General features: G+C 40.5%; 1 protein-coding gene across 2 annotated transcripts; it reads left to right on the top strand.

Annotated features, from left to right (window-relative positions):
• Positions 1-30,710: 30,710 nt before the first annotated feature.
• On the top strand, positions 30,711-47,667 carry LOC147897711 (Rho GTPase-activating protein). 2 transcript variants are annotated; one of them, XM_087380773.1, is made up of 6 exons: positions 30,711-30,760; positions 30,882-31,536; positions 31,661-32,156; positions 32,269-32,503; positions 35,041-35,103; positions 47,354-47,667. In XM_087380773.1, exons 2-6 carry the CDS (start codon positions 31,053-31,055, stop codon positions 47,408-47,410), a joined length of 1,335 nt encoding a protein of 444 aa, XP_087236899.1. In that variant the 5' UTR covers positions 30,711-30,760; positions 30,882-31,052; the 3' UTR covers positions 47,411-47,667. The 2 variants fall into 2 exon arrangements, with proteins under 2 accessions (XP_087236899.1, XP_087236898.1); XM_087380772.1 differs by having other exon boundaries at positions 30,853-31,536.
• Positions 47,668-72,089: the final 24,422 nt, after the last annotated feature.

Here is a 72,089-nt window from a genome sequence, read left to right as displayed (position 1 = left end):
CATCTATATCCGAAGGAGATATATCCACCTATAGCTCGAAAGGCTATGAATTGAAGAGGGCTCTCGAGGATCATAAGCATCAACACTAGAAGATTTAGACTTGGTGAAGGAAGAAGCATCATCAAGGGGAGCCATTGGAGACATCTGCAACTGCCAAGGGTATCGCGGAATGAAAGAGCCTGAAATGGATTTAACAAAGGAGTCAAAGGAGAAACTGTGACTAGAGCATTTTCTTTAGGCCACACTCTTCTCCACACACACACTTATATTCGTAACCTGATTAGCACATACATTCAGTTATGTAAGTAGGTGTTCAGTGCCTTATTTTTCTTATGAGTTTTTACTATTTTACCTTGCATTTGGTCTAGCACCACATGCACTAACTTCATGATTTATGGGTCAATACCATGTCCTTGCGGGCATCTCTAACTTTATGTTTATAATCCTTGTGCACCTTTTTTGAGGACAAGGCCTCTTTCCTAGATCTTGGAAACTAGTGGAACTGTCTTTAGGAAATGTTAATTTTTTAACATGTGTAAAAATACACGCACCTAAGAGATCATCTTTAGAGGATTGCATGTACCTAGGGATAGTAGCATGGAGACAAAAAGCCATTATGGCTGTCTGGTCACTAGTATGTACTCCCTCAGTACTCCTATTGGCACTACTGTTGGGGAAGCTAAATTCCAAATGGTACCCTAAAATAACTAATATGGGATGTGCATAGGACCACCACACTGGTAATAGCATGCATCCTTGAGGCATTTAATGATGGTAAGGAGTCCTACCCTTTATACATTTCTGATTTCAAGAAGGGGAACATAATGCTAAAATTTGCAATAGATACACTATCCTATGAATACAATGGGCCCTCTGGTACCCCTTAGGATATTATAGGTTGGTAGCATGGTGCCAAAGGCACCTTTACTATGTGAGAGAGTAGAAGTAATATTATTATAGTCCTCATGAGCTTTCCATTGATACCTACCTCTCTTGAGCATCTCCTCCAAGATGCTTTATTCTCATTGCTTCCTCTCCCCTTGACTATGAGTTCATCGATGGACTACTACTCTTACCCTCACCCTTACTCCTCTCTTTGACCGCGATACTCACCCAACAAGCTCTCTGTTGCAAGACCCTTGCAAGCTTTCTCCTCTTTCGAGCCTTCACTTCCTCTTCCCCGTTAACTAGTTGAGCCTTTTTTGCCCACTATGCTCCTTTTGCTCTCGATGGCTATCCCCCCTTCTTCCCTCTACGCAAGAATCTGTTGTCTACTACTCCTACTTGCTCATCCGCTGGCCACTCCTCTCTTCTTCCTTCCCTTTATGCTTAGGTCGTTTCCTTCCTCATCTCATACTCCTTGCATCCTGCCTAGCTCCTTGTTGACATCTTGATGAGAATTTGATGTCCATGGCACTCCTCAAATGAGTTGAGGCTGTCCTTGGCTCCCCATCAAAGGTTACAAGCCTTCATATCCCCTTTCCCTCTCTGATCTTGCCTCCTTCGTCCCCTTTCTTTCCAATATTTGGATGAGCTACTTCATGTTACATTTGCTCTTATGAGCCTTCATCTCCTACGGTCCTTCAATACCTTTGGACGGATTTCTCACTACAAGTGGCGATGGAATTGCCTGACGCCAATCCAACGCATATACACATGGAGTCGCCTCTCAGGGTAGCCAATCCCTCCTTGGATAGCCAGGTGATGCTGCTCACAAGGTTAGAATTGCAGCCAGCCATGATCATTCACTACCTTTATCTTTTGGCTTGTAATGTATATTATCTACATATGGCGGAGCATTGTGTGCAGTCTGCTCTTGTTGTCAACGCACACCTTTTATACTTTGCCGATTTCATCATTGTTGCCTTGGTTCGTATGACAGATTACCTTATTATCTGAATTAGCATCTTTTTGATTCATCACGGGAATACCCGTCAGGAATAGCTAGGTCACATGATTATACAATGATCCCCTTAAAGGAACAAATCGTATGTGTGATATACTCTACCTCTAATCTAGCTCAATGGGTTTTCTAGATGGGTTACATGAGGAATTCCTTTATGTGTATGTTGATGAAGTTTTTGCAGGATTTGTGGATTCCGTTGGACTCTTTCCCTGCTCTGTACTATTGGGCTCTAGGTTTGTCTTGATGAGACTTGAGAGCTCAAGCTCCATATCACGGTTTATGGGTTGCTGAAATTTTCTGTTTGCTCTAATTCAAACTGCATAGACTGTGGAACTATGTAAGACTACGGCCTAATATCTTTCCTTCCTCTATAAAATTCTTTTTTTTGTCTTACCATATATTGAATAGCTCCCTTTAAACTAGTCTATCATGTTATCCTTCTTATGTTGTAAGTGGAAAAGTGTAGCAATTCCGTTTGTAGTTTCTAATACTTATGCTCTTGAAAGTTGGATTCGTGGTTTGATGAAGTTTCCAATACTTATACTATTGAAAGGTTGGTTTATTATTTGTTGAACTTTCTATTCTGGTTACCATCCTTAATTGACGTTCATTGTGACTATTTTTCCTTACATGCTTTTCATGCTCAATGATTTCATCCATTTATGATAAATAACTTGACAAAGAATTCATGTTTCGTCTCATGAATAAGAATGGAGCATGCTTTCTTTTTCCTGGATACATCTCACTATATTTAATCATTCTTTTCCTTGTCATGTTGCAACTTATTATATTGAGTTGTTCAATTTTAATGTTCAATCCTTTTTTATCGGCAATCTAGCTTGGCACCTTTAGTTGAAAGTTTCTTTTACAAGTCTACAAATTTTCTAGATTTCTTGGATGAATGCTAGTTCGTCTTCTTGACTGCAATAACAAGCAGTCGTGGTCTATGACACCTGCAGTCCCAAGCTAGAGGATGTTTATGTTCTAACATCACCTTCTCTTGGATGGATGTAGGTAACAGTCCCCGACATTGGAGTACGTTTCCAGTACAACTGCCAACGAGATCAATGGATGTAGGTAACAGTCCCTGACATTGGAGTACGTTTCCAATACAGCTGCCAACGAGATCAATGCCTTCAATGCTCACATTGCTCTTCATCTCTCCAAACGAAGAGTGTAGATTGCTCTTCGTCTCTATGTATTTCGTACTTCATTCTGATGCAAAATTGCATTTAACATTTGGATACCAGTATGCAGAACCACTACCTGTTCCCACGGCGGGTTCCTATAGGCCTAACACAATGCACACACACACGTAGAGATGTGTCACTATGTGTAAAATCCTATTGATCACGTGCATTCATGGCCTCTTTATAAAATCTCTTATCTGTAAATTTATCATGAATAAAAGACACCCTTTTTGTTTTCAATCTGTGAATACCCCATTTAAGAAATGAAACCCTCATGTATGTGAAAAATGTGTAAAAAGACTTCAAAATACTCCTTATATTGAACCCACATTCTATGCTTACATATTTATGATTGACTCCTCCTCTCAAGGACACACGCATGTACATGCACGCGTACACACAGACACACACGTATGGACACCAAAGTAGCTATAGAGAAGTCTCTAGGTAACTGAGAGCTTGGCTTGATAGCGGGATTGGGATTTCAATGTAAAGTTTCACTCAAGATAGTGGGCTTATTGATGGAGTTTAATATATGGCTTCATCATCTTTAATTGCATAGATTATACTTGAAAGTGTCAATAATCACTCTTTATAAATGAGTCTATCGAGCATTGAAATTGTCATATGAGAATTCAACTAAGATTCTATAACAAACACCATGGAATAAAGGATAGGCTATAATCTTTTTCTTTTATTAGTAATATTGAATCATTGATGGGTCCATCACAAAGGGAGCATAAAAGTCCAGAAGGATTGGTAACAAAGAGCCGTACAAAATGACAACAAAATCATGAAAACGACAATACAACTTTGTTTTTAGAAAAAAAGTCAAAAAAGTTATAATTTCAAAATTATGGAGATGAAATACACAATTCGTTGCCAAACATCTTTTTAACATAACTACTTTTGTGGAAAGAAATTTACTTACATCTTAATCTAAAACCCAAAAACATCCAATATCATGAATTGGAAAATGTGTTTTAACCTATAATTTGGAAAACACGGGGAAAACATGACAAATGACAAAGGAGAAGATTCAAATCTTTCATTCAACTAAGAGAGTCTTTGGACCTTTTCCTTTAACATATCAATTGGTTTTGGGCTCTTAATTGTCTAAAATTTGTTAAATCAAGTCCTTACACAAAGAACTTCTACATGTTGCAATTAAACATTTTCGCACATTGACGAATTTAACTTTTTCTATTTTTTTTCTTTGTTTAAGCATCTTTGGATCATACTTTCCCTTGAGCACTTTTGTTGAAAGAGTTTTAAAGTAATGTAATTCCACAAAAGTAACGACATTACCCTCAAGTATAAGTTTTGTACCAATACATGTTTCCAAACTATATGTAGCATTCTCTTTAAAAAACCTTTCTTTTTATATAATGTTGACCCAATGCTTGAATTCAAGCATATTTTGATACTAACATAGATAGGTATATGGAGTCGATGACCATAGAAGTGGTTTGTTGAAAGTAAAGATGTTTTTTAGATTTTTAAATATTAACTAAAAATTCCTGTCATCTTATATTATTTGGATCAAATGGTCTATTTTTTATGTTATGGTTGATAGTCTTTAGATTGTAGTGAGTTTTGAAATTTATCAATTTACTTTATTTCAATCTAATCGATTATGATGTGAACTTGGATTTTGGAATCCAAATTTTTGAGACAGATTTATATTTTTCTCAATGGAGTGAAATTTTCATCCAAAAAAAGGGGGAAAAGAAGCGGTCCAAAAATGAGTGAAATTCACTTTTGTCAGAAGAAATTCTTAGTGCTAAGAATTCCCATAGATGCAAAAATTTTACAAAAGATTCTATCGATGGAATTACCCTCATCAAAATCAAGATTCGAAGATTTAAGTGGATTCTGGAGTCCCAAATTCCATCGATGGAAAAAAAACTTATCGATGGACTAAAATTTTGGTCGATAAAAATTCAAATCCCTCGATGGAAATCTCAATCTGTCAATGAAAATCTAACTTCGTCGTCGATGGAAATCTAAGTCCGTCGATGGAAATGTTTTTGGTCGATGAAATTTGGGATTCTTGAATCCACTTGGATTCTAGAATCTCAATTTTGATGGTGGAAAAGAAATTCCATCAATGAAAAAATCATGTCCACATAATTCTATAGTTACCACATAGTTTTGCTATGGGGACCACACCATCAATACACGCAGTCCATAATATGACAAAAGTGAGATTGCAGAAAACTATAACAATCTTGAAGATTCTAAAAGTTAAAATGTTTAAATAGACAAGAGACATGGAAGACTCTTTTATACTCCAAAAATAGCAATAGCTATGCTTGCAATTTTACATTGTCACATGTTACAACAAATGTTGCTCTCGATGAGTCTTTGTACAAAGGAGTCTGTCACAACCTTTTTAATAATTTAATTCTACCTTTACAATGTGTTAAGTACAAATGGGCAATCCTAACATTTACTTGTTTGAATGTCCGATTCATCATCACTTGTTGCTTAGGTGCCATCTTCATTCACTCTCATCTCATCACCATCATCTCTAGTCTTTATTGGTGCTTGAATTGGTGTTGTCATGGGCATTCTTCCTTTGCGCTATCTCCTTCTACTTCCTCCTTACCACACATTTTTAAAAACTCTGTAATGTGCAAAATAATTGGTAGCGGTATTTTTACTTTTTCTTCTACATCATATCCCATGTGATTCTTTGTTTTCTTTGTCCTTAGTTTCCAGGATACTATGATTGTCTTTGTGAAAATCTATGAAACTGCTTCACGGTTTGGGACCCATTCCTTTTTCAGACAACTAGTATACAGTGGATTGTTACTTTAATTCTCCTTCATACCCCTTGTCTCATACCATAGCGTTGTAAATGTTGTAGTTCTCCCCTGGTCATCCATGCTCACATCCACCACTTTTGCAACCATGCTCACATCCACCATTTTCATCATCTGATGTGGTCGAATTGCAACAAAACAATGGACATCTATATCTATTTCAGGCATAAAGTCTCTCTTCTTCTCTTCACAATATGGACATGGGAGTAGCGATTCAAACTCATTTTCAAAGAGATCAAAAGCTGGGTGCAAGTCGTTACCAAAATTTGGCCAAAATAAAGGCCGTTCTTTGTTAACATCATCTTCTCGCATTTTCTCAAGTTCTTTTATCAATTAGTAGATCATCCTAATTACAACAGTAGTGTGTTCCTTCTAAGAGGACTTCCAATCAGAAAATATACAAAGTATTTTCTCTTTTTATGTAATAAAATCTCTTAACCCTTTTATTTCACCTTTGGATTTCTCACTGCATTCTTTTATAGGAGCCCATGATGGATGCATTTCTTTGCTCAGAATTGAAGTTAAGAGACTATAAGGTTCTTCACGTTCCCATGTTATATCACGAGAATAGTGTTGCCATTGCATCACTGGTTTTTCATCCTTTAAGAAAAAGCAAAAGTAGTGTGGAGCACTATGACCAATCAGGGCATCACCACCTTTTTGTATGAAAGATAGAATAAAGCTCTTCCAATCATATATCCTTTTGATTAAGGAGCATACTATACCTTCCTTGCAGCCACCAACTTGCCTCCCACATTTTCTTATCAAGTCATCCATCTTCTCCATGTCCTTGTGTTTTATCTCTCTTGAGACTGTGCTAAAAACCTGTCAATGTCCTCATGTGCGTGCCCAACCAACAAAAACCCAACTTTAATCTCTTTGATGAGTGATTATCATTGAGAAAAATGCAACAAAGGGTACGATTTCTTATTCTCTCATTCGCATGTTTTCTCGAATTTGCTAGTAGGCAACCTTTTTCTGCCTATGCACTGTCAATTGCCTTCATAACAGATGCTATAACTTGATTGCTATCATGTAGATGCAAGGCACCAATCCATATGTCTGCAAAAAACTTAAATCCATGCACTAACACTCCACATAAATGTTTATTCAAAAAGTATATTCCTTGTAGCTTAGGTGGAGTGTTAACGAATCAAGGTAATGTTGTTGTATTCTAATCCATACCATCTATAATAACGCACATGTAGTCATTTGGATGAGAAATAGCTTGCTCCTTCCAAAATGCATATTTTAGCCTAGAATGTCGAACAAGTCCATGATGAAATTCTCTCTTTTTTTTGTATCATTCTCTTTGTTCTGGAGACATTGTGCTCTCAAGTGCTCAATTTAGATCATCACAATCACTATATTTTGGCATTTTTTGCCTCTTTGGGATTTTAACATGTCCAAAGATCTTCTTCTAGAGAGTATACAAATTATGAAAAGATGTTGGAGCATGCCTTCTTTTCCTCTGTGTTCTCCAATAGACTTCAATACTTCTTTTTTTGTCAAACCTATTGAAAGATGCATTTTAGATAGATGGGGTTGAGGTAAAGCATTTTCATTAATATAGTTTTTCAAAATTGCTATTGCCGAGACCGTTGAGGCTCTTGTTTTGGGCCTTCCTATGTTAAATTTTACTCCATATTTTGCTTTATTAGCCAAATCCTAGTATGTGCCATGTGATAATCATGTAGTAATGCAATATGCATTATTGCAAATACTTTTTCCATTTATAAGAGGCTTTATGCGTTGTCTTGAAATTTTATTTGTCATGTCATTTACAAGAAAGCAAGAGAACCTCATGAGTAGGTATTCATTTCTTTTTCTCCCTCTCCTTTGCCACACCTATTCTCTATACCCCTTGATGTCATGTAAGTTAATGGAACACATACATCTACACTTGCAACATGTAGATCGCATTGCTTTTAACATAACATCTTCATTCATTACTCTTATTGCCTTTGGTTGCTTTTCTAAATCTGTCTGGACTCGTTTCTTTTCATGCATATGTATGTCTGTTTTTATTTCTTCTATACATCCTTATTTGGATTTATGCACTTCTCTAATTCCCATCAAATTTATTTGTCACTTTGTTTTCATAGGATGAAGACATCACTCCTGAAATCTTTTGCTTTCTTGGTACCAATGAACTCATCCACTCCCGATAAAATATCATGTCTATAGTTGAGTGCATCTAAATCATTCAAGTTTAAGGGGACAACACTAATTATATCTTTAATGATGTCTTTAACCTTCTCAATGTGCGTGAATTCATCGACTCTAGATAAGACATCGCTATTGAAATCTTTTGCCTTCTTGGTACCACTGAACTCACCCACTCTTGATAATATGTCACTTCTATAGATGATTGCATTTAAAGCATCTAAGTCTAAAGAGGAAACACTTTTGATGTCTTTGCCCTTCTCAATATGCATGAATTCATCCACTCCCAACAAGGCATTGCTTTTGAATTATTTATCTTTCTCAGTACCAATGAACTCATCCACCCACTCCTGATAAGATGTCACTTCTATACTTGAGTCCATTAAAATCATCCACATCTAAAGGGACAACGTTGGCATATTCTTTAAGTCCTTTGATATTGTAGTATACCTTATCTTTATCATTCAAAAAGACGTCATTTTTTAATCTTCAAAAATTGCATGCTCCATCTCAAATATTTCCTTCCTCATAATCAGGACCATCCAATGACATTGCATTATCATTCATACCTTCATCAGTAACTTTCACAATCCTTATCTACACAAAATGACCACTGATCCACTTGTTCAAACCCCAAAACTTGACTTTTCGCTATGTTCTTAGTTGCAAATGATATCGTTTGCAAAATATCTCCCACACTGAAATCCTAAGAAATGCACTTTGTATTCCCCAATGACGTGTTGGATAAGTCTCATCTCTATCCCATGCAATAAATAATTTGTTGAAAACATTGTAAGGCATAATATCTCCAAGTATTTCCATATCTCCACACTTAAGCTTCAGCTCAACATGTGCACTAAGAATGTTTGATACAATAACTATCACCTTATCTCGCCAAGTCTTTTAAAGTGACAAAGAGAATTTGGATCAATATCATGTATTGTTGCAAATGCAACTACTTCTCTTTTGTAACATAATACCACCTCCATCCTAGGAACAAAATCTATAGCCATCTTCTTTGCAAGCAAGATGTAACAACAATTATAAAGAAAATTAGTCTCTTTTTAAAATTCTACCTATTAGTTAAAAATTTTTATTAGATTACTCACTTTTTTTTTACCTTTCATTAAATTACTTTATTTTATTTAAGCTTGATGGTGATACAAATTTATGCGGATCTTATTAGTAAATATGGATTTCTAATAATGGATTCAGGTTTAGCATTTTTTTAGTAGGATGTACAATTTAAATCCACTGATTATAGGTTTTTTGATAATACATGATGGTATAAAGATTTTAGGTCTAGCGACGAGAGGCAGGGGACACTTGTCACCAATCACAAGCTCCATAAAATTTGAAAATGGATCTAAGGGTATAAGTGTTGTACTTTTTTACATGCTGATTGTGGTTTTATCGCAACCCTTCATCTAATTACTAGTAAAATAGGAGCCATTGGCAACGGCTTCAAAAAGGCGTGATTCGATGGATATTTCTACTACACGCGGGCCCTATTCTGATGCTTAAGCACTAATGTTTAGCATGCACGGGTGGCTAATCGTTGGTAATCAAAGTGGGATTCGTTAAGTGTCGCTATATAGCGATGTTTAAAGAGCATTGCTATATATTGACACTTATTAGACTTGTGAATGGTCGTTATATAGCGACACTGAGACAATTTCCTATAGCAACGTTTTATAGAGAGTGTTTTTTCCCATACCGACCTTAAGAGATAGTTTTTTCCAATGTTTCCTTTTCATACATGTTTGATCCTTTGAGAGAATAAAAGTACAAGAGCATGTACATCAAGTTTGAAGCTCATATATTCATGTCCAAGTGTGAGATGAAAAAAATCAATGAAGAGCATTTCCATCAACGACTTCCAAGTCTAACGCACCAAACAAGTCTATCTCTAACTCTATACCGAGTCGATCTCCTATATCATCATCGTGCTCTAGCATCGTACGTTCACCTAAGACTTATCATCTTCTTCAATAAAGTGTGGTGATTCTTGATGATCGTAATCTTCTTCCTCAATATTGTGATCTCCATCTTCCTCCCGTACGATGTCATTATGCGCATCTTCCTCTTGGCTCATATTGTGATCTTCATCTTCTTCGCTAGATCCATCTGGATCAATTGGATCTGGCATTAGTAGTGGCATCTCCATACTCTTCCTCCTCTTTCTCCTTGTTTATAGGCTTATGCTTTTTCCTTGTTTGTAGGCTTCTCCAAACTTATCCAATCCCTTTGAAAAGTTGCTTCTCCAAACTTCTCCTTCCTCTAACTAGTTATCTGAAAAAATGGTATGTTTTCTCTTTTTTGCAGGGCCAGTCCACGAAACATGGTTTGGGACTTTTCCAAGTAAGAAAGTGCTTCCACTTGAGAATAATGTTGGTTATAATGTCAGTGAAGTAAGTTTTTAGAAATTTATGTTTATTGGGGAATCCAGTGTATTTTGATTGTGAAACCATGTTAAATTCAAATAAAAATGTGGGCAAAGCTACATATTTTGCTATTGGGCAGGGATAGATATATTACATGAGTAAATCCTTAGTTGGTACCTTCTTTGAAAATTTGCCAAATTTGAAAATTATGTGCAACAAAGCTTCCTTTTATAGTATTTTCTATGCAATATAGTACTTCCTCTCTTTTGAGCCTGGGCAATGTTGAATTAATGTTTGACTACAACTAAATGAACTAGAGTATATGTGAAAGGTAGTAGTAATCGAGAAAAGAATGGACCAGTGTATTTGACGTGTAGAGATTGGATACACTTGTAAGAGTCTCCCTCCTCTCCTATGTGTATGTGATAGACAATTTGGTTATAGTTACAGGATATCATGATAGGAAAGCATAATTACTTGAATTAGATGAGAAAAGCATTTGGTTATATATCAAAAAGTGATTACTGTGTGAAACTATTTCAGTTTGCATTGCAAACTATTAGTACACGTAACTTATTTTGGTTGAAATCTTCTTTGCAAAGCTCCTAAATCCAGAGATTACCTCAACAAAGATTCAATTTCTAATAGTTTCCTTCTTCTTCTATGTGTATGGGATAGGCATTTTGTAACTAAAATATGTTAGATCTAATTACTGTGTGAAACTATTTCAGTTTGCAAACCATTATTGGATGTAGCTTCTTTTTATATTTCATACATGTATTTAGGCCTTTTATTTAAAGTTTCATATTTCATGTATGTGTATATGACTACCTAAAATTGAAATAAGTAGTGACAATTTTGTGTTCAATTATAAATGCATCCATTGTGTTAGGAACCTGTGATAGATTTTGGAATCAACTGCTTCTCTTTGTAGGTCATTTAGAAAAGCACATTCTAAAGAGTGTGATTTTGGGAAGGCTTTATTAAATGGTAGATGTGCCCTTACTCCATACTCTATCAATTTTAACAATCTACTACGTGAGAACTCCAAGTAGAAGCATGAAACATGATAAATGAAAGTAACATTCACTTGTGTATCAAAATGTGAAAAAAGAAGAAAAAAAACTATAATTCAAATCAAACACAAACTTTTGGCAGTTTTATTTTGATGCCAACAGAATTTTATAGTGGGTGATGGAAAGAGGAAGAGTGTTCTTTGACAAGAAACTCAATGAGACTACCACTAAGACTAGTCTAACACTCAATGAGCATAAAGATCATGGAGGATCAAACCATATAGGAAAAACCATGGGGGAGAGACAAAAAGTAGGCAATGCTCAATCTATTCCCAATGTCCTTATCAACAATACTTGAGAGGATTCTTATATGGAGAGAGACTTTAGAATACTCACCCCATGTGGTTCATCTGATCCGCATCTCTCCTAGTGGTATTCCTTCCTCCACATCATCTTCACATTACTAGATGGCTATTTTAATTCACAAAAAAACATACCTTAGTTCATACCTTTGCCTCTAATTATGTGCACATGGCACCATATCTCTCAACACCTCCACTTGGTGCCATGATGCATTGGATACTACAAGATGGTTAGATGTGAGTAAAAGTCCATCACCTCCCCTTAGTGCATACTTGCTACATAAGGTGGTCAAGTGTTTTATTACAACATGATCAATAGCTCCCCTCGGTGCTTACATAGCTACTCTCAAGTCGTCATGTTTGATAACCAAGGTCTAATCATTTGCTGGTGACCTTTACAAAACATGGGCTAAAGGTGGTGAGGTGGCTTCTTAGTACATTTTGCCGATGGCATTCTCCTCTTTGCTTGATGTAGCTTGATGCATGATGCTTTCTTCTTCATGTGCCTTTAATGTTTTTTTTTCTATGTGGTGCCATGTTCTATGCTACAGTTATCTCATGCACTTGTGCTTTTTGCATGCTTACGAGATAGGGATTTTTGCATTCATGCTTTTCTTTGTCATTTGTGGCAAAGGTTATACCAATTGATTTCTTTCAATATTGATAGTGTCTAATGGCATACAATGGTTTTTCCTAAATGAGCACGTAGATCTTGAAAAGATGATCATTTTTCATTTTTGGATCACAAGCAAATTCTTCCTGGATTAGAAGTTATGGCTTGTCAAAGTTTTGTTCACGAAGAGGGGATCTCAATTGATGATGTGGTAGTAGGAGGTCATATGGAGAAGAAAAAAATTGTGCTCACTTAGGGTTTGTATGCTTAAGAGGCATTGCTGATGTGGCATATTGACACGTGTTTGATGACATGGTAGGATAAGCTTGTGTGCCATGTGGCACTCTACTAACCATTAACAAAATTTAATCTAACCATAGTTAATACGATCATTCTATCTGCAAGCTAACCTACCCTATCTACCACATGTTATTCCAACATAGGGCATACAAGAGGCTGCAATGTCACAGCCTCCTCCACTCCTAATTTGCTTAATTTTTTGGCACACTATGAGAATTAAAGCAAGCCCTTTTATGTTCAAAGGATGGGCTTGTTAGGCCAGGAATATGGCCAAAAGAAAGTCCAACTGGGTGAAAAGAATTGGATATGTAAAGGTAATGAGACACGTTCAATAATGAACAATACAATTGCTAATATGGAGGAAACAAGCATGCTCTTTATTTCATGTAGTAGAGTAGCAATCACTACTACGTACAAATGATGGGCTAATACCCAAACCCAAAACTAACACCAAGAAGCTCAATAAGCTCTGATATGTCAATGCATACAATATCAAGAGTGTTGGCTACAATTAGTACCACACTACTCTCAACACTACACAGTATGTGTGTCTCCCTCTCCAACTATGTCCAAGATTGCACACTGCAACTGTAGAGCAACTAATGTATCTCACTAGTGTGAGTGAACCACGACCTTTCCTTTGGTAGGAAGATGCTCCATAATGTGGGGAACAACTCTTCTACACGCTCCATGAGCTGGAGGATCAATCTTCTTTAGTTAATTGAGGTCGCCATGTAGGTATAGGTAGGTGCAGTCTAGAATTCTGCAGATAGGTAGACAGCCAACTTGCAGGCTATATATATCAATCTCGAAATCCAATCTAGAAGATCCCAACGGTGAGGTTGTTTTCCATAAAGAGATAAACAATTCATATTTTTACTACTCCAAAAGTTAACGGTTGGTTTGAGAGATATCAATGCTGCAAACCTGCATATAGCAAAGTTAGAAATGTGCTCCTCGATTGAAGGAGTCTTTTCCACCAACTAAGCACATGTGTTGTGTGCTATCCAAGGTACATCCATAAGTCAATTGCATGACCTTAGGCATGTACTTTACATCATATCACCATCATATCATTAACCTTGACTTTGATCAATCCTATGTGATGAGATGATGTGTACTTGCATACTTTAACATTGGGGCTATTTGGAACCTGCGATGTCGTATCCTCCTTGGACCCTCCATTTGCTATTTTTTTGGGCTTTCAAACCTTGACTTCTATTAGGTTATTCCACCTCTTCCAAGCACAAAAAAACAGCCAAAGAAGGCTTCTAGAGAATAGTGAACTAAAAGGGCAATCACTCAAAGAAATGTCAAAAAGGTGCACTTCAATTGTTGGGCTCATTTGGAGGCTAAAGCCAACTCTTTTTGTCAATCAGATGGCCAAAAAAAAAGACCAAAGATGACTCCTAGGAGTCCGTGACATCGAAGTCTCCCTTGAAGCCCGCTCGAGCTATCCATCCATGATACATCATTATTTTGTCTAGCACTAAAATGGGTGAAAAAAATGGGCAAAGAGGTCCCCAAGGAGGCTACCATATATGACCTCATTTTCTCTTCTTTTGCCATCCAACCATGACACTTACACAGCATTTAAGTGAGATATTATTTTGTCTAAACAAATGACCTGCTTTGCTCATTTTTTTCTATCCAACCATAAGAGCTGATTAGGCTTTGATTTACTTTTATGTTAATTACTGCTCATTGGTGGTGGCTCTCATCAGCCATGTTTATCGTGGCTAAGATTCCATCGGGTTGGCAGTTAATTACTAGCCACCGTAGTGGTCAACTCACCCACCACCAGGCATCTGCTTCATGTTGATTACCAGCCCACCATCGAGGGTGGTGCCTAAGATTCCACCATGGTGGCCTGCAACTAATATGGATGGAAACCCGGGCTCAAGCCACCATGGTGGCATTTGGCATTTTACTATGTTGCTCTCATCCGCTCCTCTTCTACTTTGCTCCACACCCCTCCTCCAACTCTTTTATGCCCCTGCTCTACTTTGCTCCATGCTCCCTCCTCCAACTCTCGTCACTCATCTGCTGCTCACCCACTCATCTTCACCATGCCTACTATCACCACCCCTCGATGCTCTGTGCCCAATATCACAAGCTGCAAGTATCTCTTTTTCATCTACAATATCCTTGAAGTCCTTCATCACCTCTTTAGCAGCTTGCACACGTAGGCGCTTGTGTCTTGGGTCCCTTAGTATCCCAATGACATCGCTTGTCTTCAATAAACTGGCTAGAGCACATAAATAGTCAATATCGTCCGCATTCATTCTTCCGATCACAACTTCCATGAAGTTCATAGAGAAGAACACAGGCAAAACTTATTCACAAACAATGTAGCACAAAAGAGTATAATTTCATTGGAACATTTGATAACCAACCTTGTAGCCTGGATTCTCCTCTTTCTAGCACCACTAGTGGGTGCCAATGCATCCATGTTATGTAAATACCTTATTTTCCTATCCTTCAATCCCAAAGGTATTTCTTTCATATTTTGCACTCGTTCTGCCTTCTCTCATTCCTTTCTATGGCTCGTTGAACTTGGTTGTATATAGATCTTTCCAACCCTTATTTGGTTTCACCTAGCTTACAATGTGACTCTTGCAATTTCTGTCACTCCAAGTCCGATGCATGTTGCTCCAAGTCCAATGCTTTGGCTTTATCATGAAGATCCTTATTCTGCCTTTGAATCTCCTGCATAGATTTATGCCTTTAAAGATCCTTGTTCTGCCTTTGGCTCCAAGTCTAATGCTTTGGCTTTATCATGAAGATCCTTGTTCTGCCTTTGAAGCTCCTGCATAGATTTATGCATTGCAACAATGGTGCTATGTCCTAAATGTGCTAGCTGCTCTGCAAGGGCTCTACGCATCTGACTTTCTTGCATAGCCATTGTCTGAGCATTGTTCAACTAATTGCAATAACCAAGCAACCTCGCATGTCCATTTCCACAAATCGAACTAGCTCATGCATTGTATGAAAAGGAGGGCTCTTTTGGTTGGCAAGATCTAAAGGATACAAGGAGCCTTCTACCCAAAGGTCAAGATGCTTCTTTCCTTGCAAACAAATACTATGGATCTCAGAAGATCCCATCAATCCGAGATTATGTGTGTTTGCATATTCAGCCTCCAACTCTAAGTGAACCTAGTACTTGTTGGAGACTTAGGGGTGTCACTCATCATATGTAACCCTATCATGTGAGTTCAATAGAAGGACATTTTTAATATCTAAATTTTACAAAAGTTAATTTACATAAGGGAGTATTTAAAACAATTTTGGGAAAAATTTACAGATTTGTATAGGAAAAGGGTACATTTTATTAATGAAAATTTTACAAATAAGGGATTTTAGAAATAGTCCTTGAACGCACATGATATAGAGGGTTTATACATAGTGACCCCCTCAAGGTTGGAGACGTCCTCAAATGGTGCCATGAGTAAAGGAGTGTAGAGAAGGAGAAGGTGTGGAGAAGCAGGCTTGAAGGAGTAGCACGCACTAAGGGGGAGGGCGAGGAGAAGGAGGGATGCAGTAGGGAGGACCAGCAATTGAAGAGGAGGGATGGAGGGGGAGGACCAGCAGGCATGGAGGAGGATGAAAGGGGGGAGGACCAATAGGTGTGGAGGGAGAGAAGGGGCAGGCGTGTAGGAGGAGGGAGGGAGGAGGGAGGAGTAGGAGGGAGGGGGAAGGAGGAGTAGGCATGGAGGAAGAGGGAGGGGGAGGGAAGGGGAGGAAGAGGGAGGGGGAGGAGGGAGTGAGGAGGGAGAGGGGGGGAGGGGGGAGGGGAGGGAGGGGGGGTGGGAGGAGAGAGGAGGGAGGGAATTCAAAAATTGAATTTTGAATTGTGAGTTTGCTGGCTCCCACCTAGGAGTAAGAGTTGCGTAAGAGGCGTAAGAGGTGGGGTCACTTGTGGGACTTAACCCACCTAGGTGGGGGGGTTAGGAACTTTTTGGGCCCTACCATGGCCCTTTCATTAGGACTAATCCATTTCTTAATCCATTCCTTATGAGGCCCTTTTGAGACCCCATTTCTCCCCTTATTCCTTCCTCCCTAACTCTTTCTTGGCTAATATGGAACCTTCGATCCTAGAAAAACCATCAACATGCAAGATGCCCTTTACATGTGCAAGGTAGTGAGTGTCAATGTCTCACAATAGTTTTAATTCATCCTCATGAAGGTGGGATATGAGGGTTCCTTTTCTTCAAGTATCCTATACTTGGCAAGCACCTTGCATTTGAATGCGAATAAGAAAATATTTAAACACCAACATTCTCAAAAAAGAAAATATCATAGTGCCGATAAAACAATACTAAATCTTAAACCTCTAAAATAACAACAATGACATAATTTTTTACAAAGCCAAGTCGAGCATAGAATAACATATGCTCCACCAAGCACCTCTCAAATACGTGTAATTGTACAAAAGCATGCCAAGTCATTATCATAAAAAATTCCAATATATAGAAGTATGTGAGCTACCCATGTGCTCGGTCGGTCTACCTCAGTATCCTATGGTGGTTGGTCATCTCCTTTGCTCTCTAATATGTCGCAGTACGAACTCTCTATGTCATCTCATCTCAATTAGGTATAGCCCAAATCCAAACCTTGTATTAGAAGTGGATCAATCATGAGAGTGGAACAAAGCCATGTCCCTCCTAGAAGAGGCAGTGGTATCATCCCTAGATCTCATAATAGGCTAGGCAGGTGCATAGAAAATGATCCTCTGTCTCGACCTCCCCCATCTTGCACAATTTGCAATCCGCTACTCTCTGGGTATACCTACATCTCTCCCTTCCTCAATACTCAACTGATGGAATGAGACTTGCATCTCTCCAATAGCAATCCTCAATGCATGTTAGACACCTCTGTCCTCAAGGTACTAGAGCTTGCTGATGAGTCCATCGTCGAAGCTCATCATATTGTTCTAATATAGAAAATTTAGGAGACTTTCTATGAAATTATCCTTGATATCAACTGCGTTGACTACATTTGTGCAATAATATATTGCTACCAAAATGTGTTTGTTATATTTTGCTAATGGATTGAATGGGCTGATAAAGTCAGCTCCCCACTCCTAAAGCGACTCCAAAGGTAACACCGAATTTCGTGGCATTATTGTCTTCATTCATTTTGGATGCTTAGTTCTTTGATAAGACCAACACTACTTTGCAAAACCAAATGCATGCCACCTGGAATATTTTTAGGACTACCAATTACTTCTCTAAAATGTGTCTACATTAAACAACCCCTCATGTGTCTCCTATAATACGGCTTGTTGTTCATGCTCCAAAATGCATCATTCGAGCACTTGATCAATACACCTCTTTATACAAAGAACTTTCGCTTCAAATCTAAGTGCCTTATTTGATCTTTTGACATTGACTTTGAAAAAACTCCATTAGCCAAAATTTGCAACATTTGGTTGTTTGAATCCATGCTATGAGAGGTGTCTTAAGGGCTTTACTCCATCCATCCTGTATGTACCTTTGAGCAATTTTTCCCACATCCACATCAAGCCTTGACACATTGGAAGGATCAAGGATGCTTCTCTTTGTCATCATCAATTTGTACAACCATATTGGTCCCTTGTGCAATTAGGGGTCGTACCTCTTTTGTAGCAAAACTTTGGGTATCATTTCCAACTTGAGTCTACTCTTTCCACTTCACACTACAAATATTTATGCTCCAAATCTTGTTTGACTTGAACTACTTTAAATCACTATATTCGAAGGATCAAAGGGTATGAAATATCATCTTCGTCCCTTTTCAAGGCAAAAAAGTTCACTTGGAATACCCTACATGTAAATCTACTAGTTTCATATGCAAAATGGTTGGATTCTCTTTTGGTTCATCATCTTCACCTAAAACATTGTTGGATCAAATTTGGATAACCCAACCATTCATACAAAAAATGTGGTAGTATAATTATGCCTAAAACTCCATCCAATAGTGCTTCGGGTAATTCTTGGCCCTAAAATTGCACTTAAGGTCAGCACCTTATAATAACTACCTTTAAATTCATCCTAATATACATAAGTTCTATCTATAGGCATTTGACCATCATATTCCCAAAGTTCCTTTGCTAATTGCTTTTAGAAACATGATACATGCATAACAGTTGGTCTAGCATGATCTAAATCTGCGCCTACTTCAATGCTTTGAATAAATCATGGGCTTATCTCCACGTTTTGTACCTGGGACCTCTTTAGACTAGACTTTTGGATTTTGACATTTCAGCTTTGTACTTTGAGCCTATTTGGACTAAATTTCTAGCTCTATTTTAGATTTCTGGACTATAATAGGCTTTTTGGATTTTTGAATTTTCTTGAGCACTCCGGTTTGAACTTGTTTTTGAAACTACCATCAGACTAGCTTTTCTTTTGGATGATGATCCTCTTGGATTGGTTTATAAACTCATCCATTAGATAAACTAATCATTTATAGTAATTGTTTAGAATTCTTTGATAAATTTTTATGTAATTTTAAAAGCCATTAATCATCTAAAATTTGTAAGTTTTTAAGTATCTTTCTATCTAAAGTTTGTAATGAACAAAGTTTTAACTTTTTGCATTTATCCAAGATCTCTCCTTTCTAGTTTAAATCCAAATATGATTCCATAGTGTGATATTGGATATAAAACTTAATAGCACTATGTAGGCATTGCAATAACCAATGAAGCAAATTTTGTCAATGTTGACTTTCACATGTAGGTGCACTCAAAAGAATGTAGTATTAAATTATACATACATATGAGGAATTTTCATCATATGAGAATAAAAGAAAGATCATAGCTAGAAACCTTGTGTATGTAATAGTTTTTGTGCAGTTGAATGGACATGATAAGTAGGGTTTTTGTGCATGTAAGAGTTTTTGTCTAGTTGAATGCACATGATAAGTAGGGTTAATTAGTTGTGACACAATCGAGCATCATCATAACATTGAGTCTTTGTCAACTTGAACTTTCATGCATGTGTGAGTTGTTAAAGCATTGGCATTGTATTTAGTGGGTGGCGTGAGTAAATGTAACTAGTAGATTGAGAGAGAGAGAGAGAGATGTTTATTTATACATAGATACATAGATACATACATACACACAAACATACATACATACATACAAATGGCACTAAAGAGTGGACCCCCTCTATCACCTCATAGAGAGTTGGAGCACCAAAGCACACAACTCGCTATGCAGTTGTCCAGAGTGGCACTAGTTCCATTGCCCTTGTGAGGTTATGGAGAATGGCAATAGTTACTAGTACGATTATGTATCACCTCATAGAGAGAATGGCAGTAGTGTTATTGTCTCTATGAGGTTGCCATTCTCCCTATGAGTTTATGAAGAATTCTGATATTGCCATTCTCCATAACCTCATAGGAAGAATCATACCACAAGTGGCCTTTTCCATAGCTTCATAGAGAGAACGGAACTATTGCCATCTACACAATCTCATAGGGATAATAGTGCTAGTTCCATTTTTCATAACAATCTAAGTTGCATTAATTCATCCGAAAAAAAAATTTATTCAAAAAAACAGGTCAAATACATGTTTTTTTTAATTTAAAATGCAGTAACCGAATTATCTGGTTTTATTCTATGAATACCTTTATTCGTACAAATAACACAATTTATTTGTACGAATACAAGTAGTATAAACAAACTGAACCTTCATTTGTAGCCTATATTTAGATGAATACTCCATCATTTGCTTCCTGCCTACCTGCCTGCCTGCCTACTAGTTCCCCCACCTACCTACTAGTGCACCAATTTTGCTCTCGCATAGGTAAACTTATCTCCCATGTTCAAGACTAGCACTCATCTCTGTTATGAGAGTTGTGTGTTACAGTCTCAATTTCAATATTCATGTTTGCATGTTTGCATTTGGGGCTAGCACTCATCTCTTTTATGAGACTTGTTTGTTGTAGTCTCCGATTTGATTTTAATGTTTGTTTTTTACCTAAGGCTGGCACTCATCTCTCTTGCGAGAGTTGTATGTTGCAGTCTCGGTTTCAATATTCATGTTTGCATTTACTTCGTTCCCACAGTCGATTCCCCCCATATCTGCATGTCAGCACCTTAGATGACATGCTTATCTCTGGCCTCTCTATGGCTGTGCTGTATGGGTTCCCCCTAGACGTCAATGAAGGCTTTCACAGCAGAGTACTCTTGACATGTTCGGGGGGCTATAATCTGAGTCTTGGCAATGTGATGGTCTTTGGCCTCTCCATCGTCTCCTCCGTTGACTCCCTAAAAAATTTTAATGCAACAAGCTAGGCTGGCGGCAATACTAAGTTGTACAAATTCCCTCTTGCTCAGACAAGGCTCTTAACCACTCAACAATGGCTGGATGTAATCTTTTGTGCTCTAAGGCTCTTAGCAATCTTTTGGGTCACTAGAAGTAATGTTTTTGTCTCTAAGCTCTCAGCAATTGCTGAGTTTTTATTACATTTGTGTAATCTCTTTTTGTTCAATTTGGGGCTCTCAATATGCATTATTGTTAACTTTTATATTTTGAATGGTTATGGTCGCTAGCTGTAATCTTTTGGCCTTTAAGGCTCTCAACAATTGCCAAGTTTTTATTTATGTAAGATACTCTGTTCAATTTTTGCTCAGTATAAGTTGTTAATTTTTATATAATGTGTTATTGGATGTAGATGTACATTGTAATCTCTTTTGCTCAATTTTCTCTCGATGAATTGTAGTTGATTATTTGGATGGCACCACCGAGCCTCTAATCACCGCCATGCCGCAGTGGCTCGGAATAATTTTTTTATCATTTATATTTACTGCGACAAGGACTAAAATACCAATAAAGTAGGACTACTATTTCTTTGGTTTAGGATAAAAATAGCACTAAAATAGCTCCAATGACCAACCGTTGTGGTTGCATGGAGATACATCTAGGAAAATACAATTAAACTTTCAGAAATTGTAATTGACGAAATGGCATCCCCTCCAGGGTAAGGGCAATATCGACATGCATTATAAAATATCTAGGATGTCATTGGATAGATATGGCATGTTGATCTAGCCCTTGCCCCTAAAGGGGACCCCTCAAGGGCCATATCATCAATTGCATTTTTCTTTGTTGCATAAGGAAATACATTTTCCTTGGTACACAAATATATAACTCCAAGAGCTAGCACGGTGGTTGTCATAGATCTCCTTCTGTTTGCCAGTGCACTGGTTGTCATAGACCTTCTCCTATAATACATTAAAATAGGTTATAGAGCCATAACTCAAAAAACAAGCACAGTGGTCTCTTTAAGACAACCTTGAATTCTGGGCGATGATAGGTCGTCAGGCCAGAGACTATGCTGAGGCAATGTTGAAAATGATAGATTGTGTCTCATTAGTGGTAGGTGGCAAAGCTGTGGCGGCAAAAGGCTACACAATGATAGGTGGTTAGCTGTGTTGTGGTAGTGTTTTGAATGATAGATTGCATCTCATTATTACACCAAGAACTAGCATGGTGGTCTTTCTAAGCCAACCTTGAATTTTAATTATCTGCATGGGTGCACTACCTAGTGCAACAGGTGGCAAAGCTATGACAAAACGCTATGCGATGGGCAGAGCCAGAGATTGCGCTACATGAAGTAGTGCAGAGATGCATGATGTAGTGCAGAGCTACTATGTGTCGAGATATACGGTGTTTAGAATAATTAGATTGCGCCTCATTATTATGCCAGTGTGGCATCATGACATCGGGAAAATTTCCAGCGAGAGCACATGCCTACCCAAAGTTCAAAATTTCACATAAGAGCACATCACGTCGCAGCTCCAAAATGGCCCCAAAAATAGTTCTACGATTGGCTACACCCAAGAAAATGTTGACCCTAATGTTATCTGAGGAGAATATAGAAAGGACTCATGCACATTTGTTGCAGGAAACTTTGCATAAGAAAAGTTGCCGATTGTGAAGCCATGCACATTAGCATCTGGAATAAGAAAGGACTAATAGACATAATTATCTTATTCAAGAGTTTTCTTGTTTTCTTCATCAAGGTCATAAGGACTCGAGGACAAGACATTGTAAACCCAAATTGAAACCCATGGTTAATGGGACATCCATATGTAATTGAGGATATCAATGGTTAACTAGACTATCACATGGAAATATTGGACCATTTGGGCAGAGGTAAAAGACAAAATTGTTCATAAAATTCATGGAAATGCCTACAAGCTTGAAGGGAAAAGAAGCACTAAAAATGCAACTGCAACATTTAACCAAATCCTTGATGATCACGCATTACCATAGCCTCATCTTCCCCAAACAATGCCGAATGGAAGTGTGGAATGCCAACATCATATTCCTTTGGGAATGAAAAAGAAGGTTAAGCTAGAAACAATCAATAAAGCTTTACAAGATAGAGAAGAGACTCATGATTTTAAGGCAACCTTGTTTAAAATTTGGCATGGGTAGGTTTCCCATTTTAAGACACCATCAAAGCAAAGGATGTCAAAATGCAAGACATGTGATGAATTGAAACTTGCCATTAAACATAGTAAATGTGAATACAAGAGGAAAATATATAAGATGGCAAACAATCCATTTAAGTAATGTGTAAGATGCTATATTGTTGTATGCCTCTTGGAGAGAGGAAGCTATTGTGCATGTCAAAAAGTCCACGTACATTACCATTGATGGCATGGATCAGAATACAACAACATTACCTCAACATTACCAAGGTATAGATGTACCCCACCACCATTGGAGGGTAAACACAATTGTGTGGAGTACTAGTGCATGTATTTTAACACTTTTGCAATGTATGGATTGATTGCTTGCATGAACAGAATAGTAGCCAAGTGGCCACATCTATCATGAAAGCAATACAAAAGGTCAGAGATGCACGTAGATGTTTACCTCGCACCTTGCGTATATAGGCTGATAACTGCTGGAGAGAAAACAATAATAGATATATATTCGGTTTATACTCTATGCTGGTTGGTTTGAAAATATTTGAAGAAGTGGAATTTGGTTTTCTTCTTGTTGGACACATGAAGACATAGATCAAATATTTAGTGTTATCTCTAGTGAGTTAAAGTCAAGGGAGGGTCATTGTTTGCTTGCATGTAGCCATTTTTGGTGAGGTTCAGGAACTTTTCTATATATGGATATTTTGCATGACCCATAACATATGCATTGCTCAATGGATTTCGGCAAACATTGTCTTCAAGTTGTAGTACACATTTCAAACTTGAGCATGGGAGCAAAAAATTATGGAATAAAGATATGGAACAAGACCATTTAAGCATTACAAGTGCTATGTTGCATGTGAAGCATGCATCTTGAAGACTATAGGATATAGCAATTTATTCAAAAACATTAAAATTTTGTTCTATACATACATGCAACCAAGTAATCATTCTAAAGTACACTATGTGAGCTTCCCCTCAACCCAGGGACACACCTAAATGAGATCATTATGCATGGGTTAATGGGCTCCAATGTTGTGCTAAAGTGATGCATACTCATTTGAGGGCACGCTCCATAACTTTTTTTTGATTTGTTGAAAACCAAAATAGATTGAAAATTTGGAATCCAAACGATTGGGACTAGTGCATGGTGGTCTTAAAACATTGATAGTTATTGGTATTGGTATCTAGATTTACCCTAAAATGGAAGGACATGGAAAAGTGCAATTTGTGCATGTGAAAATATATTTTAATAAATCCAACACTATTTACAATTTTGAATTGTTTCTTTTTCCATGCACTTGCTTTCTACATGGCTCATAAGCATGCCAAAGGTCATTGCATTTAATAATACATAGCACTAAAGCCTTTGATCTAGCCCTTGAAGGAGGCCGCAATATTGTGGCCTCCAAGGCGATGTGTTTCCCAAATTTTTGGCTTATTTTGGAGCTCCTTTTGTCTTAAAAAATGAACAAAAAATGTGCCAAAGGCCACAAGGAGTCCGCAATGTTGTGTCCTCCTTGGTGCCTCCTTTGGCCATTTTTGTCGCTTTCCGCCATGATACTTTTGCCTACTAAAATGTTGGTTATAGAAGCCCCACTTAAGAGGCTGCGATATCACTGTGTCCGTGAAGGCGCGTTTGCCCCTTATTTAGGGTCTTGCATAAACCCTTTTCTATCCACTTCAAGCACCTACAATAATAAAATAAACTAAAATCCCTATTTCAAAATGGCATAATTGTGGAATGACAACTTTGTTGTAGGCAAAAAAAAAGAGCAAATAGGGCTCTTAGAAGGTTGTGATGTCGCGGTCTTGTGTAAGCCCTATTTGCTCTTTTTTTGGGGCTTTCCATCTTTTCTTATTTGAAGAAAAATAGGTTTCCTAAGCTTGCAAATGGAGAACCTTGAAAGACTCACCTGGCAAAAGAAATGGAGAACTAGCAAGCCCGAGAGCAAGTGCGCCAATCGATCCAACCAAGCGATGTGGGGGAGGGTGCACCAACAGATCCAAGGTGTGGAAGGCCACACCGAGATGGGTGAAGAAGGCCAAGGGATGGAGTATGAGACTGCGGATCATGATGGGGAGCAGAATTTGATAGTGTGGCTGATGACGGGCAAGGTATATGGAAGTAGGGTAGATGGAGGGAGTGCAAGAGCGAGGCAGGCAATGCGAGAGTGAGTGAGGGAGGGAGTGTGAGAGTGAGGGGTGAGTGGAGGCTACAAGAGCAAGTGGGAGGGAGCAAGAGTGATTGGTAGGAGTGTGGAGGCAACAAGAGTAAGTTGTATGGAGTATGAGAGTGTGGAGGTAGCGAGAGTAAGTATGGGGAGGAGGAAGAGTGTGAGAGTTAGCGAGAGTGAGAGCAAGAGCATGAGCAAGGGAGTGAGCGAGTGTTGGAGAGCAAGAACGAGGGAGATAGAGGTAGAGAGTGAGAGAGGGAAAGTGAGAACAAGGGGAGTTCAAGAGTTAAGCAAGGGAGAGGAGGTCAGAGATTGAGAACGAGGAAGAGACTTAGAGAATGAGAAAGAGAAAGTGAGAGCTAGAGAGTAAGAGTCAAAGTGAAAGTTAGAGAGTGAGTGACTATGAGAGTTACAGGTCCAGTGTGAGAGGGAGTGAGACTTTACTAAGCGTTAGACAGTGAGTGACTGGTAGAAAGTAAAAGTTGGAGAGTTAGAAAGCTAGCAAGAGGAGAGAGCAACAGATAGATTGGGAGCGAGAGTTGGAGATTGGCTAGTTGGGTGATAGAGAGCGATAAACAAATTGGGAGAGAGAGAGTTGGAGATCCAACTGGAGAAATTAGGGTGGCTAGTGCCCACAACAGTGCTTTATGTCAACATCTAGTTAAATTTAGTAGAGTGATGAAGCTCATGCTAACAATGTGTGTAGCTAAGGTCCAATGCACAAACCTACCTTTGTGTGTAGTTGGTGGCACTACTTGGTGCATGCAAAGAATTTAGAGAGCACAATTTATGCATCTCAGTGCTCTAACTCGCACCTCCAAATTCATAGGTGCCCATTTGGCCACACTCGACTATGAGCTGGAACAACCGATTGTTTTTTCAAGGATGCCTGTGCAAATAGGGGACAGAGGGGAGGCAGAGAGCTACATATGTGTACAGCTAAGTAGCAGCCAGTCGTCATAGAAAATGAGGGAGTCTACTACAAATGATTTCATGAACAAGAAGAGTAGCCTGCAGTGTCAAGCTAGAGTGCAGCCAGTGCATAGCTAGGTTGCGCATTTGGAGGTTGGTGTGCACTAGCCCTAACTTGTTGCCATGTCTGCCATAGGGTGGGCACTCGTTTTCATTATGTGGGTGCCAAACCTGCTGAAAGGAGATTTTTAGAGGTCCCAAGGCATGTATGAATGTATGGGTTCATCAAAACGGGGGAAAGGAGGTACGTGGATAGATGGAGGGTGATGGGAAAGCTTAGGGAGGCAAGGAAAGGAGGTACATATTGAGATGGAGGACAATGGGAAAGCTAATGGAGACAAGGAAAGGAGGCACATCTTGAGAGTGAGGATGATGGGAAAGCTAAGGGAGGCAAGGAAAAGAGGTATATCTTGAGATGGAGGATGATGGGAAAGCTAAGGGAGACAAGGAAAGGAGGTACATCTTGAGATGGAGGATGATGGGAAAGCTAACGGAGGCAAGGAAAGGAGGTACATTTTTAGAGGGAGGATGATGGGAAAGCTTATGGAGGAAAATGGGAAAACTAAAGAAGGATGATGGAAAAACTAATGGAGGACAATGAGGATGATGACAAAGCTAATGGAAATGATGTACATGTACACATGGAGGACAAATACAAAGAGATAGATATTGATAGAGAAATACAAAAATGTGTTAACATGTATAGCGATAACTATATATATATATATATATATATATATATATGTGTGTATGTATGTCTGTATGTATGTATGTATGTATGTATGTATGTATGTATGTGATTCTTACTTGTGGGACTCTTGTATATATAAGGATATATATAAAGACTCTTTGTAATACTCTTACATATACTATAGGCATTAATGTGTATGCATAAGACCTTATCTACACAAGAGTCTCTTGGGCACTCATAATATTCCTAAATCTCTTGTGCATGCATAATATTCCTAAATCTGTGCACACATAATATTCCTAGGTCTCTATATATAGATAAAAATCAATGCATAAGGCTCTCTTGCACATGCATAGACATATAGATTCGATAGAAACTAACAGATCGAAGAGACTCTAATCTATATGTGTGTGCAAGAGACTCTTTAGTATATCCTTTTATAAGGTCTTATATACATAACTGTCTATACATAAGACTCCCTACATACAACATTGAATTTGGATTAGATGGAGTGGATTGTGGGATTTTAAAATTGTTAGATTTGAAATGCCAGTGCAAAATACATCCATTTTTAAGTTTACTTTTTTCTCAAATTGTCACAGCAAAAGGGTTTCACAAAAAGGATTTTGATAAAAATTATAGATTCAATAGAAAACGGTTACATTCTATTTATGAAAAATTCATAGATAAGACTTGAATGCATGTAACACACACACACACACACACACACACACACACACACAATTCTCAATGTTAGGGTGAACATACTACGTTAGCCCATACATGGATTGTGGATCAATCTATCCTTCGTCTGTTGTTCGTTCATCTAGAGTGTGGAAAATTTTTGTGGTATTATTTTTTTAGAACGTTTATTAAAAAGCATGAAAAGGATCAGTTGTTGCAGAAAGTTGGCTTTGTGGTTGAGGAGGATGAAAGTTTGAATGTGCCCCACCAAACATGTAGAAATGAGTCATGTTTGACCTAGTCATTGCGATAATAGAATAGTGGGCTGGAGATCTAAGCTGGCAAATCCGTTCAAGAGAGGATTCAAAAGGCTCAATGTACTTTCTACTCAAGTGATCCAGAAGAAAATAATAAGTCCAGATGAAATGCATCTTCTCTATGTGTGTGCAAAAAGTTCTAGTGGCAAAGGTCTAATATACGCAGTGACAATTTCACATTTTCCACTCTATTCAGCATATAGGTAAATTAAGTGAGAGTAATGCTTATTGAGTATTTAATGGGGAAAACATCAAACATAAAAGACAGGAATGCATGCTACTTTTGCAATACAAATCATGCATTGGAATATGAAAATCAACAAGAGCCTTCACTCAAACTTCCACTGCGCTCGAATGCAGGTGCTCGAATTTTAATAATCCCCCTAGCAATGTATCTACACAAAAGCTTGTTGATGTGGCTCACAATGTCATAGAAGAAGCTGGCCTGCAAACACTTGAAATACGAAGGCCATCTATGGAGCAAACCTAGCTTAGAAGGAGAAGAGGCTCTACCACTCCTACTGCAATGACATAGCATGATAGTCATAGGCTGGAGTATATTTATGTTACCAGCAAGCGGTCAGTTGGTGGGAGTAGAGCAAGCTCATCTAGTGGCAAGAGCATGACAACAATATGCAAAGAGACTGCTATGCATGATGGTAATTGGGCTATCAACAGAACAGAGCCACGTAGTGTGGTCACATGCTTTGGATTTATTGCTGAAACAAAGATTAGGCGTGGAGCACTCATAAATGTAATGTGTCGAAGTGCAATGGAGGGTGTCCCTGCACCTTGCTTCAAGGGTAGAAGACAACATCCTAATGGTATCAAAGAGCAGTTTGTGTGGTTTTGTAATACCTCTGTACCCATACCTGGAGTGTTGATCAGTCTATCTTGGGTGTGCCTAGTCATTCACCTGGGTTGTGGAAGGTTGCAATTGGGACTTCCATAAAAAGACATGAAAAGGAGCAGTTGCAAACAAGTAGGTTTTGTGCTTGAGGAGGATGACAATCTGCATATGTAGGGAGCACACGTGCCAAGGAATGCTGCAGCAATGAGTCATGTTCGCACGGGCCGAAGGGATAACAGAATAGTAAAGTGATCCAAGTTGAGTAAAGATTTTCGAGAGAGGATTCACAAGGCTCAGTGTTTGAACGCTGAAGTTGTGCAAGAGAAAATAAATATTCCAAAGGAAATGCATCTATTTCATGTGCGTACAGAGAGTTCTATCGCTAAAGGCCTTACATACACATTGACATCAGAGTTTCCACAATGCTCTTGCAAGGACTTCATGCAACGAGATGCAAAGAAAGGGATGTACATTCCGTGCAGACACATCTACTTTGTCTTCATGGGTGTTTTGGGATTCAATGATGACAAAGTGCATGAGTTCATGCACCAGGCTGCTCTTAATTGTTTCAAGACTTGCCTTCTCATCGTAATCAACCCAGTATTGGCAATGGACTTAGTTAAATTTTGAGACCACATAGGATAGATTTTGGGTGCCAGTAGGTATTTGGAATATGTGCGAGGGTGCATTGGCAAATTTTTGGAGACTATTTCTGAGAAGCAATAGGCTTGATATATCCACTATGTAATTTTTGAAAGATGTCTTTTGATTTGCTTGTACATGTGCATTCCCTTTGATCCGCATTCTTCTTGTTCAAGTATGGTTCTTTTTGTTTGAGAGCAAAGATTTGTATACATATAATAGGTAAGGCAAGAAAATATTACTGTCAATGCTTTGTTTCTCCAGAGTTGCAAATTCATAGACAATTTTTGGAGATAGTTAAGTCTTGGCAAACAATTGTTATAATGAAGTAAGATAGACATAAAAAATTATAGTTGATTTAAACCCAACCGCTACTAGCCAATAATGTAAACGAGGTCCTTCTTGAGCAACGTATAAACATAATTATAATTTTCAATCAAGAGCAAAGAGTTTGACATCAATGATTTCTACTTTTGCAACATTGATCAATGAACTTTAGTGTTAAATTGAAAGTTTATTTAGGCTCGCTCGAATGCAGTCGCTCGAATTCTGCTAATCCTCTTTTAAAGACAATTTAGTTTTTGTTTTGTTTTGAGAGCCACCTTATTTATTCGGTGCCACCTGAAGCGTGGACCCTCCGTCTTAAATTTACTCTTACATGATATTGTGGCTTAAAACCAAAATCTAAGCTTGTTTATGGTAATTGAGACATACTCAAAAGGTCAACATGGTGAAGCTCAAGCATTTATGTCGGAAATGCATTGTTGGTTCTTCGAGGCTCAAACAACTACCTCCACGAGGCTTCCCCCTTTCAATTGGGCAATGTATAAAATGATAAGAACCCAACTCCTCGGGAGCTTGTCCTCACAGGAGGAAGGGAGTCCCTTCATGACCTTCAAAGGCCCAGGGATACATCAACTCCTTGCTGCCGCCAGTGGGCTGGCCATTATCAGCTTGGTGTAGGATAAAAAAATGTCGACCTGACGGGCTTCGAAGGTCCACATAAGCAGTTGAGATGCGGAATCATAACAGCGTCATCGTGCCACATCAGCACTCTCGCGACGACGGGGCGAGGGGAACGTCCACGCGAGCAGCTGATGTGGAGGCATGCCAAGCAAGCAGGTTTGCCACGTCAGCATCCGGTTGAAGGACATCGCTGCCTCCCGCCCGTTTCAAATTTGTCCTGATTTTCTGTGCGAGATCCGTCGGGGAATGCACGCTTTTGATCGATTTCCGGTAGATTCATCTTTCACCGAGCTTTCTTCGACTTGTTCATCGATTTCCGGTAGTTTCATCTTTCACCAAGCTTTCTTTGGCTTCCTCTGCAGTTTAATCCTGCACTTCTCTGTCCTCGCAGCGATTCGACCTTCTGTTCGCTTTGAAGCTGGCATTTCCCTTGCCCTGCGTTGTTTGCTTGAGGAAATTGCATCGCCTGCACTCGGCTGGTGCTTTTTCTGCTCCCAAGAAGACTTATACGCTCACTGGATTGGTTGATGATCGCTGATGTATTGTGAAAGACGATTTTCACATGGACGATTTCGAGGTTCCGTCCTTCTCTCTTGGTTTGGATGACACGCAGACATCCAGTCCCTTCTGCCAAACGGTTCCAGAGGATCAAATAGTATCGAATGCCTCAGGTACACCAAATACTAATGCCGTCAATGCAGAGGCTGATTCTGACTTTGAGTCGCTTCCTCGGACCTCTACTCGGATCATGAAACGGTTGAAACGAGGATCATCACAAACTTGTACCGGTTCCTTTCTTAAGCAGGAAGAATGTCCTGCAACCGAAAGCAAGTTGAATGAGTTTCAGGGTTTAGAGAAGGCGAACTTGCCTGGCGAAAATCCGGCCAGCCATGCAAGTGAAAACAAAGTCAATGCTCTTCACAGCTTTTGGAAAAGCTTACATCATAAGAAGACGAACTTGCCTGAAGCTGATTTTAAGCCTATTGTCGCTGCTGATGAGGATGACATCGAAGAATATTCATCAGAGGACGACTTTCAACCCCAAGGTGAGCAGGCTTTTGATGCTTCGAAGCCTTGAAGCACGCAAAGATGCTTGAAGACGTTTAAAACATTCAGCTAAATGACCTCTCTGAATTCTGTAATTTTCTGGTTTTCTCGCACGTTCTGCAGAGTTCTGTCCACGGTCTACTCAAAAGCCATCGCTTTGTGGTAAGGCGGCTGCGGGAGAACGCTTTTCTTTTCGACACGCTTCGATAGGGTCCGTTGAAAAAGATATACTTACCATGGACCGGACAGCAAAGGCAGCCGGTCGGTGTGTTGGCGTCGAAAAGCAAATCAAAGGGAACGGCTCAAATTGTACAAGTAAACTTGAAAATTTTCGTGGAAACAGGGATGTCGTTTCATTGATTACAGTCGGCCGTAATGACGGTACAACAACACAGATGGGAGGTGGTGGTTGTGAAATAAAGCAATCACCAAATTTCTCAATGTCACAAACACGCAAATTAGAAAACACTGACAGTTCGTGTTCAGATTACAAGATGCTTGAACCTACTGATTCTATATTGAATAACCTTTTGAGACAAAGATTTCCACACTTCCTTTCTATAAGCGCCCTGCAACGGGAAGAACAGAAAGGCTCGGAGCAAGTTTACATTGATTATGTGTATGTAACCTATCCTTGTGAAGTAAAAAAGATACATCACCTTAAGTTCAACAGTCGCACATTGGGGAAAATTTTAGGTCACCGTTCCCATATTCTGCGTGCTATATTTCAGGAATCAATTTGCTGATGGCAAGAGTGCATCAGCTACCTCAGAATTGAACATTTTCAAAAAGCAAGCTCGACGGTCGACCCCAAAGCGGACACAAAATGCTCGAAAGAGGCGGAAGGATGTCATCAGGAACGGTGATGGCTGGGTTCAGCCAGGCAATGTAACTCCTGTCAATGCTATGAGAAAGGAAGGGGAGTGTGGACCTGGTCACTGGGTTACAGAGAGAACTGGAAAAAGGGTATATGTTTGCGTGTGCTCTCTTTTCTGATAAATTTAGGATAGTGGTTTGAAGTGTTGGTTCTTTATGTTCATCTTGTTTCCCATCTGCATGGATATGCGGTTAGTATTTTCAGATCTGCTCTGGCTGAGTACTGGGAGTGGATGGGGGCAGCTCCTGATCCTGTTGGAGCAGTGACTCCTTTGGGTGTTGTGGGTTTCTTGCATTGTATCTTGGTGTGGAAATGCAATAAACTAGGGATAACCTTTTGCTGAAAGGTAGTGCTTTCAGGGAGGCTTGGACACTCCTCACTCACTCTCACTTGCAGTCACACTCTCTCACTCAACACTCGCACTTGCACTCCCATTGGTACTATCAATCTCAATCTCACTTTCTCTCTCTCTCTCTCTCACACACACACACACACACTCTCTCTCTCTCTCTCTGTTAGATATGCTCAATGCCCCACCCTCCTGGTAACCACCAGTGGTCCAAGGTGCTCAAGTTGTAAGGCCCCATATGAGGAGAAGCCATGTGTGAGCCTGGGACACTGGATGGATCCTGACTTGCATGTCAGATGAGGTCTATCAATGAGATGTGCCTCAAATGCTAACTTGTATGTGTACAGGAAAGGTGAAAAATCTGCTATTATTATTCTATATGTGGATGATCTCCTTATTACAGGTGACTATGAAGACATGCTCATCCAGCAGATAGACTTAGGCTTGATGCATTACTGTTTGGGGATTGAAGTCTGGCAAGAGTCAGGCAAGATCTTCATCTCTCAACAGAAATATGCAAGGGAGATCTTAAAGGCATTTGGTATGTCCGAGTGCAAGGAGATAGCTACACCTATGGAGGTAAATGCGAGGTTGTCTATGGAGGATGCCTCATCACCAGCTTTATCTCTCAACAAAAATATGCAAGGGAGATCTTGAAGGCATTTGGTATGTCCGAGTGCAAGGAGATAGCTACACCTATGGAGGTAAATGCGAGGTTGTCTATGGAGGATGCCTCATCGCCAGCAGACATCGGGAGGTATAGGAAGTTGGTCGGCAGACTGGACGTCAATTTTGCTGTTGGCGTTTTGAGCAGGTTCTCCAATAAGTCCCGGGAGAATCATTGAAATGTAGGGATGCGGGTGCTCAGGTATGTGAAGGCACTCTTGATTATGGCATCACCTAAGGTACGGGCACTTCCTTGGATGGTCATTGTTGTGACTCAGATTGGGCTGGAGATGTTGATTCCAGGAAATCAGTTTCTGGATATTGTTTCTCTTTAAGTTCAGGTATCTTCTCTTGGATCAGTAAGAAACAACCAACAGTGGCATTGTCTTCTACCGAGGTTGAGTACAAAGTAGCATGTTTTGCTGCATGTGAAGCAGTGTGGCTGAGGAGGATCTTATGGCACATGGGAGTGCAAGAGGATGAGGCAACTGTGCTGAGGTGCGACAATCAAAGTTGCATGGCCATTGCTAAACATCTAGTGTTTCATGCGTGCACAAAACATATAGAGATTCCGTATCACTATGTGCGTGATTTGATCGAGGACGCGGGATAATGGAATTGGTCTACTATCCAACAGAGCAAAATGGAGCAGATATCTTCACCAAGGCACTGGAGAAGGATCAGCTTCAGGGTCATCTTTAGAGACTCGGCATTGAGTCGAGAAGGTAGTTCACCTACGGGTGGACATTGAGGGGGGGTGTTAGATGTGCTCAATGCCCCACCCTCCTAGTAATCACCAGTGGTCCAAGATGCTCAAGTTGTAAGGCCCTCATATGAGGAGAAGCCATGTGTGAGCCCGGAACACTGGATGGATCCTGACTTGGATATGTCAGATGAGGTCTATCAATGAGACCGTTGATGGTAGAAAGGTGATTGTGTGGGAGTCCCTTATTCTTGCAGGGGCCTGGAGGCCAGCTGGGGGGTCCCAGGGGGGCCGTTGGCCCCCATGGTGGGGGTTCGGGGGCGAGAGCCCTCGAGGCGATAGTATAGGGAATATTCCTTGAATATTTCATGGACGACTAGTCGGTTCCATCGACTAGGTTGACTAGTGGGCTCCACCGACTAGGTCGGTTGGTCGACTCCACCGACTACGTTGATCCGACTACCGCCCTCATAACTATAAAGAGGCGACCTCCCTAGTCCATTGGATCAGATCAGTTCAGATCAGATCAGATCTTCCAGCTAGTAGCTCTTCACCTAGTATTTGTCTAGATCGCCATCTAAGCTCCACTGTGGGAGTGCACAGGTGGACGGAGCCATCATTTGTACTACATTAGTATTGAAGGAAAAGTTTGTTTTTCTCCAGTTTGCTGTGTACTCTCTATTCTTTGTTCAGTTTCTGTTTTGCTGCGCCGTGTAATTTAACACACACACAATTTTTAGTGAAGGATGTTTTGTGTCATATTACAGAGCCACACACACACACACACCACACACACACACACACTTTGACACCGACTCACGTGCACATCACACTCATAAATCATGAGTAATGCCCATGAACATTCAGGGTTTTGTCTTATTTTAAACGGGCTGTATATGATTTTGCAGATATACATCACCCGAGATGGGAGAAAACTCAGTGGTTCGTCAGCATACCAGCAACACATTAAGGTATGTGTTCACAACACCATTCGGTTTCAGATCTCCACAGGTGTTTTTATGACATCAATATTCAATTTAGCTTTTGAATTTGTTTACTTCATGTGCAAATCAAACTCTATGCTCCTGCCCAATGTAGTATGCCAGAGGCTTTTCTTTTGCTCAGGATGAGTGACTCTCTTGTATAACCTATCTAGCAGCTGTCAAGTCTTAGATCCTTATAGAGATTTAAGCTTTCATATATTTGTCATGGTATGTTCCCTGCCTCCATTCAATATGCTTCAACATTTTGCTGCGTCTAGTATCACTGGAATTTTTCTTTTGGAGCTTACTGTGTACATTTCAGAGGCGTGGCTTAAAGAGAACTGAATGGAAAGGTTTTTTAATGAAAATGAAAGTTGTAAGTAAATTAATAAACCTATTTTAATCACAAGCAGATGCCAGTTCTGAGATGTGATGCAAAATGCCTCTCTCTCTCTCTCTCACACGCGTGCACACACACACACACACACATTCTTTATATAGTGAAATCTTATATTCCTGCGTGGGAAACCTCAGAAGAGGTGAAAACCCACCATGAAGTACAAAAGTAAAAAGATTACAAGTAGGCTCTAGGAAAAATCCAGCAGGTTAACTGAAAATTGGAAAAGTGAAAATAATCACAAATCACCAGGGGAGGCATCCAACAGGATATCCGCCAAGGTGAGATTATTCACTTGCAAAAACTGTTGTAAAGGAACCACATCACCATCAATAAAATGAAGGTGTTTTTTACCCTTTTGATTCTTCTTTAGATAAGGAGGCACTCGAAATTTTTGAATTACAGGGTCAAAAACCTGCCGCAACCAGGGATGGAAAGTGTCCAGAGAAAAGGTAGAGGCAGGTGCCAAATTCGACATTGATGGGGCATCAGTATCTAGTTCATAAGAGGTATCCAACCACTGTTTGAGTAACTTGATCTCGCAAATCCACAGTTGGTTCCATAAGGCCATCATGCACTAGATCCGAAGAAGAGAGATCCACTAGTAGCTCAGAGGATTCTGATTCAAGAGCCGGAAAAGTTGTTTGAGTCTCCACACCAACCAAAGAAGACTACTGAACTGAAGAGGGATCCGTGGAAACCACAGCAGGAGATACAGAGGATTGCTCCGCCTGCTGTCTGCTGAAGAGACAAAGCTACAAAAGGATTGCTCGAAAGAAGAGGAGCTACAGCTAACAAAGAAGTACCACCCTTGGAACCCACCTGACGCCATTCTTTCTTGGGATGAGTAGGAGCAGCTGAAGAGGGAGGAGGAGAAGACAGCTGAACTCCCTAGTGGCCTGAAAGAAATCTTGTCTCGCGACATGCAATACTCTGCTTAAAAGTGTTGCTAGGGCAAGAAGATGCGAAAGTAAAGAAATTGGTAACGCCTTCAGGGTAATCCACATAGGACAATAAGTAGAGTAGTTGTTGGATCAAACAAAGGATCCCAAGGCATAACGTTGGCAAAAGATCGAGCGCCAGAGACACCAGCATGAGTCACCAAATGCTCTACCACATCAACCGAGGAGCAGCGAGCATAATAAAAACCTTTGCCAATGAAGACAAAGGAGGAAATAAGATCGGGACCCACTCTAACATCAGCCCAGCGACAAAGCTGATCCTTAGAAAGAACCCTGCCCATGAAATAAAGACAGACCCCAAGCTATTGGGCCTGTTGGAGACTGGAGAGCATAGGGGCAGATTCCAAAGAGACAACCCAAGGGGCACCCGAAGAAGGAATTGCTGTAACCGAAGCAGCACAAAGACTACGAAGTAGATCCTATTGTAAAGAAGATCTAAAGGTGATGCCATGGAGCCACCACGTTTCCGTTGCAGAGCACTACGAGTGAAGGCACAAGAAGCGGCCGTAGTAGAAAAGACAAAAGGACTTGAGGCAGCCAGCACCATCTGCTGCGGGACAAGCAAATTAGAAGGCTCTTGGGGCTGTGGATTTTGGATGGACGCAGCAACGAATCAATCAAGGGGAACGGTAGAGGGCTGAACAGAGGGAATATGGAAGGGTGCAGCAGCAAGACTATTAGGAGAAACGGACGGATGGGGCGGCTGGACAGCGCAGCTCAGAGACGGAACTGATGGGACAAATGATGTAATAATAGACGTTTTGGGCGGCTGGACAGCACAACTCAGAGATGGAACCGACGGGACAGACGGGGAAAGGAGACACGGAACATACGAGGAAACGAGAGACGTAGCAGGAAATGAAGCGCCATGCGCCATCGCGAAGCTCCACCACAGCTACACACACACACACACACACACACACACACACATTTTTTTGTGGGTGAAAATACACACACCCACACCCACACCCACACCCACACGCACTCACACTTTTTTTTAGTAAAAGAAATTTTGCATTAAGAAAGCATTTACATTCATCCCTCACTTTTTTTTGGGGGGGGGGTGAAATCCATACACACACACACACACACACACACACACACACAACACATTTTGTTTTTTGGGCGAAATCCTTTTATCTTTATATCACAAAAACCAGTCCCCAAGAAGGAGACAGCCAGCTACAAACATCAGTATATGACAAGAAGGCAGGATAATCAAGATCCCGTGCATGTAAGCAGTTATAGAATGATTGCTGTAGAAATGCCCAGAAGAACTAAAACTTAGCCAGGGAGGGATTACCAAAGATTGATGGTTGCGGCCCTTCCATAGGGTCCTTAGTGCCAAAGAGAGGATCATGTCCTTGCCTTACAGGATGGGGCTGGTACATCATCAACAAATTGTGCGCAGGTCTTTGCCCATGTGGAAGAACAGTTACAATAGAGTGTGGCACCATGGTATTGCAGCAGCATAGCATCAATGCAGTTTTGGGTAGGTTCTAGCCCCCCTATAAATTGGAGGGCAGCGGGGCGGTGGGGGGCCACACTCCATCAGCCACAATGAAGCCCTTCAAAGTTCAAAGGCAACACAAGTTGAGTGTGAGCACACCTGCTCTCTAAAGATCTCAGCATCATAATCATCCTTGATTATTGTTTTACCGAGCATCTTTATTGGATGTGTCTAGCTCCTCTAAGATGTTTTTCCATGCATGTGGATGAATAAATGTAACATGCAACAGTCAATGATATGAATCGCAGCAAGGCCTTCTTTAAACCTTTGGCGAGTCGTCTTCAATATGCACTAATAGAGGGGGGAGAGATAAGGGTAAAGAGATAAGCGAGTCAACAACGGATTGGGTCCCTGTACCCATCAAGGGGCCCCTCTTGGAGAACTCAAATACAACTGAGAACACTCTTCTAGAGAGCAAAGATTGCAATTGTGAAGAGACTATGAAACATGAAACAAGACCCAAGAATAACTAGCGTTGTGCTGTCCTTGTGAGATCCATAGCTAGTTAGGGATCTTGATTATAGGTGATGACATATATTTTTTCATTGGGGAGGAGCACACACTGAGTTGACGTTGCAAGATGCAGTAGGGTCAGGCGACACCAAATATTATGCACCTAGATGCTCAAATTAGTAGACTTAATCCAGCAGGGCTGGGGGCCCTAGGATTAAGGGAAGCAGGCTAATTGGGACTAGAGGACTTGAACACTAGAAAAGGGACAGTTGGCTTGCTAGGACCCTTTCAATGAAGCGGGATGCTCTTCTATATATAAGAGGGACCAAGGCTATTGTGATGGCATTCGGCGTGTACACACCATAACTCATGATCCTATACTTGATAGGATTCCCTTTCCCTGAGGGGCTGCATGCACACACTTTTGGAGTGTATTTACATTTTCAGTTAAAGTTTCAGTTTCTTTTAGATCTCAGGGGTGTGCTATAATTCTCCTAGGGTGTTTTCTATAATGCATTTCCGGCCTAGTCTCATAGGCCTTCAGACACTAAGAAGTCTCTCTCTCTCTCTCTCTCTCTCTCTCTCTCTCTCATGCGTGCCCTCTCACGTGGCTGTCCAGCCCTCTTCCAGGGCATCCAGTCAAAACCACATAGATGTGCATGCACAGCCTTCCCCCACGGGCATGTGCTTCCTTAACCCTAATGTGGATCTACACATCCCTTCCAGGGCATGTGTTATCCCCTTGTTACATGCATCTTCCCACATGGCAGCTTGTATTGTGTAAGTTAATAAAGCTTGTGAGATTCAAAATCAAAGTTTCATATTGAAGGTTTTAAAAGGGTATATTTACAAGCTTTGAGATTTATGATAATATTAAACTTTCTGAATCTCTTCGATTTCAGGAAGGCTGCCTTGAATATTATGGTCAAAGGGTTCTCCTTGATCCATTTTGTTGTGTTTTAAATAAAACAACTCTCTAGCTCTACTAGGCTTCTTGTGTTGAGAGTTCACGCTCAACATCATGTGATCATGTGTGCATAGCACCATCACGTGATCATATGTGCATAGCACTAACCTTATAGAGTGCTATAAAGGAAAGGGTTAGAACCCCTAACCCTAACCCTAAAAGGGTTTGTATATATTCTATTTTTTCAACTAAATCTAGTGTACAGTTAGTCATTTGTGGTGTGCTCTCTAGCTGTGCCCTCTCTCCTCATCTCCACTCTTCTCCTCTTCCCTCTTCATATTTTGTCATGGTATCAGAGCTCCCTTGCCTTCCGCTGAGGCATTGCGATTCTTGAGAGTGTGAGAGAGATTGTGAGATTGAGAGGTTTCTATCTTTCATTCCGTTGATGACAGATTTCCGTTCATTGGAAGAGTTTTCAGTCCATTTCCTTCATTTCCATTCTTTGAGAGTTCTCATTCCGTTATGAGATATATTCCTTGAGAGATTTCATTTCTTCTTGTGATAGTTTGCTCTTTAGGGAGAGAGAGAGATTTAGATTGTGTGGAGTTATGAGAGTTTCATATCTGCTGAAAAAGAGAAATTCTGAATGTGCTCATTTCGAGAGAAAGAGAGGTCTATCACCTACAAAGTAAGGAAACGAAGCTCTCCTTAAGAGCTCAAGTGCTTGACGATCGGCTCCTTTAGAAGCATCTACGACCAAGCAAAGCCTACTCCAAGCTTTAAGGCCACCTGCGACACCTGCGAAAAGCTCCTCCATCAAATAGGAGCTCCTACGGCAAATCGACATCCTCTTCACGCCTGTATTGACAATCTACTGCAAAGGCCGCCTTACAACCTGCAGCTCTAGTGAAGGTCCTCCCCAACGACAATGCTCCGCACGCGACTCTACGCCAAACCTCACAGCCTAGTAGACCGAAGACTTCGGCCTTGAGGTAGCTCCAGAGCGCCTTTCATTCTAGTAGGAGCATTCACCTGCAAAGTCTCTTGGATGCAAAGGCTCCAAGAGCCCGCATCCTCCAACTACGAGCCAAAGCTCCACGGGCTGCACGACTCTCAACGCAGGCTCTACAGAGTGCCGCCAAGTTGCATACGTGACCACAAAAATCCGGACCAGCATTCTTCGCGACTCGCATGCAACCACAACGGTACAAACGATCAACAGGTCCCTCTGAATGAGCTCTCGTAGCCATCAGTCGGCCACGCTTCGCCCACGAGTTGCGCTAGTCTTGGCAACGACGCCTCCATCCGAAAGGAGCTCCTTCAACACAGCTCCTGTGCACCGGCCGCTCTACAACGATCTCCTTCATAGACGCGGCTCAGCAAGACTCTTGTACACAGCGACGGGCAACTTCCATCGCGACTCCTTCAACGACGGCTCTAGCTTCGAAGCATCTCCCCTTGCGATTGACAGCAGCTCTCCTCCAAACGGCCGACGACGGAGAAGATGAAAAAATCTTAAAGATTCCGTCAGCACCTTAAAAGATTCCGGTTGACCACGTAGTGACACGTGTCTTATCCTCAGGGTCACCACACCCTAGGGCTTGGTCAAGGACTAGCCACATGGCAGACCTTATCTGCTACGCTACCAGTGCCAGCTCAGTAGGACACATCATCATCGACTTTGACTCGTCAGCAGTCCACGTCATCGATTGCCACGTCACCACCGATTGCCATGTCATTGCTCTCGCTCAGTGTGTCACGTCAGCTGACACGTCATCGTTGCCATGTCAGCTTACCCATGTCATCAAGCCACATCATTATGCCACGTCATCACTGCCATGTCACCTCTGCCACCTCAGTAGTGCCACCTCAGCAGTCCAGTCAGCACTGACCTCTGCAGGCACACACAATGCTTCACAGTCACTTCATGTGACCAGTCCTGCCACCTCAACATAGGCTTCACAGGCACACCTCTTGCTAAGCACAGTGCCACATCATCACTGCATGTGACTCACAGTGACACATCATCATTGAGCACCATTTGCACTCCTTTTGTCCCTCCACCTAGATCAGTTCATATCTCTTGATCCAAGAAGAATTTGAGGGCGCTCCAAAAAGGAAAGTTGCTCGTTTTTTTGTGCTCTACGTGCTCGTCACATCACGCGCACATTTCGGCGCAAGTTACACTCACATTTGAGCCTCGCCGACAAAACCACTTCCTTCACGCACATTTGCCTCTACATCGACGCATCTGACCCAGCACTTAAAAAGAACAAAAGAAAAGGAATTATTTGCTGTTCTTTCATCGATCGACGGTTGGTTTAGATCTAGATCAGAGTAGACTAGATCGCCATAGAGGGGACGCTTTGAATTTCCCCAAGTTGCCAATCTAAGCCATGCTCGAAATTCTCGACTAGTACCTACTTGGAGTCAGTCCATACGTTCACATATGGTTTCACATCATTAACATCACGTGAAACCTTACGTTCATCAGTTCAGTGAGCAGACTTCAGAGTTAAGAGGCATTGCAGATTGATTCAGTGGGCAGATAGCATTTGATTTCACACACACATGCCACCATTGTAAAGCCTATTCGGCTATCTCACGGCATCGTGCACATCATTTTCAGCCTTGTAAAGCCTCTTGGCTATTCTCGGCATCATTGCCACAAGCCTTGTAATTCAGATCAGATTTTATATACTGCAGTTCTATCTTCACCGACGGTTCAGAGATTTCACTTGGCATATTCAGTGTATTTGCAGTTGATTCATACAAAGATTTTCAGGACACTTTTTGAGTATATTTCTTGCACCATGTCGACTAGCAACCTCAATTTAGAGGCATCTGCTAAGTTAGACAACTCCAATTACTGTACATGGAAATACCGAATGGAGACCATTCTTGTGCTTCAGGACAAATGGGAGTATGTCGATGGGTCTACACCTAGACCATTGGACAATCCAGCCACCAGTAGCTCTACTCCATCTGTTGTCACAGCACCAGCAATGGAATCTACATTGGGATCTACATCTACACAAAGAGTTTTCGCACCAGTAGCAGATCCCGCCATTGTCCGAGCTCAAGCAGAATGGGATAAGAAAGACAAGTATGCCTATCACCTGATCAAGCAGAATGTGCAAGATGTCATGCTAGGACAACTCAACACAGTCAAGACATCAAAAGAAGCATGGGATATGTTCGTAGCTCTCTACGAGTCCAAGAACACATCCAGGATTCTCACCGTGAGAAACCAAATCAACCAGAGTTTTCGCAACAGCAGTGAAATCGGTCATGCTTATGTACTCCGCATTAAAGGCTACAACAATTAACTTGCAGCAGCAGGAGAGACTATGAACCCCGCAGAAATGGTTCAAGTAATCTTGAATGGACTAGGAGAGGGATATGAGAATCTAGTCTAGAGTATTGTCATCCAACGGCAAATTCCAACACTGGAAGAACTTCAATCAATTCTACTCGGTGAAGAACTCAGGACTCAGGCAATTCAAGCACGTAAAGGTCATTCTAATGATCAGACATTCACAGCTTCAGATAGAAGCAGAGGCAAAGGCAGAGGCAGAGGTAGATCATACAAAAAAAGTGGTCATCAGCAACAAAATCAAAGTCAGCATCCGCATCAGCATCAGCAACATCCTCAGCAACATCAAAATAAGCAAAGAGGAAATCATTCCAATCGAGGAAGATTTCAAGGACGAGGGAATGCATCCACCAATGTGTCAAACATTCAATGCAACTACTGTTACAAGTTTGGACACTATGAAAGAGATTGCCGCAAGAAGCAGTACGACCAAGGCAATCAATCCAGCAGTAATCAAGGGAATTCTCGAGGAAGAGGAAATCATCGTGGTAGACATTCTAGTCACAGTCATTTTGCAAATGAACATGGAAATATGTTTCTTGCAAGCGAGAAATTGCATCAAACTGATACAATGTAACTAGACACTGATTTCAATCCCAAAGAGGATTACAGTTATCAAGTCGACCAAGTGGAACATGATCCTTGGTACATTGACAGCGGTGCATCATCTCATATGACAAATCATCAGGAATGGTTCACAGAAATGAAACCATTAGAAGGTCATAAGAATGTCATCTACACAGCAGATAATACACCGAATCCAGTTCAAGGGACAGGTGTTATCCCTATGAACAATTTCACTGGTATAAAAGGATTAGTCAAAGATGTGCTCTATGTTCCGAAGCTCAGCAAGAACCTTTTGTCAGTAGGTCAAATGATGGAACACAATTACAAAGTCATCTTCGACGGTGATGAATACACTATCAGAGACAAATCTAAAAGATGTCAGCTAGTAGCAAAAGGTGTCAAGGAAGGACGCTTATACAGGATGCTAGCTACAGTACCAGATAAGCATGCCATGTCAGCTCAAATGAAACAGATGCCACTATCTGCAAAATGGCACAAGAGATATGGTCATGTCAACTTCAAGTACTTGTTAGATCTCAAGAATCAGAATATGGCAGTTGGGATTCCGAAGCTACAGTTTCTTGAAAAAGTTTGTGAAGCATGCTGCTTCGGCAAACAAAAGCGAACCAACTTTGTCAGAAGTACCTCTCATGCACGAGGTATTCTTGATTTGATACATACATGTGTATGGGGTTATGCCCAGACCCGCAGCATCAATGGTTCACTTTACTACTTGACCTTCATCGACGACTACATCAGATATTGTTGGATCTTTTTTCTGAAAGAGAAATCTGAACTGTTTTTCAGATTTCAAGAATTCAAAGCCATGGTAGAAAGCCAGACAGGCAGAAAGATCAAGGTCATGAGATCATACAGAGGAGATGAATACATGTCTTCAACATTCATGAATTTTTGTAGAAACCACGGCATACGAAGACAATTCACATGTGCAGATACTCCTCAGCAGAATGCAAGAGTTGAAAGAAAGAATGGGACTTCAGCACACAGTGCTAGAGCAATGCTTAGTGACAAGCATCTTCCAAATCAGTATTGGGCATAAGCAATAGCTACAGCTAACTACTTGCTTAATCGGCTTCCTACCGAACCGATACAAGGTATGACTTCTTATGAAGCATTCACTGGACACAAGCCACGCATTGGGCATCTCCGCATATTTGGTTGCATAGCATATGCCTACATACATGATGATCATCGCAGAAAATTGGATGCAAAGTCACGCAAATGCATCATGGTTGGCTACAGTGAAGAAAGCAAAGCATACAAATTGTATGATCCCATCAACCGCAAAGTCATTATCTCAGAGATGTAATCTTTGATGAGGAATCAGAATGGAAAACCTCACCTACACAGGAGATAGAAGCATCGACTTCACAGTCATCTACAGAACAAGTTGATGAAGAAGAGCAAGAATTGCCAGCAACACTCCAAGCAGAGCTACAGCAGCTCAGACGGTCTACTAGGAAAAGCAGACCACCAGCCAGATTGACATATGCTCAAAAAGACAAAGCAATTCAGGTGGAAACCACCAACTATGCTCTTATGACTACTATCATGGCTACAGAAGAGCCAGTGTACTTCGAAGACGCAGTAGACAAGCCAGAATGGCAAATTGCTATGAATGAAGAAATGGATGCTTTGTATAAAAATAACACTTGGAAATTATGTGACCTTCCACCAGGAAAGAAGGCCATAGCCAACAAATGGGTATACAAAGTGAGTACAATCCAGATGGTAGTGTTCAGAGATACAAAGCCAGATTAATTGCAAAAGGATTTGCACAACAATATGGTCGAGACTATGGTGAGACTTATGCTCGAGTAGCAAAGATGGATTCCATACGGTTCTTGATATCACTAGCGACACTCAACAAATGGAATGTGTATCAGCTCGATGTCAAGAATGCATTTCTCAATGGTTACTTAGACGAGGAAGTCTACATGCAACAACCAACAAGTTATGTTGAACCAGGAAAGGAGAATAAGGTTTGCCATCTCAAAGAAAAGTCTCTACGGCTTAAAACAAGCACCCAGAGGTTAGTACAGCAGAATTGACACAAGTATTTTGTTGATCTGGGATACATGAAGTTTAATGCGGATCATACTCTCTACTACAAAGTTCAAGGGGAAGACATTACTATTGCACTTTTGTACGTAGATGATCTGATTGTGACAGGAAGCAAGGATAGCTTCATCAAAAAATTGAAACAAGACTTATTTGCAGAGTTCGACATGAAAGATCTTGGACTTATGCACTATTGTCTTGGAATTGAGTTTTGGAGAGATTGAGATAGCACATCCATGAGTCAGCTCAAGTATGTCGACAGTCTCCTGAAGAAGTTTCATATGGCAGATTGCAAGATTGCAGCCACTCCCATGGAACAGAGTTTGAAACTTACTAAAGATTCAGAAAAGCCTACAGTCAATGACAGATACTACAGGCAGCTCATCGGATCTCTTATATATATGACAATCACACGGCCAGATATTTGTTATGCAGTAAGCTCACTAGCACAGTTTATGGCAAATCCAAAACAGTCTCACTGGAATGCAGCCAAAAGAGTCTTGCGATACATTAGAGGAACAAGACAGTTTGGGATAGAATATAGAGGAAGTCATCCATGGTTGCATGGATACTGTGACAGTGACTATACCGGAGATCATGAGACTAGGAGATCGACACAGGGATATGGATTTTTCCTTGGTCAAGGTGCTATATCATGGTTGTCAAACAAACAGCCAATTGTTTCTTTGTCTTCGACTGAAGCATAATATAGAGCACTCACTACAGGTGCATGTGAGGCTATATGGCTCAGAAGACTATTGTCAGAAACAGATTACTTTGATGAGTCAAAGCCAACAACAATATACTGTGATAATCAATCGGCTCAAGCATTGGCCAAGAATCCAGTATATCACTCTAGGACAAAGCACATTGATGTCAGAGAGCACTTCATCAGAGAAAGAGTGTTACTTGGTGACATCACACTGCAGCATTGTGATAGCAAAGAAAATGTTGCAGACATCTTTACCAAACTACTCGGTAAAGAGCTATTCGAGAAACACCGACTAGCTCTTGGTTTGATGCAGAGGAAGGACATTCCCATTAAAGACGTGTGATGAAATGTAATGCTCAGTCCTTCTTCGATTCCCCAGAATCATCATCTTGAGGGAAGGCCTACTTCATGATGTTGATCTTAAGGGAAGGTGTTGAGAGTTCACGCTCAACATCATGTGATCATGTGTGCATAGCATCATCATGTGATCATATGTGCATAGCACTAATCTTATAGAGTGCTATAAAGGAAAGGGTTAGAACCCCTAACCCTAACCCTAACCCTAACCCTAAAAGGGTTTGTATATATTCTATTTTTTCAACTAAATCTAGTGTACAGTTAGTCATTTGTGGTGTGCTCTCTAGCTGTGCCCTCTCTCCTCATCTCCACTCTTCTCCTCTCCCCTCTTCATATTTTGTCATCTTGGATTCTGCGAGTGAACTTGCTAAGATAATGAAAGCACTCTCAATGCTGCAATGAGGGAATGATTGCTCCCTGCAGCACATCACGTCTGTAATCTAATAATTTCAAAGCAGCCTTAGATGTCTAGAAACATACAAAAGCAGTTTATTTTTGCATTGCCACAGACAAGGTTACTGGGCATAAACTTAAATGGCATACTCGAGTGTGGAAGAGTGATTGGGGACCTTATCAACAAGAAGATGCAATTACATAAAATACGGAGCAGTTCGAGACCTTTTAGGGCATTGTTGGTTTGCTGCTTCCCACCTTATGAACAATTCAGAAGATGCAAATCAAGATCTTAAATGTATTGGCCAGTGGGATTGATAGAAATCATATTAGCTAAGGAAACTTTTTGAAAGACTTGCAGTATTATCTTACTGCTATAGCTATACTATGTTGGGAAAGTGAAGGTTGCCTTAAATATTACACAATAGCTGTTGAGCAATACTTTGTATATGTCCATTTATATATGACTACTGTTCCTGTTTCTGATGTATACCTGTTACACCTTCTTTGGTGAAAATGCAGGATAGTGGGAAGCTTGGAAAAAAGACTAGGAGACGGCGACCACGAAGTAAAAAATAAGAGGAGACATTGTGTCTCTCCATTCAAGTCTTGAAGGGTAAAACATGGAGCAATGACAATGTTTCTGATTCCTGAATGAGCTCAATATGCTGTCAAGCTTTCTAAATAATGCTCTCTATGAAAATTGATGATCTGGCTTACTGGTCTGAGGAAGAATTGAGCTGTCTTAACAGCTTTTACCATCTCAAATCAACCTAATCCCTTGATTGTTAGCCTTTTGCTTGGAGGCTTTTTAAAATAAATAAACTGAAGTAATTTTGGATGCAATCTCAAATGTTATATATAGATACTTGTGTACTCAAGAAAATTGGGCCTTCGAAATCTGATGTGCCTTCCCAGCTTTGACGTCAATGTTCTAGTGTTTTCTTAATTTAAGGTTCACCTATTGAAGTCTGAAGTGTTCTTTGTACGAAAATTAGATCATTTAATATGGGGTTCTCTCGCTTTGTAAGTGTTGCATTTAAGCAATTGAGTTTGTATTCATATGCATGCATTATTTGATGCAACTTTGATTGTCATTGAGGAGCTAAAACTGTTTCTCAGAAAAAATTCATTGCCAATCAACATAGAAAGCAACCTGTGGATCATTGTATCACATCCGGTTATAAATTGAGGCACCCCTTATTATGTCTGCCCTTCGAATGTAAACACATGATAGACAGGAAGATAGGATTCAGGTCAAGTAGGTCAGGAAGCTTCCATGAATGGGTGGAAGAAGGGTGGCAGTTAGCTGAACGGCGCTTGTATTTTGTTTACCCAAAATTTGTTTGGCTCGCCAATATTAATGATTTTTAATCCGGATAAGATTAGTTTGGGAAATTGTGTAAGGTTCTTCATGAGTTTACACTTGTAAGGGATTAAGAATAATATGAAGTGTAATTCTTTTCAAGTTTTTGAGTACATTGGTTATATGAGGGTGTCATCATGGTAGACTTTGTAATAGCTAGTTTATGTAACGTTTGGCAAACTAGAGCATGCTTGTAAAATACACAATGGAGCTGCACAACACTACTCTCTCTTTCTCTCTCTCTCTCTCTCTCTCTCTCTCTCTCTCTCTCTCTGTGCTTTTGTGACTAACATTTTGTTGTGAAGTGTTGGCTTGTGGCATGACATAAAACTTCCCCCAGCCTAAACACAAACAACTTGCCTCCCCCCCCCTCTACATCGAGTTGCACAACACTACTCTCTCTCTCTCTCGGCTTTTGTGACTAACATTTTGTTGTGAAGTGTTGGCTTGTGGCATGACATAAAACTTCCCCCAGTCTAAATACAAACAACTTGCCTCCTCCCCCCTCTACATCCTAGTTCTATCAAAGATTGTTCTAGTCTTGCAAAGATATATTATAAGGTTGGCTCTTTAATATTAATGCTTTATAGGATGATCAAATATTAATAGACAAGCTCTTCAAAAGTATGCATTAGCAGATGAAGTGAAGATTGAGAGGTAGTTGTGAATATTTGGAAAATTGATATACTCACTATGCCGAATTTTCAAACATGAGGGAGATGTCCTAGACAATAGAGGAGATGATTTAAGTATAGTCGAAGAATAATAAAGTACAAGGAGAGCTTGTTGCATTTTGAATGGAGCTATTTCACAACACATCTAAGAAAATTGATTTGTCTCTTTATTGTGTCATCTAGAATTGTTTGCACTAAGCATTATGTGCATTTTTAGCACGATAGCTCTTGCGCATAGTCTGGTTGTCATTCATACATTGGTCTAAGTTCACTATATTTCGGCTTGTCTTTAGGTTTATTGCCTTGATGTTTTAAGTGTTAGTTTTGCATGGAGTTGTTTTGAAGTAGGTTTGTGTGGATAAGTCATGTTGATTGTTTTTTTTCGGATGGTATAGGTTACTTTATTTACACTAATGAACAGATGGGTTTGAAAGGGATCATAACCATTAGTTGTGTGAGGTGATGAGTCAAAGTTAGTAGGGTAGAGGGTAGGTTAGGATTGCATGGACATAGGAGGCGAGTTCCTCTAGAAAGATGTCACCTCCATTCCACAAGCTTTAGTAGGCATTGAGCTGAGTTCTACCTCTCATGAACAATATAGAGCTCCCATGAACAATATAGAGCAAGGAAAGGCATTTTACATCTAGGGAGGCTTGGGTAACCACTATATCTTCATTAACCCATCATAAAAAGAATTCACATTTGTTGCCTAGTGAGTTTATTTAGATATTGTCTTTGTTTAAGTTTATTTAGAAATTGTCTTTGATATAGTTTTTTTGGTAGGTGTTGCATATGTAAGAGCTTGGAAGTAATTGGATTTTGAAAAGATTTTTGAAGTTTTATTTACGCAAAAGTTGGGAAACAATTCGCTTTTTTTAACATCCTAGAGAAATTTTCAATGTGTGCGCACCTATATGTGAGGATGGAAAGACTATGAATTTATTCCCATCTATCAACTACATGCACATTTGTTTACAAGCATTTGTTTTCGGCTTTGTCGAAAACAAACAATAGGTTCTTGAAGGTCGTGCATAGGCAAGAGGTTGGACCCCACCTTATTAATAAAAGCAGGCAATGTTCTTTTTGAAAAAAAGCCATTGGCCTTATGATGTGAGAACCCGATTCCTGATGACCTTTCCATTGGCCCTATGAATACTTTTATTAATAAAATAAAAAGGGTTTAATGTTTTGATCTCAATAGTTTGAGCTTAACCAAATTAGTTGGAGAGGTACTTGTGAATTTTCGAGTGCTTTTTGTGTTGGTCCTTCTCTTTGGGTCTCAGAGCGCCTCAGAGCGCTCTCTCTTATGTAATTAAAAGGATGCTCGGAAAGAAGAAAAAGATACACGGTCAGGCATAAAGAGTTCGTGAGCCAAAGGAGTTGGTTGTATCCGACCATGAGAACTAGAGTGGCGGTCTCAAAAATGGAGCTCAATGCCCAAAGGAGACGAGAGAAGCATGAACTGTCCAACAAAAGTGACGAGCACGAGGAGGCCATTTCCTCTGTGGATCATCAAAATGAATGAGAAGACCAACTCAGAGAATGAAGAGATGATTCCAATAGTACTTGGCTATTATCCCAAAGAAATTATGTTGAGGGAGATATGAAGGAAGAAGGCCAGCCACAGTAGATGGTCGAAGAAACAACCGACAGGAAGAGTGGAGTGCTTTAGTTAACCTCTTTGAAATTGCATTTGGTTAATGCACGACTATCTAGAGGTCTTATAAATGAGGAGAGTCCTCAAAATATAATTGGGATCACATGCTCTAAATGCCAAGAAAAGGGGCACTAATGCACCAAGTGTCCTAGGATGAAGCAAAAAGAAGAAAAGACATTAGCAATGATGGGAGAAATTTCTTTACAAGAAAAGGAGAAAAGTATTATAATGGAAGGAGAATAGGATAAAGCAAGAGATTCAAAAGTTAAAGTTTGAATCTTGAAGCAAAACCTAGTAAAGATGAATCTTCTAGTCCTTAGAGGGAAAGAACACCTTTGAAAGAGGATGATATAATGTGTTTTGGTAAGAGATCATTGAGCAAACTATAGCTATGAAAGCCATCCTAGCAAAAGATGAATCCTTAATTAGGTTTGGATCCTCCTCTCTTGAACTTCTTAATGCAACCTCAAATTGTGGGGAGTAAAAAATTTATTCATTGCCTACTTGGGTAAGAATGCTGCTACCTCAATTCCATTAGGTGATGTTTCTCCTCCTAAAGAGCATGTGTTTGGTGAGCCTCTTGAAGGAGTGTTTGGATTGTTTGTTGAAGACAGTGACATGAAATCTTAATGGTTGACACATGAATGCGAAGAAAAAGATGAATATGGAAAGAATGGAAATGTTTCTTTCTCATTCATGGCCAGCGGATTAAATCATATGGATAAAGAAGGTGATATCCTGGATCATATGCTTGATGGAGTTTCATGCTTGTTTGAAAATCCATGTGAAGGTCTTGAACCATGAGGTCATGTAAGTGTTGATATTTTGGATGATGTAAGCTTGAGGGCAGGCAATCCACATTTGCTATTGATGAACCAAGCAGCATAGGCCAAAAGGAAGAATATTTTTGTGGGGTGATCCTAATGCTATTGGGACTCTTGAAACATTGGAGCTTGATCTTTTTTCAGAGATTGTTTTTGGCCGTGCTTTGGACCTAGGTGTGCTTATTCGCATTCTATGAAGGGGGGGTAAGGGGAACAATGCCCTCGATAGGACATCACCAAGGGGTTCTAAGGGGGGCCGACAACATGCATTAGGCCCCCCTTGGTGGGCGTTTGGGGGCAGCACCCCTGAAGCCAAAAATACATGAAAATTGGTACATGATTTGCTTATGAGTTGTGTGATCAAGATTTTAAGATAAGAGTGTGGCTCACATAGCAGAAAAGTAGTGGATATACTGCTTATATCTTGTATCTTCTCACTTATTGGATAAGAAAGATGCAAGATTGACTATTTCTCCATGGACATAGCACACATTGGATGAACCACGTATATCGATGTCTCTTTGTCTCTGCGCACTTTCTATATTGTGTATTTTACACATCCCTCTTCTTGCATTGTTTCTTTGTTATCATGTTGCTCCTATTTTGAGCGTTTGTTGACTCATTGGAAGGAGGTTCCTGGTTCAAGTGGGAGCAATGATGGAAGAAGGCAAGCTAAAAATTGAGAAGTTCAATCGCCAGAACTACCAACATTGGATGGTGCACATTGAGGATTATCTATACCACAAGGACCTTTTCTTGCTATTAGGTGGGATCACAAAGAAGCCTACAAGTACATCAACTGAAGAGTGCGAGGGTCTTGATAGAATGGTGCTAGGAATGATACGATTGTGTTGGGAGCCTTAGTGGCTTTTAATGTTCTTGAGCAAAAGACAACCAAGGACTTGATGAGCGCACTGGATACACTATACAAAAAAACATTTGCTTCTTATAAGGTATTTCTTATGAAGCATCTATTCATCTGAATATGTTAGAAGTTGGGTCGATAGCTGATCATTTGAATAAGTTCTATACAAATAAAAGACAAATAAGGTTGTAGGAGTAAAATTTGATGAGGAGGTTTGAGCTCTCTTGATTTTGTGCTCATTGCTAGAAAGTTGGGATAGCTTGATCACAGTTGTGAGTAACTCTGTTTTTTGGCCTTATCAAGGAAATGCAATGGAAAAGCACAGGTGAAACATCAAGTAATGCTTTTACTCTTGAGAATAGGCGAAGACAAAGGGAGAGAGGAGATAGCCCAAGACATCGCAACAAGCAGTCAAGGTGCAGAAGTACATCCAAATCCAAAGGGAACTTGGAGTGCTGGCATTGTGGGAAGAAAGGACACTTGAAGAAAGAGACTAGGTCACAAAAGAAAAATGGAGGAGATGGACAATAAGAGAATAAGAAGCAAATGTAGCAAGTAGTGTATTGCAAGATGCCTTAATTCTTTCATTGGATACTATCACTGATGCATGGGTAGTAGACTCAAGGGCTTCATTTCATGCTACACCTCATAGGAAATACTTTCAAGACTATGTTCAAGGTGATTCTGGAGTTGTTCATTTAGGTGATGAAAGCATTAAAGGTTGTTGGAAGGGCAAGTTGCTGATAAAATTGTAGAATGGAAACCAATGGTTCCTGAAGGAGGTAAGTCATGTTCCTAATTTAAAAAGAAACTTAATTTCAGTAGGTAAATTGTATGATGAAGGCTGCACAACCACATTTGCAGGGTATTTATGGAAGGTCACAAAAGGGTCAATGGTAACAAAAAAAGGACCCAAGGTAAGTATGTTGTATTTATGTACTGGTAATGCTCACTCTATTGCTTTAGATTCTACAAGATCAGATACAGTTCTATGCATCATAGAGGCTTGGACACATGAGCAAGCAGGTTGATTTGGAATTTTGTGAGAACTGTGTTTATGGAAAATAGAAGAGAGTCTAATTTCTCAGAGTTTGGAAAGAAAAGAAGAGAGAAAGTTAGAGCTTGTGCATATAGATGTATGGGGTCCTGCTGATGTATCATGTCTTGGTGGTTCTCACTGTTACTTTTATTGATGATGCAACTAGAAAAGAATGGGTTTACTATATTCAAATAAAATCTTATCACCTATAGGCCGGTTCCAAACTTGAATATACCCGTACCAAGGTCCATACCGGTGGTAAACAAATATATAATCGACCCCAAGGACCACCCAACTTTGGCATTGTGCCAGTACCCCAAAAGCCTCTGGCTGCACCACAAACTATACTCATTAATGAGGCAATGAGGATCCTAGTGCAAGCGGTAGGGGGCTAGCACCACCAATAATCATGGGGAGAGATACTAATTCACAATCTCTAAGCTCATCTCACTAAGTTCTTAGGTGAAGGAGATTTGGTCTTCCACGTCGAAAGGTTTGAACAGATTTGCGAAACCTTTGGAGACATTGGTGACCTAGACAAAGTCAATGTGTTCGGGCTTAGCCTTGATGGCCAGGAAAGCCAATGGTATAGAGCCCTAGGGCTTGAAGAAAAGATCAACTGAGAGACTCTACAAAAGCCTCCATAGTGGGATTCGCTCCCACAAGCCCAAAGTGGAGCCCAATCAACCACTTGTACAAAGTTAAGCAAAAAGCACACGAAACCGTTTGGTAATACATTGGGAATACATTGCTTTGAGAAATCGTTGCCTCAATTACTCATTGGATTAAGGGATGCTAAGTTGCATGATCATCTATTCACCCTGAATCCCACATCCTTTGGGTTGTGTAGCAAGATTTTCGTGCTCTTGGATGACAACATGAAGGATAAGGCTAGCCTGAGAAGTCACTGGTTGTCTCGGGGGATGCACCACTAAGAAATCCTAGGTATCATGTGCATTCAAAAGGCACTAAAAAAACCCCTCAACTAATTTTTTTTCCTAATAAAGCATCCTCTCTTTACTTATGAACTAAAAGATTTTTTTCTAAAGTTGAATTAAAAACTCCCTCCTATTATTGTAAACCTATTAAATGTTTTCCAAAAGTGGAATTAAAATACCCCTCATTTTGAATGCACGTGGTACACTAAAATTTTGGCAAGTGAAACCCCTGAGCCGATTGCTCCCTCATATTATCTCATTCCGATAAGAGAATTATCTCTATTGAGGGCAAGGAAGCCACCCAAGTTACTAAGGCCACAAGCATTGATGAGGTAGCCACATACCTTATGAATCGAGTAGCTCAACAACTCAAGGGTGGGATGGGTAGGGAAGGCTAAAGTAATCCGCACTTGTTCCCACAATGAGACAGTGTGTGGTGTGGGAGATGCACAAGAAACCACCCAACAAATGAGTGACCTTGGCTAAGGGCAAGACCATAACTCTACTACGCGCATTGTGCTAGATGGGGAAATCATGAAACTTCACAATGCTATTAGCCTAAGCCAATGCCGCCACCTGTCCAACAATGGCAACCACCATCCTTATTGGTGCCACCTAATTTGTATAATCAGGGCCAGTTAGCCTTACAAGGAGCCCCCCAGGACAAACAAGGCCCCATGCAATCTGAAAACTTTCCATTGCTCCCACCAATCCTAGGACCACAACCCCCACCACCTTGGATTACTCCCCGTAAACTAGGCAATCATTGAGGAGCCACCGAGTGGTAGGACCCTGACTAGGTCTTACCAGCACCCTGACTAGGACCCTGACTAGGTCTTACCAGCACCCAAGTCATCTCCTTGCAAGAGGCCTGTGTATCGAATCAACCACATCAACCATTATATGATGCAGGATGAGTAGTACATTCTGGTGTATCAAACAACTCCTACAATGCAGTGAGCCAAGGACATGAATGCAGCGAATTGTAGGATGGCCACATCTAGTGCTATACTTGCTAAGGTCCGCATCACGCTAGTGAGTGTCCCTACAAAACAATTGCTAACCAGGCCATAGCCTATTATAAATGTCAAGGGAATCACTTGCTAAGGGATTGCCCATAAAAGGATGATGAACCCACACTGGGGTTGATTGCAACCAATTTGAATACCCCATTGTGCTCGGGTTGTGGAGTGGATCATCTCTCTAAAAATTGCCCTATGAGAAGGGCTCCTACACCAGCTCCCAACCCAAAAGCCAGTATTAAAATTATTAAGTATCAAAAGGGGCCAAGTATCCTTAGTGTCACTAAATGTGATTACGAGGGCCCAAGACAAAGCCATGAGTAAGGAGCTCCATAAGCAGGCCAATAGGGAAAGGATGGCCATCCCCAAATCTAAGGGCAATATGGAAAGGACGGTTGTCCCTCAGTCTAAGGGCAAGGGTCAGGTGAATGCAATTAAGATGGGATATAATTCAGATAGAGTCATTATCCAAAGTGGCTCAGACGAAGAGATTGCAACAATCTCCACTTCGACATCATCACAACCTGGCCGACCAAATAGGGAACCCACTGCACCATGGCTTGAGATAAATGGTAAGGCCAATGAGACACAACCTAATAGATGGTCTTCAAGCCCAATGGGTCAAAATGAATACCTTGACCCAGACACTAAGAAGAAATACTTGATTAAGGAACAATGGTTAGTCCAAGATTTCCAAGAGAATTTGAGCAATGTCTTAAGGCTCTTAACATTATGGACACCGTTCACCCCAATCATCAAGTGCCAAAGGGATCTGCAAGACCCCTTCCCAGCCTAGACAAAGAACAACCATTCATCGGAGAAGTCTCTACTATGACATAAGATGTTTGAAGAGGAATCGATTTGGCCTCAAGCTTTAGAGGATAAACCAACATCTTTTTATGAGGCTAGAGAACCAATTGGCCAACCATGGGATGTGGCTAGGCTCACCGTGTTCTTATTTATGGAGACAAAGGTACCCATACTAGCCCTGCTCAAAGGAAATCCCATCCTTTGGAGAGATCTCATCGATTGGATGAATGGGTGGATGGTCAACCCAGAAGAGGTGGACATTGATCCTACCAAGTCACCGCATGAAGATCCTGATGTGCTCAAAATACCTATCAATAAGCTGGGTCAATACTTCAAGAGTGATGACACAAACACTATAATTTTGATTTTCTACCACAATAGGAAGGCCATGGCTATCTTGGATGGTGGAGCAGGTGTCAATATCATCACGAAGTAGTGATGGGCCAAATGGGAAAACCTGATGGAGAGCACCAACCTGGTTGTTGAATTATTTGATGATGTGACTACCTAGGGTTCTAAGGAACATAAAGATCAAAACCTTTGGTCTCACCTATCGAGTGTGGTTTGTGGTGATAGATTTCCATGGGCAACCGGATGGCTATGATGTTATCCTAGGCAGTAGACCCTTCAGACCCTTCATGCGTGCCACGGGCCTAGTACATGATTGGGCCTCCAATCGTATTTATCTCCATAAGCATGAGCAAATTGTGAGGGCCGACCTTCAAAATTGGAAGGCACACCATATGACTGGAAATTTGTTTGTGGCTGAGTCAAATACTACTCAGAGAACCACTCCCATGAATGTGTTCCAAGCTTGCAATGAAGAAGATAAAGGTGGGGATTGGGATGAGCACTGGTACGCTCTACTACCAAAGCCTTAGTTCTCCCAAAATTGGATGCATTTCTTGGCAACCATAGACATGGTTGAAAGGACAGGAACCAAGATGGCGGCTCTTGATCCTCAGGGGCTGGGCATGGTAGTACCCCTTAATATGATAAATGCCTTAAGAGCCCCCATAAAATACTAAGGGGTAAGGAAAGCCAAAATGGACCTTCATTGCCTGAGATATGTGGGTACCATTATGGCACATCACGATTTCTCATCGAGCTTGGGAGTCCGGCTAAATAGGCTAAAGGCCTCCCCTGTACAAATGCCATCTACAGAGAATAAACCACTCCACAAAATCAAGGCCTCAAAGAGGACCCTAAAACATCATACAAGGGGAAACAAATTGTCTCGGAAGCTGTAGAAGATGGCAAGGATGAGGAGGAGACTGACCTGCATCAGGTTCCCAAACACTTTAAAGGCTACCCAATATAGGACAGAAGGATGCTAAAACAAGCTAAGAGGTCTACTAAGCTCGGAGACCAAAATGGGTATGACGGACCTACAAAGGTCAAGGAAGTGAACTTGGCTAGTCCAAGAGAGGACCTTAAGCTAGTTTACATAGATGATGACCTAACTTCCAAGCAAGAATAGGACTGGCTTGCCTTGCTGCATGAATTTCAAGATTGTTTCTCTTGGAAGTACACAAACATGAAGCGTGTGCCAGTAGCAGTAGTGCAACACACCATCTATGTGATGGACGACATTAGACTAGTACAGCAACGACCCTACCCCATGAACCCAAAGTATGCAATGATCGTCCGAGAGGAGATACAAATACAGATCGATGCTAGGTTCATATGTGAGATCGAGCATCTAGATTGGGTTTCTCCCATCATTATAGTGCTAAAGAAGAATGGCAAGGTTAGAGTATGTGCTGATCTCAAGAAGGTAAGTGCTGTGACCCATAAGGATCATTACCACCACTACCCTTCACAGAGCACGTCCTAGAAAGAGTCGTAGGCAAGAAAGCTTATAGCTTCTTGGATGGGTTCTTAGGGTATAACTAGGTGTCCATAGCACCACAAGATCAACATAAAATGGCCTTAGCCATGGAATGGGGGGTCTATGCTTCAAAGGTGATGATCTTTGGACTCACTAATGCACCCGCAATGTTCCAATGATTAATGGTCACTGCATTCAAGGAATACTTGATGGATTTTTTAGAAGCTTTTGTTCACTCTACTTGGGATGATCATCTTAAGTATTTGAGGTTGGTGTTCGAGAGATGCCATCTCTATAGAATCTCACTCAATCCCCTAAAGTGCCAATCTTGGGTGAAACAAGGGGTGACACTCAAAGACTGTCCAAAATGGGATCTCCACCGATTCTGACAAAATCAAACTAACTTTGGAGTTCCCCCGACCCATCGATGCAAAGGGCATAAAACAGCTCACCAAGCATATGGGCTACTACCATAGATTTATTTATAATTATGCAGAGATTGCTCACCCTTTGTACAAATTGTTGATTATATTCCACTGGGTAGAATAATGTCAATTGTCCTCAGCATTAACTCCTATTTTGTGAGTGCCCAATTGGAACTTAGAGTTTCATGTCCTCATTGATGCCTCAAAATTTGTGATAGGGTGTGTACTGGCATAGCCGCGTGAGTTTAATCTAGATTATCATGTATACTTTGCTAGTCGCCAATTGAACGATGTCAAAATGAATTACACCACCATTGAACATGAAGGTTTGGACATGGTATATGCAGTCTAAAAGTTTAGTAATTACTTGTTAGCAAACAAGTTTGCCTTCTTTATTAATCACTAAGCCCTCCTCTTAATGAAACCATGCATGACAGGATGCATTACTCGATGGATGCTTATCCTTTTGGAATTTGATTTTATAGTAGTGGTAGTAAGAAAGGGGCTACACACCATGGCAGATCACGTGTCTCAGATCCCTAATGCTGAGCTTGCTACCAGAGTGGAAGACAATCTCCTAGATGTCCCACTATTCTTAGTAGATCTAGTTCCTAAATGGGCAAGGGAAATCTTACACTTCTTAATAAATGGGTTCCCCCAAGACAAAGCACTCAATAAGGATAGCACTAGAAAGACCATCAAGGATGCAATACCATACCAACTAATAGCCAGAAAACCCTATTGGATGGGGAAGGATGGTATTATGTGTCGATGCATATGAGAAGATAAGTTCATGGAAGTCCTAGAGGAATCTCATTTAGGCATCATTGGTGGCCACTTTGTTGGCAAACTTACTGATCGCAAGGTATTATAGGCCGGGTTATGGTGGCCAATTCTCTTCACGGATGTAGCTGAGTTTGTCAAGTACTATGATCCCTACCAACATGTCTCCATACTTCATAACTAGGACTTCATGCCATTGATCGAGGTCCTCACTGATTAGCTCTTTGAAAAGTAGGGAGTCAATTTTGTGGGTCCTATCAGTCCCACCACGATGGGGACTCAGGCCCATTATACTATAAATGGGCAGAGGCCAAGGCCACTAGGAAATTAGTTGTGTGGCCACCACGAAGTTCCCGTATGAGATGTGATATCCCACTTTGGTCTCCCACTTGAGATTGTGGGTGATAGAGGGACACACTTCGTGAGTGAATGATACGATTAAAATACTAATGAGCGAGTTCCTTATAGTGCACTAGAAATCTATTCCCTACTACCCCTGAGTGAACGGATAGGCCGAAAGCTCAAACAAATTCTTGTGCTGAATCATGACATGTATGGTTGAGGCTAGCCATGGCGATTGGGAGCATAAACTTACTACTGTACTATGGGCCAATCACACGACCTACAAGTTGGCGACAAACTGCACATCCTTTAACCTCATGTTTGGGGTGAAAGCGGTAATGCCCATGGAGTTTATCGTGCCCAGCCTTATAGTGGTGATTGGGGATCGCATATCCAATGAAGCAATTCTTGAGTAGTTAATTGAGCTTGAAAAGCTTGATGAGACAAGGCTAAGGGCTGCTTATGGCATGAAGGTGAAGAAGCTATGCCGAAAGAAATGGTTTGTCGCAACTTGCACAATAAGAAATTAAACGAAAACACTATATTAGAGAATTTTGGAATCTCCCAAGTCCCACTTTCAAGTAAGGGGTTGAGATTTGAGCATGTGACCAAAACTTGAACCCTTATGTGAAAGTGGGACTTGGGAGGATTCCCTAATATGGTGTTTAGGATAAATTCCACTCTCAAGTAATGGGCTTACATTTGACCATGTGGCAAAATTTTAACCATAAGTCCCAAACTATTTGAAATTTCCCAAATTCCCTAATATAGTGTTGGAAGGCAATCTTGCTCTTCTGTATAGCATTAGAAACACCAAGCACAAACTCAAATATTGCAGGCATGGGTCCCTTTCAATAGTAGAAATAACACCATAAGGATCCTGCAGAATTGCCACTCTTGATGGTACAAAAATGGATGACTACATTAATAGTGGTACTTAAATGCTATTATGGTCCCTTAACATTGCAAACCTTATAGGCCATCCATCGAGAAAAGGCACTAAAACTAGAGGTCTCTCATATGAAATGGAAGGCCATACAAGAAGCCAAAGCATGTCAGGCTAAGGAAGAGAATTTAGGACTTATATCTATTTATAAAGCATCCATGGAAGGGTTACACCCCATGGAAGATTTGATAATTTCTCCTGCAAGGGTACGAGCCAATTTTCAATTGTGCATGAAAACCATTGTACCTACACTAGTTGGATCCAGTATTGATATAAATGATGATTTGAACTCTTCCATCTGGGTGGCCAGAGCTAGGGAAGAGCCAATTGCTAGGAAATCAAAGCGTGGAAAATTATATGCAATATTTGGATCTACATCGCACATCTTTTCAAAGTCAAGCCAACTCCAGTAATGACATAGGGGCATAAATGTTGGGTCAATTTACCATTCGAGCCTCATGCAACAATATGTTGTCCAAAGATCTGCATGCTTTAAAAGTTGTATTTGCCATTGAGGTTGGAGTCTGGCATTAGTATCTTCATGGGATACTAGCTTATATTTTGGCCGAGTGTATGCCTAACATGTTCTCATTGCCACTTGCAAAAGCTGTAATGAATGAGTTTTGTTAGGGCCCTCACCTCCATGATGTCTTTTCGAGAGAGATGAAAGCTTTGTAGCTTCTCTTTCATTCTATTAACATCCGCCACATCCTCGACCAATCAAAAAGAAGAAATGGCCTCATCTTATGTCTCATGGTCGGGTGTAGAGTCTTACGGTTGGTCTTGCTCTTCCGGTGATGTGACTATTGTGTGACTTCTTCTTTCAGTTCTTCTTTATAGGGCCTTCAATATTTGAGAAGAGCATGGGTTTGAGAACATTATACTAGTGCTTGGTACCCATGTCTTCATGTCATTCTCCATTGACACGTTGCCCCTGCGTGTCCCTACTTCATATTGTGAGGTGGAAGGCTAAGTCTTGCTGCCCATGCTTGCATGGGTGCATATGATGGTAGAGCTTGGGCCTATGCTTGGTGTTGTGTCTGGGTGCGAGGGGGAAGGTAGAGGTGGGGTGGATGGAAAAAAGGTTCTAAGCCAAGTCCAAATCTTGGTCCTAGACTTCAGTGGGGTAGGCTATGTGAGAATCATCAAACTGGCTCAAGCTAAACTAAAGCATATTTAGTAAAGCATTCATGACATTATTGTAAAGAACATTGATGCCAATCGGTGGATACTACTCGTTTGCTACCCTAAACAAGAAATTTGACTTCAGTGTGACTGCATACTTGCATCCATTCCAGACTTTGCTGTATTGTTTTGGGATTATAGAGAAGGCCTTCGAGGGCATTCGGCTTGACTAGCTCTAGTAAAGGCATAGTCATAAGATAATTTATGGAGTCTCTGAGCACTCTGCACCATGCCATAAAATTGGATGCAATTAGGTGATAGGAGAGGGTCAAAGTATCCATATCCTCTTCTAGAACTAAGTCTTCATGGAAGTAGGCCATTACTAGGAGTGGATGTGCTTCTACAGTGGAGTGGCAGAAGGTCTCATTGAGGCCATGCAAAGCAAGTGTGTTTGCAAAATCTATATTGTGGGGGAGTAGTGTAGCCATGAGTGTGTGCAAGAAATAAGTGTACGTGTGGAGAATGGTGCATGATGTGAAGTAGAGGATGGAAGCTCGGGGTGACATTTCCTATAGGCTTGTCATGGATGGGATCCTAGTCTTGTATTGGAGGAGAAGAAGCCAATGTTGGTTGAAGGGCTGCCTAGACTTGGTGCTCTCTCCGCTAGGTAGCCACATGGATTTGTGCAATTAGGGATGCCTATTGTTGTACTAGTAACTCCAGTACTTGCTTTTCCTCCAATACTAGTGCGTGTTGATGTCACTTGAGATCTTCCTGTTGCTGCAATGCATCATAGTTGTCCTAGAGACCATATGTCCTCGACCTTTCTATTGCCAGGGCTTCCTGTGCGAGGAAGAGATCTTGTTCAATCTTTCTCCCCACTTCAATTTCCTATATCCTAGTGGCTTTGATGATTAGTCTCAGTAAGCATGTTCCTTTTGGAGTGTTGTGGTGGTCGTTTGGTTGAGCCACTACGCAACATGGAGAATTTCTTCATGCAACAGCTGGAAGGCTTGCTGTCACCTATGTAGAACATTATGGGATTCCACACCAAGTGTCAAGATCAATTCGAGGAAGGTTAGCTCTTTTATGTCAATGCTGTAGTCCCTTCTTATTGAGTCCATGTACCCTTAGAGGGAGTCATATGAGGTGGATGTACAGTACTCCAAAGCTTGTTGGTACAAATTTGGGATGAAGGGTGCTTGGAGGGGATTTTTCTCTTCAGCTGCTCTTTCTTGTGAAGGAAGTGGTAGTGGATATGGCTCCTGCGGGTTCTGAGTCAAATTTGTGATTTCATTGTCTGGACCAATGGGCTTTTGATCTATGTTCTCGTTCTCTGCATTCTTGTGACTCGGCTACCTTTTTCTCAATTTGGTCTTTCTTGTGTACTGGGGGGGTCCACTATTAAGAAAATCTATGTACCATGTGCATTCAAGGGGTATTTGAAAAACCCCTCAACTAAAATTTTTCTCCCAATAAAATCATCCCTCTTTTCTTATGAACTAACATATTTTTTCCTAAACTTTAATTAAAAACCGCCTCCTGTTATTGTAATCCTATTAAAATTTCTCCAAAATATGAATTAAAATACCCCTCCTTTTGAATGTACGTGGTACACTAAATTTTTTTGAGGTGAAACCCTTGAGCTTGTGTCCATGGAAGGTGGACTAGGAGTGGCAAGTCTGGAAATAATTACTTGGGGGTACAAGGGTGTGTATCATGGCTTTACCTTTGTTGTATTAAACCATTGTGAGCCCAACAGTGAGTTCTTGTGCTACTACCTCTCTTTGAGAGGTAGGTTCTTGTGTGGCTACTAGGGTTTGGGCTGAAGATGATGTAGGTTTGCTATTTAAAGTAGAGTCAAATCGAGTTTGGTTCATTTTTGTTTCTTGAGAGGTTTGTATAATGGAAATTTCATCACTATTTTGGATCTTTTGACTCGTTTGTGGACTAGTAGAATATGCTCATAGGTTCATTTGCAAACCTAGTTGGACAGGTTGCCTCTACTGTTAGCTATTTTGAAGTTGCCACCTCAGCTCAAGGTCAAACCACCATTAGAACTTGGATAGACATTGCTTGGAGTATCCACCTCTTTGAGGCCTTCCTCGACATGGTCATCCCTGGAGAGCATCCACGAATTCATTTGGCTACTTTAATCAATTCACATTTCCATTTATCGTATAGATTTTGATTGAATTAATTTGAAGTTTGCTTCCCAATTTACTCGAATTCATCTAAGCTAGTCTTCTAGATTGTCCTAGATTTGTCTCAAATCCATCTTACACTTGGGTCCCATCCTACACTCGGGTCCATCGTGCACCTACTCTTGGATTCATTTGTCTCCCCATATTTGTCTTGCACCATGATCTCTAATTACATTTGCCTCCCCAAATCTATCAAAATCCTCAGTTCCATCCAGCTCGTTAGATCTGTCTTGCACTTAGTCCACTTGATTCCTAGGATTGTCTTGCTTTTTGGTTCCATCTAGCTCCCTAAATCTATCCTGCAACCTCCTTCCAGTGAATCCTTGGATATTATTTTCTCCTCGGTTCCATTCTACACCTAGATCCATCCATATGCCCTTACGTATTACTACCAAGAAATGCTTGTTTGATGATTTGCAGCCTACTCTTGTTGGCAAAATTGTATCATGTGCCAACAAAAAGTCGTTGGGAATATTATGGTACCAACTTGTTTTGTCTACATGCCTTTTATGTTCTAAACATAAATAAGAATCTTCTTTCTATTTTCTCTTTTAAGAAAAGAGGATATGCTATTAATTTTCAGGATGATCAATGCATTGTCAAAGATAAAGAAAAGGCCTATTCAATAAGGATTCAATAGTCATATGAGCACTCTTCATCATAGTTTTTCTTAGTTGGATACACTTGATAGTAGCAAGAAAAATGGTTCTGTAGTAATGGTAGAATTTGCAATGAAAGATGCTATATTTGGCCATGTAAACTATGGGAGTTTGCAACTTCTACAAAACACAATATGGTTTTGAATATACCTACACTAGAGCCCCTCCAAAAGATGTGTATGAAGGATGAATTTTTTGAAAGATACATAGGAATTCCTTTACAAGGGATGGATCTCTTCAAGAATCTAGAAACTTGCATTAAACACCATCTATGGGAAAGTATTTGTATTTAACAACCTTTATAGATGACTATTCTAGAGGGCCTCTCCTTTGAGATACAAGTGTGAACTACTTATGTGCTTTTAGTAAGTTTTTACCATGGTTAAAACCTACATAGATAGGCGAGGGGAGCACATGTTTGAATGATTCTATGGAATATTTGCAACTATTGTCACTTCACTACGTCAATTGTAGGCTGTGTAGGGTTCTAAGGCTTTTTGTCACCCATAGATATGTTGTTGTCATCATTTTAGTATATGTGTAGCTTAGGACCTCATGTCATATTCCTATCAGAGGCATGGGTTCAAGTGTGTAAAGTAGAGGTAGTGCATGCTTTTCATGATAGAACCATAGATTAACATTGTTGGGGTAATGAAGGTTTTCACCTCCATTGGGAGTTTAAGGTTTAAAAGGAGGTTCCAAGGTTCAGAAAGAGGTTTTAGGGGTTTGAAGGAGGTTTGAATGTTACAAGGAGGTCTTGGGATTAAGGATAGAGTACATGGCAGAGAATTCATCCCCTCATAGATGTTGGAGGATAAGGGTTGAGAAACTAATCTAGTAGTGTAAGGGTTTAGGAGAAGCATAGGAATGGGAGAGAAAGAAGGTGTAAGAGCAAAGAGGTTGGGGAAGAGAGAGGATAAGGGAGGAGTGGGAGACAAGGGTAGGACATGCTATTGGACATGATAGTGCAAGGGAGCATGGACACTAGGAGACAATTGAAGAGAGCACCAAAGTTGAATTGAATAGACTTCCCCAAAGAGTGTGGGCTTCATTCCATCATGAGATACTTATACAAGGTTGGAGATCTTCTTTCTCTACCTATAGGAATTATAGGAGTTTCTCTCTCTAATTGTTCTAAAGCAGCTCAAAGATGAAGTGGCAGGCTTATGAACAACATTGCAATACACGAGCCCTTCTGGTGTGGAATCATATGACAACCTGTAGACCTTGTTAAAGGAAGCACAAGTGATGACTGTATTGACTAATTGTTCTTGAGATTTATCTTCTTGGAGAAATCAGGAGTCAATCTACATGCATCCTAGACCTCTCACAATTTCTCACTACATTGCTTTTTCTCATGTATAGCATGCTTACATGGAGGGGGTTCCGAGCAGAAAAAAGGAAGGAAGGGTCATAATATAAGTCTCAAGTCATTTTTTTAGGAAGCCCAAATTCCAAATTCTTTCAAGGAATATGTAAGTATATTTGAAATATTGATCAATAGAGATAGATATAAATATAGCTAAGTTATATAATTTCCATATATAATATCCAAATGGTGACTTATTTTATGAGTTTCAAATTTCTTTTTTTTTCTTTCACCATTGGATGGATGATGAAATTTTGAGCAAATCTCCTCTTTACAGTTCCTCGGGGCTGAGGTAAGAAAAAGATATAACCACTTTTTAATAGACTCTCCTAGTGGATTCTACCAGATGAAAATGGTTTGAAGAGCTTGCCCCAACCCCCCCCCAACCCTATTCCATTGGCGTAATACCCTTGGAGGGCCTACAAAGAAGGGGTAATAAATTTTGCCCCTTAGCTCAGATTGAGGAGTTGTTAAAAGGAAAAGTATTCAAATTTTTTTGATCTATGCAATGGTGGGATTTAAAGTATAACTTTGAGAGGTATATAAGAGATAAATTGGGAATTTCAAGATGTATATGAGAGATATAACTTCTCATAATTCATACTATTATAGGAAGGAGTTTAGTAGCGATCACATTTCCTTAAAAGTACTAAGTTTGGAGAATAGGAGTATTTTGAAAATCCCTCTCTTGCCTTACCATCTTTGATAATATCGTAGAGGTGAATTTATGATCGATTATAATGCCTTCAGGTGTGATGGTTTTCAATCTCTCTTTCCTACTCATCCAAGGAATATGGTATACATTGTTACATGAGAGCATCTCAATACTTCAAATATAGGATTGCTAAAGATAAGGGAAACTCTTCTAAATCCATTGAATTATTATAATCCTCAAAAGAGACTATGATAGGAAGAGATTTATGAGAGTTTCTAAAGTGTTCACTATTTGTTCATATATAGATGATGTTTGAGGAATTAAGAAAGTGGATATTATGTAGTGGTATAAAGTGATATCCGTCTCTATTAAACTCGAAAAGCTACCTTACTTACTATCTAATCATAGGAAATCTATTGCAATACCTTTATTGTACTCTTAACATCACACATGCTCTTAATATTACTATTAATTTTGTTAAGATATTGTCTATTGGTATGAAGTGGTATTTGTGACAAGAAACTACTATTAAACTTAGGAGAAACAAGATGTTGGAAAGTAGTACTATTACGCTTAGTGTAATACCAATATTTTACTCCTAGCACTACTATTATATTATTAATGCCACTATTAAATCAAATACAAGATGTTGGAAAGCATCCCTGATTTTCTATAGGTATGAGTTAGTATCTACTGGTATGAAACTACGTTTATATTATTAACATCACTACTTATGCAATTGTTGGAAGGTAGTGCTTTTTCTTTTTGTTTGTTGGTCAACTGATATATGTGATATTATGCTTAGTGTAGTACCAATATTAGACTCCTAGCACTATTATTCTATTATTAATACCACCAGTGAATGAAATAAAAGATGGAATCTAGTGCTTATTTTCTATTGGTATGAAGTGGTATCTTCTGATATGAAACCACTATTATATCATTAGCACCACTACTAATGCACATAGAACACGTACCATGTCACTAAAATAACAATCTCTCTTTTGTTTTGATATGATATTGTCAGAATCCACTCCAACACAAGCATGTGGGATTGCAACATTTTGAGATCCTCCACATATTAATTTATTTGCAGGTAAAGTTCTTGATCCATTCTCCTTATCCATTCCTTATGAGTCCATTTTTTCATCCAAATTTCCCACAATGGAGGAAAGGGGAGAGAACGAGAAAGGAGAGAAATAGAAATATGAAAGAGAAGAGAAAGAGGAGAAAAAGGAAAAGAAAAGAGACAAAGAGGAAGAGGAGAGGAAAGAGGATGACTTGAGACCCTCTGCACAAAAACAATGCAACAAAAATTGAGTACTTATTTCTTGTCTTTGAAGTGGATGAGTCCAAGCCCAACTATCTTCAAACCTACCTCTTGCCTTCCAAGTGGAGGAAAGGGATAGAGGCCATTGGAGATAAGTGGGGGGATGGATGGAGCATAGTTTTAAGGGAGGGTAGCTCATAGAATATAGCTTTTCCCAAAGGAGTAAGAGAATCAAGAAGTGGTGCGACATAGCAAGCATTGATACACTTTTCAAAATGCAACTCATTGAGCACCTTTGGATGCATAGAGCAACTACGAATTTATTTTGATCACCTATGTGAGAAGAACTTATTTAAGATTTAGAAAAATGTAAAAATCATAGGGCAATATTGTAAGATTGAAAAGCCTTAAAGCTAAGATTCCTTAACTCGATTTGGTTTGATTTAACATTAAATTGATCATGCTATATTAGTGTAGGATGTCCATGTTTTACCTTTAAGAAAATGTTATCTAAAAGTTAGGACCTTAGATGCTTTCAATCAAGCATAGTAAGCTTCGGAATCACTCAAACATTATAGGTATATTGACATGTTTGCATGAGACTCTATAGCATGATTTGATCACAAAATGTAGCTATGAACGACATGACACTCCAAATCAAAACCTAGAGGGGTTGATTTATATATTGCAAGATTTCAATGGCCAAACTTTGTATGATTGTTCATGTAGGTGCAAAATATTGTTTGTAATATCAAGTCATTTGTGCATGATATGTTTTGGGAACGGCAATGCTTTGTTAAAAAAAGAGTGAGTTATTTGTATTAAAAGATATCTACACATTTTAGTGCTCAAACATGTCGACAAAAGTTTAGTGGGACAAATGCATCATGGTGGGAGCATCATAACATACCCCATCTCACACACGCCATGTGATGTGGCACATTAGACCTTGTCCAAGTATATGAGCTATCCGATTTGACAATTGGCTATAGTTCTTCATTACAAAAATACCATGCTGGTATACCAATTCCTAAGCGTAATTGCATACTCTCAAAGTCATAATAATGAATCAATGCTGTATTAAAACATGTGTTTCTAAATCATTGTCACCTTTAAACACTTAGAATATATAGTGGTCAATTACCCATGGCAACACCAAACACTGATTGTAGGATATGAATATTTGTATGCGACAAGTTATCTTGATATGCTCGAATATGTACTCACTAAGGGAGTGAAATGACACAACCACCTAGGTTAATCACCAATTGTTGCAAATGCTTAAGTAACACCCTAGCAATTGGCAAAAACCTAATGGAAGGATACTTCTCCTAAAAAGCAGAGCACTGCCCTTGCAAGGCAGTGGTAACAAATATTTTGCAGATTTATGTATTTTAAAGGTTTACAAGGCAAAAACAAGACGGTAAGCAAGTATGCCAACCAATCCATTCAAATTGCTATTCATGAGCACAAGTTTAAAAAGACCATATTTAGCATTTGTTGCATTGTTTGAGGCTCTATATCTAGGTAAATATCCAGACGGGGCTGGAAAAAGTGACCCCAACTAGAAAAAGGCAGCCAACTGTGGTAATGGGAGCAACAAAAACAACACACACACAAACCACAACCCAAAAAGGAAGCTCAAGTGGCTAACTGCCAGAGGAAAAAATCCAATAAGGAAATTGTTGTTACCATCCCCCAAAGGTGAAGCGGGCACGGTAAGAGCTGTCCCCATCTTCCAAAGGACAATCCATAATAAGGTGCTCCTTCCACTTTAGCCACCATAGCTCAAGCTTGGACATGCATATGATCGAGGATGTTAAATATCAGCCAGAGGGAGATGCCTCTAGTACAGAAGATCTACACGAATGTAGTTGTTTAGATGCTATCGGGAGAGCAAAGACTTAGTCGAAACCTTATTTGATATTGGCAACAATAAGAAAAGGTGGTGGCCAAGCGCACTTGCAACATATCAGGTTTAGTATTATCCGCAACATTTCAAGGTCCAAAAGTGAAATCGTCACGGTAAGATTCATTAGTGATCTTTGGAGGGGTTGCTGACAATTTTGGCACCAACTGTAGCTCAGAAGTTTATTTCATCCAAGTACAATGGACAACCAAAATGGTAAATCACATCTTGCATTTCATGTATTGACATCAAGTAACAAACCTGGTGGGAGTATCACGATCTACAGTGCCCTGAGCTGTCATATCAAAGTTTTGAACCTTTGGACAATGCATTCAATTTTACATGGTGGATGGTCGAAGGCACATGTTGGACTGCCTTTTAAGGAAGTCCAGGGATGAAAATTGACGTGAGCTCATTAGATGAGGTAGAGGTAGTGAAGGTGCCACCAGCTTGACTTGTATCACAGTAGGCTCCTTCCGTTAAGAATTTGGAGCCTTAATAAGCAGCCATCGACTCCCCTCATGCAGACTTTACTTGTGCAGTCAGCTTTGTGCACTCGGGAGGGAAATTTGTATGGAGAATGGTACGCCAGAGCACATAGAACTACGTCAAGAAGCCTTGGTCCTACAGCTCTTTGGCTACACATGTTGGTGTCCTTCGGCTCTTGTAACAGACTTGTAAGGCAAGATCTTCTCTCACGAGCCTATCTATGCTCAATGACGCTTTTATGTGACCTAGTCTTTATGCTTCTGCAGACAGAGCGAATCCCATGTGCATGCATCGGACCTACTACGGTGAGAACACTTACACATAGACTACTACTCGAGATGGAAGACTTGTGTGTGGTAACTACCACTTTATTGCTTATGGCCATACAAAATCGCGTATAGCACAAAGAATACATCTAAGCCTTGGGGCTCAATACCACCGGAAAAACTGATCCTCAATGAAGGGGCAAAAGACTCCTTACTGCTCCTCAATGGAGAGGCTAAAGGCAGCTTGCTGATAGCTTCGGGAGAGCTGAATCCCTTATCCACTGGGCTGCTGACAGCTGGATCTCAGAAACTGCTGAAGACAGAAGGCTGCTGAGGAGCTATTTGCTGCTGATGACTGAATAAGGGTATGGAGGCCTTTTCATGCTGAAATAACCCCAGCTGAGCCAGATTTTGGCCATTCTAGCTGACTCCCTGCTACCTGGCCTGTTCTGGCCTATCTGTCCATGTGGCATCGATTAGGCTGCCTCCCTGGCAGGTTCAGTGGGTCTATGCTAGCTGCTGCTGTATGGCTCCTGCTGCTGGCCACACATACATCTGTACAATAAAGGCAGTGAGCTGTGCTGTGATCAATACATTAATAAATGACCCCGAAATAATCTACAAGTCAGCATGCCTTCCCCTAGGATCTATCCAAGGCTAAATGTCCAGTTCTGGAGTGCTGACTCTCCTCATCTATGTACGTAATATGAAATCTGTGACAAGCAACTGGGAGCTGGCAAGTTGGTGGGTTGGATGTGTCTGCCATGGTAAGAATCTTAGGCAGTGCCACCTATATCAGGTCATCAAATATACCAAGATAGGTACACCTCACTGGTCTACGACAGAAAAGAATCCTTCGCACCATAGAAGGAACACCACTGCTGTGCTCTGATCGTATAGCACAACAGGCATCTGATTATGCTGACTCAACCTCTCCAAGTGAATAGCAAGCATATCCATTGCTCCAACAATATATGCTTTCCCCATGTGGCCCAGAGTATCGTTCACTGATACTTATACCATATCCCAATCAGCCCCCACCAGAGGTGACTGGCGTATACCACCAAATCCCATCTCTGGCTAACTTGTCGTCCATTATCTTCTGCCACTTCCAATAGTGCATAGGCTCCTGCCCGGTCATCGATGGATCGGCAACATTTGAAGCACCCAAGACTTCCGATCTGCATCCTGCATGCACCGAGGCTCTTTTGGTCCACCTGTTCTAGGAGTTGGGGCCGCAGCAGCTCCAGTCACAGCAGCAGCAGTATCAGTAGCCAGTGCAGCTGTCCCAGCAGCATCTAGAGCAGCCTCAGCAGCACCTAGCCCAGCGGAGGCAACCACAGTTCCACAATGCTTACTAAGCTATTTCATCCCAACACAAACAACACAAACTGCAACAATAAAAAGGAAGATAAAAGAACAAGAAGAAGAGTTGAGAGGAAGAGAGAGAGAGAGATTATATTAAAAGTCTTTGGAAGACCCAAGGGTCTATGAGACTGAAATGAAACTGGTATAGTGAGCTGAAGGTGGAGCCACTAAGCGGGCATCAACACCCATGACGAACACAAAAGAAAAAAACCCAAAGTCCTGAACATGACGGCATCAATACATAGAGAGAGAACTCTCTAGGTCCTCAAAGGTTGGGGCCAATAGGCAGCATCAACTTTGGGAGGGGGGAGTCGATGTGTGAGGCTGATGTGGTGGCATTCAACCCGTGATGGGTCACTGGTGACTGTCGATGGATGCGGTCCGTTGTGGTCTCTTGGCTATAGCCCTGTGGCGAACAAGTG

The sequence above is a fragment of the Dipteris shenzhenensis genome, chromosome 10, assembly GCF_047967505.1.
Source record: "Dipteris shenzhenensis isolate YYH24624 ecotype China chromosome 10, Dip_SZ_1.0, whole genome shotgun sequence".
In the NCBI taxonomy this organism is placed as follows: domain Eukaryota; kingdom Viridiplantae; phylum Streptophyta; class Polypodiopsida; order Gleicheniales; family Dipteridaceae; genus Dipteris; species Dipteris shenzhenensis.
This window is presented reverse-complemented; position numbering and strand designations above follow the sequence as displayed.

Excerpts from the sequence above, each read along its gene's own strand:
- LOC147897711 (XM_087380773.1), top strand. The coding sequence starts at position 31,053 with ATGGACGATTTCGAGGTTCCGTCCTTCTCTCTTGGTTTGGATGACACG. Across the intron at positions 31,537-31,660 it reads GGACGACTTTCAACCCCAAG|AGTTCTGTCCACGGTCTACT; the intron begins GTGAGCAGGCTT and ends CACGTTCTGCAG. Across the intron at positions 32,157-32,268 it reads CAAGTTTACATTGATTATGT|GAATCAATTTGCTGATGGCA; the intron begins GTATGTAACCTA and ends GCTATATTTCAG.